The sequence below is a fragment of the Zea mays genome, chromosome 5 (genome assembly GCF_902167145.1).
Source record: "Zea mays cultivar B73 chromosome 5, Zm-B73-REFERENCE-NAM-5.0, whole genome shotgun sequence".
Classification (NCBI taxonomy): Eukaryota; Viridiplantae; Streptophyta; class Magnoliopsida; order Poales; family Poaceae; genus Zea; species Zea mays.
In genome coordinates this window covers 23,267,512-23,339,600 of record NC_050100.1, presented here as the reverse complement: position 1 = coordinate 23,339,600, position 72,089 = coordinate 23,267,512, and the positions used below count along the sequence as shown (strand labels likewise).

General features: G+C 47.5%; 1 protein-coding gene and 1 pseudogene across 2 annotated transcripts; one reads left to right on the top strand and one right to left on the bottom strand.

Annotated features, from left to right (window-relative positions):
* Positions 1–31,038: 31,038 nt before the first annotated feature.
* On the bottom strand, positions 31,039–32,974 carry LOC107546777 (putative receptor-like protein kinase). The gene is made up of 2 exons (NM_001322954.1): positions 32,482–32,974; positions 31,039–32,378 (listed from the first exon to the last, which is right to left on the bottom strand). The coding sequence occupies exons 1-2, from the start codon at positions 32,849–32,851 to the stop codon at positions 31,690–31,692; spliced, it is 1,059 nt and encodes a 352-aa protein (NP_001309883.1). The 5' UTR covers positions 32,852–32,974; the 3' UTR covers positions 31,039–31,689.
* An 11,353-nt stretch (positions 32,975–44,327) lies between these two features.
* LOC100500955 (LOC100275689-like pseudogene) lies at positions 44,328–48,341 on the top strand (annotated as a pseudogene). Its single transcript, NR_159492.1, has 5 exons — positions 44,328–44,776; positions 45,011–45,380; positions 45,508–45,517; positions 45,615–45,726; positions 47,427–48,341. The product of NR_159492.1 is annotated as a protein-like pseudogene (transcript).
* Positions 48,342–72,089: the final 23,748 nt, after the last annotated feature.

Here is a 72,089-nt window from a genome sequence, read left to right as displayed (position 1 = left end):
CAACACCCTGCAAAGGTCACATAGAACATCTCCAAACATAGGAACAACCCAAACTAAAGATCAAGGTGAACTTAGCTCTTTTGGGCTGCTTCCAGTTCTGGTTTTGACACTTGTTCTCCTTCTAGTGACCTTGATCTCCTTCTTAGAGCTTGATCTTGAGCCTTATGACTTACACCACATAACTGTAGTTGTTACCTCATTGGTTGTAAGTCACGTCCTTGTGTAGTGATCCTTGATGTGCCGTAGCTGTTCTCAACTCGATCACCCTTGACTTTGCAAGCCTTCTTCTTCACCCTTGGCTTTGGGTTCCTTAGTCTCCTTGACCTTCTCCTGTGCACTTGGTACCTCGAAGCTCTTCTTGCCTCCGTCCTTGGCTTGATCAGTTGTCTCCGAGCTACGCACCCGAGTATCACTTTTGTAATGTCCATCTTACTTGTGATGCCCATTATCTATCATCATCTAGTCCTTGGACCATCACACTTGTTCACTTGTGTTGAACCCTGTTAGCTTTACATTAAGCACCTGTTCAACACTTAGCACACTTGTTAGTCCTTTAATTGAGTTGTCATCCAAACACCAAAACCCACAAGAGAGCTTTCACTAATCCCTCACCAGGCGAAGTTGACCCACTGGTTGCAGCTCAAATGAGGATGATGCAACAAATGGCTGACACCATGGCGGATATGAGCGCACATATGCAGCAGGAATGCTAGGAGATGCACCAGGAACGAGAAGAGATACGCCAGGAGTTGCGCCAGGAGCGAGAAGAAATACGCCAGGAGAGAAGGGCGCAACAGCAGCCGCAACAACAATTCCAGCAACAGCAACAACAGCAACAAGTACCATTGCCTCCACCACCACCACCAGTTCCACCTCGTGATAAGCACCGGGAATTTATGAGCCATAAGCCACCGACCTTCGCCAGCTCGCCAGATCCACTAGATGCAGATGATTGGCTGAAAGCAATTGAGAAGATGCTCAACATTGCCCAATGCTCAGACAGGGAGAAAGCTCTCTATGCCTCTGGTCGTCTGACAGGTCCTGCTGCTGACTAGTGGGATTCTTATACTGCTACCCATGATGCTGCTGATACTCTTACTTGGGTGGAATTCAATACACAATTCAGAAACTACCACATTCTAGCTGGATTGATGAAGATCAAGAAGGAGTTTCTATCATTGAAGCAAGGCAACATGTCTATCAACGAGTATAGGGATAAATTCATTCAGCTATCGAGATATGCTCCGGATGAGGTTGCTGAGGATGAGAGGAAGCAGGAACATTTTATTGAAGGACTTAATGGACCCCTACAGCATGCACTGGTTGCACACACATTTCCATCATTTCAGAGGCTGCTGGATAAGGCTCTTGCTATTGAACACAAGCGTGTTCAACTGGGAGACTTGAAAAGGAAGGCTATCTCACAAGGACAGGGTAGCAGCAGTGTTCGTCCCCACTATGTTTCGCCACAGGGTACACCTACTCGTCCAGGAGGAGGACCACGCCCAGCTCAGTATGCTCCGCAGGGGTCTCCACGGACACCTCCTACTCGTCAGGCTACTCCCACTAGCACCCCGACAAGGTCTGCAGGATAGAATACCGACCCTACATGCTTCAAGTGCAGTCAGATTGGGCACTATGCTAATGCTTGTCCGATGGGGAATTACGATACACCAGCTAAGAACAAGCAACAGACTCCTAGCAAGGGATATTCTATAGCCAGGGCTAATCAAGTCAGCATCGATGATACTCCTAATGGTGCTGACATCGTGCTTGGTATGTTTTAAATTAATGCCATTCCTGCAACAATATTATTTGATTCTGGTGCTACACATTCATTCATGTCTGCTCGATATGCCAACACCAATGAGATACCCCTGCTAAATATGAGAAAACCAATGATAATAATCACACCTAAAGGGCCTATTGAGGCAAATCAAATGACATGTAGATTGACATTAACAATTATGGGAAGATAATTTGGAGCTACAGCTATAATATTAGAGGCCAGCAGTATATATCTAATTCTTGGTATGTCATGGTTAAGGAAGGCAAATGCCATTATAGCATGTGGTAGAGGTACTATAGAACTCACTAGCCCTAAAGGAGAAACGTTTCAAGTTCAAATTGCAGTAACCACCTCTTCCAAACGGGTGATATACTTTATAGCTGAGGAGTTTGTTGGTGACAACATCCGTGTGGTTAGAGATTTTTTGGATGTCTTTCCAGAGGAGTTACTAGGGATGCCACCAGATAGGGAAGTTGAGTTTGTCATTGATCTCTTACATGGGACTGCTCCTATTTCTAAGCGACCATACATGATGTCTGTAGAAGAATTAAAGGAACTTAAGAAGCAGTTAACTGAGTTACAAGAGGCTGGATACATTCGTCCGAGTTCCTCACCTTGGGGAGCACCGGTATTGTTTGTACAGAAGAAGGATGGATCACAGCGGATGTGTGTGGATTATAGATCACTTAATGATGTTACTGTGAAGAACAAGTATCCATTACCCCGTACTGAGGATTTATTCAATCAGATGAGAGGTGCTAGGGTATTCTCAAAGATTGATCTCTGATCAGGATACCATCAAATGAAGATTAGACCATTGGATATTCCTAAGACGGCTTTCTCAACCCGATATAGATTATATGAGTTCACTGTTATGTCATTTCGACTAACTAATGCACCAGCTTATTTTATGAATTTGATTAATAAGGTGTTTATGGAGTATTTGGACAGATTCATCGTGGTGTTCATCGACGATATTCTTATCTATTCTAAGAGCGAAGGTGATCATGAAGAACATCTGAGGTTGGTGCTATAGAAGCTACGAGATAATCAACTTTACGACAAGTTTAGCAAGTGCGAGTTTTGGATTAACAAGGTGCCATTCCCTGGACATATTATTTCTAATGGAGGAATAACAGTGGATCCTACTAAGGTCAAGGAGGTTATGGAGTGGAGAGTGCCCACTACCGTCAGTGAGATTCGGAGTTTCTTGGGGCTCGCAGGATATTATCGGAGATTTATTGAAGGGTTCTCTAAGATTGCCAAGCCTATGACCTCGCTTTTGTAGAAAGGAAGAGAATTCAAGTGGGATGAGAAATGCCAAGACAGCTTCGATCAATTGAAGAAGAGATTGATGTCACCACCAGTGTTGATTATGCCAGATCTACAGAAGGGATTCGACATTTATTGTGATGCATGTGGCCAAGGACTAGGATGTGTGCTCATGCAAGAAGGACATGTAATCGCCTATGCGTCTCGCCAGTTGCGGAAACATGAATTGAACTACCCCACTCATGACTTAGAACTGGCAGCCGTTGTGCATGCGCTTAAGATTTGGAGACACTACATTATGGGAACTAAGTGCCAAGTATACACGGATCATAAGAGTTTGAAGTACATATTCACTCAGAAGGATCTCAACCTTAGGCAACACTGTTGGTTGGAGCTTATTAAGGATTATGATTTGGAGATTCACTATCACCCGAGCAAGGTGAATTTGGTTGCAGATGCCTTGAGTCGGAAGGAGAACGTTCACCCCGCTATTGTTGTCCAGCTACCCGATGAATTAGCAAAAGATTTTGAGAGGCTCAACTTGGGAATTGTTACACACACTGAAGGAGTCACCATTGAATTGGAACCTACCTTGGAGCAAGAGATTCGTAAAGGTCAAATTGGTGATGCTAAAATTCAAGAGATTAAGGATCTGATTACGGAAGGTAGAGTTCCAGAATTCACGGAGGATGAGCAGGGAACTATATGGTTCAAGGATCGGATATGTGTTCTGGAGATTGATAGCCTTCGTGAGACTATATTAAAGGAAGCCCATGATTCTGATTACTCTATCCACCCTGGTAGCACTAAGATGTATCAGGATTTGAAGCAGAAGTATTGGTGGTATGGACTGAAAAGAGATGTTGCTGCACATGTGGCTAAGTGTGATGTGTGTCAAAGAGTTAAGGCCGAACATCAAAGACCAGCTAGACTATTACACCCGCTTAAGATACCCGAGTGGAAATGGGAAGAAATTGGTATGGATTTCATTGTTGGACTACCCAGTACTCCAGCAGGATATGACTCTATTTGGGTGATTGTGGACAGATTGACAAAGGTGGCTCATTTCATACCTGTGAGGACTAATTACATGGGAGCCAAGCTAGCAGAATTGTATATGACTCGGATAGTTTGTCTACATGGAGTGCCTAAGAAGATCGTGTCTGACCGAGGATCACAGTTTACTTCTCGGTTTTGGAAGAAGTTGCATGAGAGCTTGGATACAAAGTTGAATTTTAGTTCGGCCTACCATCCCCAAACTGATGGACAGACAGAAAGGATGAACCAAGTACTGGAGGATATGTTAAGAGCTTGTGCTCTTAAACATGGTGGAAGTTGGGATACGAGCTTACCATATGCGGAGTTCTCTTATAATAATAACTACCAGGCCAGTTTGAAGATGTCCCCGTCCGAGGCTCTATATGGCAGAAAGTGCAGGACTCCACTGTATTGGGATCAGACTAGAGAAAGACAGTTCTTTGGGCCTAAGCTTATTCAAGAGGCAGAAGAACAAGTTCGAATGATAAGAGAAAATTTGAGAATTGCACAATCCAGGCAAAAGAGCTATGCTGATAATAGGAGAAGACTACTGGAGTTTAAGGAGGGTGATCACGCTTATCTGAAGGTGTCACCGATCCGGGGTATGAGGAGATTTAAAGTTAAAGGAAAGTTGTCCCCTCGCTTCATTGGACCTTTCTTGATCTTAAAGCGAGTGGGAGAAGTTGCATATCAACTAGAACTACCCTAACACATGTCAGATGTACATGATGTATTCCATGTATCTCAACTAAAGAAGTGCCATAGGGTACCTGAGGAGCAGCTACCAATTGAGGTCCTTAGTGTTCAAGATGACCTGACTTATGCTGAGTACCCTATCAAGATTCTTGATACATTGACTCGTGTCACGAGAAATAAGGTTATAAAGATGTGCAAAGTGCAGTGGAGCCACCATGGTGAAGATGAAGCTACTTGGGAGAGAGAAGAAGAGCTTCGCATAGATTTTCCCCATCTTTTCCATAGTCCTTCCTAAATCTCGAGGACGAGATTCTTGTTAAGGGGGTAGGATTTGTAGTACCCACTTTGTAAGAAAATCTAAAAGGAGAAAATTATGTTCCCTTATATACATGTGTGCCATGTCTATTTGTTATTTCATGTGAACACCTTATTTGTAAACAGAGGATTGATAAAAATCGTTAATGGTGCATCATGCTGAGGTTTCATTGTGTGTGCATTTTCTTTTTTTTTTGTGAGAATGTGACAATAATGTAGAAATGAATATGACAACACCTAAATTAGAATTTGAACCCTAAAGGGAATTCTAGAAATGTGGAGAAGAGAAAAAGATAAAGGATATGAATAAATAATATTGTCGGTGTTTCGGACCCGGGGGACCCTCAACCGGACCGACTAGTGAATTTTGTGCCGCGTGCCCCTGTCCAGATGGGTTGATGCAAGATGGAACACAAGAGGAGGGATGAGGCTTACATTATCTTGCACCGGGGTGCTTGCAGTAGGGGTTACAAGCTTTGCGAGAGAGGGAACGGGTCCTAGGTCTCCTGAGAGGTCTAGTGTTGCAGAGTGGAGTTCGACGTTTGAGTGAGTTTGTCTCCGACGTCCTTATTGCCTGTGCTCTCCCTCGAGAAGGCCCTAGGCATCCCCTTTTATAGATACAAGGGGATGGTCCAGCTGTACATATGGGGTGTTGCTATGTGCTAACGTGGCCTGCGGAGAAGTGCTTGAGCCCTGTAGAAGCGTAGCTGGCGGTGCGGTCCTGGGTCCTGCTGACGTTTCTTTGCCTTCGTAGAGAGCTTGAGGACTATTGACGTCATGGACGCATGCGGGGAACCATCATTACCTGTTGCTGGAGTAATCTAGATGTGATTCTGGTCTTGTTCCTTCGTAGCCTGAGGCGGCTAGCTAGTGGTAGGGTAATGATGTATCCCCTGTAGCGTAGTCGGTCCGAGACCAAGGTCGGGCGAGGCAATGACTTCTCCTGAGGCCGAGGTCGAGGTCGGGCGAGGTGGAGACCTTCTCCCGAGGCCAAGGCTGAGGCCGGGGTCGGGCGAGGCAGAGACCTTCTCCCGAGGCCGAGGCTAAGGCCGGGGTCGGGCGAGGCGGAGATCCCTGTTGCGCCTGAGGCTGAACTCGGGAGAAGCCGTGACTCACTGTTGTTAGCCTTACCCTGGTGGTTGGCACAGTAGTCGGAACAGGGTGAATAGTGTTGTTTTCCTATCAGAATGATCAGTAAAGGGGTGAAGTGACTGCGGTCACTTCGACCTTGCCAACTGAGGCGCGCGTGTCAAGATAAGGTGTCAGGCGATCCTTGCATTAAATGTGCATGTGATACGGTCGGTGGTAAGGCGATTTGGCCAGGGTTGCTATACGACAAAGTGTACCCGAGCTTAGCCTTGGACAAGCCGAGGGTGCGCCCGCTGCCTAAGGGGGCCTCGGGCGAGGCGTAAATCCGTCCGGGACCACTGTTCTTGCCCAAGGCCGGGTTCGGGTGAGACGAGATCGCGTCCCTTGGTAGATGAGGCTTTAACTTTGCACTGCGCTTATCAGCCTTCACGGTCTATTTTGAAGATGTTTTTCAGCCATGCTTAGGAGTATTGGGGGTACCCCTAATTATGGTACCCGACAGTAGCCCCCGAGCCTCAAAGGGAGTGTAGGCACTCGCTTGGAGGTTCTGTCGGATTTTTTGCAAGGAGACTAGCCCTTCTCGGTTATATTTTGTTCCGATGGGTGCGCTTGAGCGCACCCGTCGGGTGTAGCCCCCGATGCCTCGGAGGAGTGGTTTGACTCCTCTGAGGTCTTAATTCTTCTTGTGATTCCTCGGTCGGCCTTGTTGTTCCCTCATGCGGCCTGGCCGCAGCCCGAGTGCATGGTTAGGCTCTAAGTTTTTAAGCTGGTTTGTTGACGTGGTCAACAATTTGGTCGTGGCTTGGTGCGAGAGCGGCCCCCGAGCCTCTGCACGGAGCGAGAGGACGATCGAGGACTGTCTCGGCTTTTTATTGTATGCCCCTTCATCGCCTTTCCGCAAGGAGGAGGGGGGAATGCGCCATGCTGCCCTCGGTGGGCGCTGAACATGGTGTTTCCAGTGAGTTGCTAACGGGTAATCTGAGTGGACGCCCGAGCCCTGTTCAATAAGGGTCGGCTAGTGGCCCAGAGGCGCGCTCCAAAAGTACCTGCAGGTGATTTGCTGGACCCGGACCCATTCGATAGGATCCGAGGGCTCGGTGCCTCCCTTCGGTGGGATTCCATTACAAATCATTCTCGCTAGTCTCGGAAATGTCTTAAGGTACCTCGGGAGCGTAGCCCGAGCCTTGGCCGTGTAACAGACGTACCAGGGTCATCCCTGACTCTGCATGTTCTGGGGCGGCTGTCGAATCCCTTCAAAGGGCCAGCCTTCGAACCCCTGATCAGTAAAGGGCTTGGAGCCCGAGTGCTCTAGGGTGGTCGCCGAACCCCGCGGGGTGCAACCTTCGAACCCCTGATCAGTAGGAGGGCTCGGGGCCCGTTTCCTTCGCTGCGAAGGACTCCTTCGAAATGTCCTGTTTCCCGATCCCTATGGAGAGAGAGAAAGAGAAAGGAAAGGAGATATTTCAAAACAGTGTGGCGCACCTTTTTTGAGGCAGTCATCATGACGGAGGCGAAACGACGCTCGTCCGCCTGCCAGTGGAGACATGTGTCCTGCCAGGGAGTTAACGCGACGGGACGGGCGACTCACGGGGTATCTGTTGCGCGTGTGCGAGCCATTCGAGGAATGGAACACGGGTGCGTTGTCTTTACGCTGTAGGAGAGGGCTCCCCCGCCGCTTCATGGGAGGATGCGAGCCTGTAGGTGGGACCAGGGCCTGGTTGGTGGTTGGACCGCTGCCTCCGCCTGTTGTGGCAATTACCGTCGGTCCGCCTATGGTCATACCAGCCATCGCGTCTATCCCCACGGCTGACTGGCCCGTGACCGTTGCACTTAATTGGCACTATTGGGTCACGCGCGGGGCTGCCTCGAGTCACTGCACTGGTTCTGTAGTCCCGAGAAGACGCGGCATTGGCGCAAGTGGCGGTGCGGTTTCTTTGCACATGGTAACCGGTGCGCCGGTTACATGACATGTGGGCTCGGGCCTCCATGCTGGACCGCCAGTTGCAACAAGGCTGGAATGGTGCACGACCGTGGTGCGGTTGCATGCTTCTCGCATGGCGGCCCGCCTTTTCGACCGCTGGTTTCGGCGAGGATGAGAGAGCGCTTAACCAGGGGGCGGTTGCATGGTTCGTGTGCAGCGGTTCGCCATCTTCGCATTTTGGGTCAGTTTGTATGACATGTGGGACCTAGCCCCCGTGTCGTAGGGTGGGAGCCCTGGAGCACGTCGAGGGAGTCTTTACCCATGATGCTTCGGGGCGCGAGTGGGGAGATCCGTCTTTAAAAAGGGATCGATCCCCCGGGTAGTAGCCATGCCTTTGCTCTTCTCGCATTCATCGCATCTTTCCATCTTCCGGGCCTCTAGATGGGGTGCATCGGTGTTGCCTTCTTCTTCCTGCCGTTGGAGGAGCGCGACCTCGTGGGGGTTTGCGCTCTTCAGTCACTGCTCGGCTTCAAGGATTTTCATCATGCAGCCCGGCTGCCGTTCCCCGCCAGTGGTCACCCAGAATGATGACCACCGGCCTTGTGGCGGAGAAGAGCGAGCCGTGCTGTGGCCTCCCCCTGCCCTCAGCTTCAAGGATGTTCATCATCCGTGCTGGGGGCGAGGGCGAGCCGAGTTGGGGCCCTGCCTTCCGCATGGGCTGGCGACCCACTTCTTCCTCCAGCATTTGGGGGAGAAGGGCGTTCACCAGCCTTGCGGAGGAGGCGAACTGCCACCTGCTGCCTGGTTAGGGTGTGGCAGTCCGTCCACCACACAGGCGCGGTCGCGCCGTGCGCATGTCGGCCGTGTCCACGACCCGTCTCGCGCCGCCGGCCACACCGAGGGGTCGTACAAGACGTCGTACGCCGCGGGGGCGGCGTCCACGTCCCTGGATGGCCTTGTCCTCACTCCCATAGCGAGGACGGGAGCGAGGACCTCCTTGTGCGCGCTGGGGCGACCGCCATTCACCAGTGCGGCGTCGGTGCGCAGGTGGCCGCTGTCATCAGTGCTGAGGTGGTGGTGGCTACCATAGGTGAGGCTTCCCACCGCAGGGGTGGTTGCCTCTGCCGACGAGACCGTTAGTGTCACCAGCGGGCGGACCTCTGGCTCGTTGGCTTTAATGGATTGTTCTCGCCCCCCGTGTGGGGACATGGGCGAGGGACTTTTCACAGTGGCGTTTGCCCTGGGGAAATCGCTGCTGCTATCTAGCCGCCCGAGGCGGAGGTCGTTGTCGCTGCTGGTGCAGTGGTCACCGGTGAGCCGCTTGGAGTTCGTTATCTCGCAGCTCTTTCGGTGTGGTGGTAGTTCATTCCTGCGGGAATGGAGCTGGGGTCCCGTTTGTAAGGGAATGTAAGAGTAAAATGTAATTGCCTTAAGTACTAAGACATCCGCTGCAGGTCGGGAAAACCGCTGAGGGTGCCGCCGACATCTAAGTCTATGTAGCATAGTTGTCCCAAGTATGCGTATTTGTTTTCTGCGGCTGCCGAGGCCCGAACATTTGGGTATTTGAGTATAAAGTTGTGTTTCTTTCCTCTTATTTCGAGCATTAGGACTTGTTCGGTAGCAGAATCACTTATCCGAGCGTGAGCTACCCTTCATGGAAGGTGACGAGTGAGGTATCTGTATGCCGGTGGCATAGGAGTCCCTCGGCTCGATCGGCCTTGCCGTTCAAGGTCTCACTTGTCGTTTTTTAGGATTCCACTATCGATATAGTCGAAAGACACGAAAGTTGTTTTGGTAGAAAACCTTTTCGAGGAAAATTTTGACGCAGAAGGGGGTTCCCCCCTTTTTAGACCCCGAGGCGACCGCTCGGGCCGGGACCCTCGTGGAGGGCCCGGCCGTGGCCGACAGATCTGCCCGGTCTGCCCAAGCCATGGCCTCACAGCAGCGTGTCCAGGCCGAAGGTATGTTTTGCCTCCTTCGTGACTTTGGTTTAGCTTCATCCTGTTCCTCGTGTCTAAAGGATATCGTCCGGCTGTCTTCAGAGTTCGAGGCGGCTCTCGACGAGTCCGTCAAGAACTGCAAGGCGCTTGCCCAGGCGGCTGAGCAGAAAGAGGCCGACCGCATGGCCATGTCTGAGGCCATCTCGGCCTTCTGCCGGACCTTTGGCCTCGACGACGTCCCCTCGGGCAGCTCTCCCCAGAGTCGCCTGCGGGCCTTGGGCGGTCACGTGCGCAGCAGACTCCGCGGGGCGCTGCACCATGGTGTTAGGCGGGCCTTCGTCGTCCTCGCTTTCCACTACGACGTGGATTTGGAGCGAGTTAGTGAGGGATACTGCCTACCTGATGACGAGGATGCCGCCCTGGCCGAGGTACAAAGGCTTGATGCGGCTGCTGAGGGCCCAGGCGCAGCGTTGGTTTCCTTTTTTAAGGTGGAGATCCTTCCGCCCGTGTCACCGTCCGAGGCCGGGCCAGATTCCGCCGTGGGTAGGAACGACGCCGAGGGTGCTGCTCCTCCCCCTATTGACACCTGAGCCTGTGGGGAACAGTTTATTCTAAGTATGTGTATGTTTTTTGCGGCCGCTGAGGCCTAAACATTTTCAGTGTTAGAGTATAAAGCTGTGTTTTCTTTCCTCTTGCTTCGAGCGTTAGGACTTGTTCGTCGGTAGCAGAATCACTTATCCGAGCGTGAGCTACCTTTCGCGATAGGTGATGAGTGAGGTATCCGTATCCCGGAGGCGTAGGAATCCCTCGGCTCGGTCGGCCTTGCCGTTCAAGGTCTCTCTCGCTTGTTTTTAGGATTCCGTTATCGATATAGTCGAAAGTCGTTTTGGTACAAAACCTTTCCGAGGAAAATTTTGACGCAGAGGGGGTTCCCCCCTTCTAGCCCCTGAGGGAGGGTCGGTTTTTGCTGAGGCAAGGCCGATCCTCCCTTGACAGCTAGACTTTTTAATTGTACATGTAAAGGGACCAAGGTACATGAACGACTTGAAACACTTTAAGGGTAAAAGCGACGTAGCTGTTCGATATTCCAAACGTTGTCATAGACCTCGCCTTGATCGTTGGCCAGCTTGTATGTCCCAAGCTTCAAAATTTTGGCGATGATGAATGGCCCTTCCCAGGGAGGAGTAAGCTTGTGGCGCCCTCGGGCATCTTGTCGTAGCCGAAGCACCAAATCTCCCACCTGGAAGCCTCGGGGCCGAATCCTTCGGGTGTGGTAGCGTCGCAGAGACTGCTGATACCGTGCTGAGTGTAGCAAGGCTACGTCCCGAGCCTCTTCTAGCTGGTCCAATGAATCCTCTCGGCTGGTCTGGTTGTTTTGGTTGTTGTATGCCTTTGTCCTCGGGGAGCCATATTCTAAGTCCGTGGGTAGGATGGCCTTGGCCCCATTGACTAGGAAAAACGGCGAGAAACCCATGGCCCGGCTCAGCGTCGTCCTGAGACTCCAAACCACCGAGGGTAGCTCTTTTATCCACCGCTTGCCAAACTTGTTGAGGTCGTTATAGATCCTTGGTTTTAGCCACTGCAAAATCATGCCATTGGCGCGCTCCACTTGCCCATTTGTCATTAGGTGAGCTACGGCGGCCCAGTCCACACGAATATGGTGGTCTTCACAGAAGTCTAGGGACTTTTCCCAGTGAACTGCGTGCCGTTGTCAGTGATGATAGAGTTTGGGATCCCAAAGCGGTGGATGATATTTGTAAAAAACGCCACCGCCTGCTCGGACCTGATGCTGGTTAAGGGTCGGACTTCGATCCACTTGGAGAATTTGTCGATGGCGACCAGCAGGTGCGTGAAGCCCCCGAGTGCCTTCTACAAGGGACCGACGAGGTCCAGACCCCACACAACGAACAGCCAAGTGATAGGTATTGTTTGTAGAGCCTGAGTAGGCAGGTGTGTTTGTCTCGCGTAGAATTGACACCCTCGGCAGAAGCGTACAATTCTAGTGGCGTCAGCCACTGCGGTCGGCCAGTAGAAAACTTGTCGGAAAGCGTTTCCTACGAGGGTCCGAGGTGCTGCATGGTGACCGCAAGCCCCCGAGTGTATTTCTCGTAACAGCTCTTGTCCTTGGGCGACGGATATGCATCGTTGGAGAATACCTGAGGGGCTGTGGTGGTAAACCTCCTTTTCATCACCCAGCAAAACAAACGACTTGGCGCACCGAGCCAGTCGCCAAGCTTCGGCCTTGTCGAGGGGCAGCTCTCCCCGGAGGAGATATTCCAGGTACGAGGTCTGCCAGTTTGGGACTGGTGTGACCCCATTCCGCTCCACCTCGACACGTAGGGCCTCACCTTCGGTGGCCGAGGATACCTCGGGCTGGGCCGAGGTCTCCTCGGGTTCGGGCGCGTCGTTGAGTTTGACGGATGGTTGATATATGTCCCTGGAGAAGACATTCGGGGGAACCGTTGTTCGTCTCGAGGCTATCTTAGCCAGCTCATCTGCAGTCTCGTTGTACCGTCGAACAACATGGTTGAGTTCCAGCCCATAGAACTTATCTTCCATGCGCCGAACTTCGTCGCAGTAGGCCTCCATTTTTTGGTCGCGGCAGTGAGAGTTCTTCATGACTTGGTCAATAATGAGCTGCGAGTCACCACGAGCGTCGAGGCGCCAAACCCCTAGCTCAATGGCGATGCGTAACCCATTCACCAAGGCCTTGTATTCGGCTACGTTGTTTGACGCCGGAAAATGGAGGCGTATTACATAACGCACATGTTCTCCGAGGGGTGAGATGAAGAGCAAGCCCGCGCCTGCTCCGGTTTTCATCAACGACCCATCGAAGTACATGGTCCAAAGTTCGGCCTGGACTGGAGCCGTTGGCAACTGGGTGTCTATCCATTCAGCCAGGAAGTCGGCCAAGACTTGGGATTTTATGGCCTTCCGAGGGGCAAATGAAAGTGTTTCCCACATGAGTTCCACTGCCCACTTCTCTATCCTACCTGAGGCCTCTCGGCACTCGATGATCTCTCCCAGGGGGAAGGATGACACCACAGTCACCGGATGAGACTCGAAGTAGTGTCGCAGCTTTCGCCGTGTTAGAATCACTGCGTACAGTAGCTTCTGGATTTGTGGGTAGCGGATTTTGGTCTTGGATAGCACTTCGCTGATGAAGTAGACTGGCCTCTGGATGAGCAGTGCATGCCCTTCTTCTCGTCTCTCGACTACGACCGCAGCGCTAACCACCTGAGTGGTTGCGGTGACGTAAATCAAGAGGGCTTCTCCTGTAGCGGGGGGCACTAAGATGGGCGCATTAGTAAGGAGTGCCTTCAAGTTTCCGAGGGCTTCTTCGGCCTCGGGAGTCCAAGTGAAGCGCTCGGCCTTCCTTAAGAGGCGGTACAAGCGCAATCCTTTCTCGCCAAGGCGCAAGATGAAGCGGCTCAGAGCCGCAAGGCATCCCATGACCCTTTGTACTCCTTTTAAATCTTTGATGGGTCCCATGTTGGTGATGGCCACGATTTTCTCCGGGTTGGCCTCGATGCCTTGTTCGAAGACGATGAACCCTAGGAGCATGCCTCGGGGGACTCCAAAGACACACTTCTCAGGATTGAGTTTTACGCTCTTCGCTTTTAGGCACCTGAATGTCACCTCAAGGTCAGAGAGGAGGTCGGAGGCTTTCCTTGTTTTGACAACGATGTCATCGACATAAGCCTCGACCGTTCTGCCGATGTGCTCTCCGAACACATGGTTCATGCACCTTTGGTATGTTGCGCCTGCATTCCTCAAACCAAATGGCATAGTAGTATAACAATACATGTCAAAAGGTGTGATAAAAGAAGTCGCAAGCTGGTCGGATTCTTTCATCTTAATTTGGTGATAGCCAGAATAGGCATCGAGGAAAGACAGGGTTTCGCACCCAGCGGTGGAGTCCACAATTTGATCGATGCGAGGCAAAGGGTAGGGAACCTTGGGACATGCTTTGTTTAACCCAGTGTAGTCTACACACATCCTCCACCTCCCACCTTTTTTCTTCACAAGTACAGGGTTAGCTAACCATTCTGGATGGAATACCTCTTTGACGAACCCTGCAGCCATTAGCTTGTGGACCTCCTCGCCTATGGCTCTGCGCTTTTCTTCATCAAAACGGCGCAGGTGCTGTTTCATGGGTTGGGCTCCGGCTCGGATGTCTAATGAGTGCTCAACCACATCCCTCGGTATGCCTGGCATGTCCGAGGGACTCCACGCAAAAACTTCGGCGTTTGCGTGGAGGAAGTCGACGAGCACTACTTCCTATTTGGGGTCGAGCTCGGAGCCGATCCTGACTTTCTTGTTGGCGTCGTTGCTGGGGTCGAGAGAAACGGACTTAACCGCCTTGGCTGGTTCGAAGTTGCCGGCGTGCCGCTTCGCGTCGGGCACCTCTTTGGAGAGGCGATCCAGGTCGGCGACGAGGGCTTTGGATTCAGCGATGGCTTTGGCGTACTCCACGCATTCCACATCGCACTCGTAAGCGTGGCGGTATGTGGATCCGACGGTGATGGTTCCCTTGGGGCCTGGCATCTTGAGCTTGAGGTACGTGTAGTTGGGGACGACCATGAACTTGGCGTAGCACGGTCTTCCCAACACCGCGTGATAGGTCCCTCGGAACCCGACTACCTCGAAAGTGAGGGTTTCCTTTCAGAAGTTGGAGGGAGTTCCGAAGCAGACGGGCAAGTCAAGTTGTCCAAGGGGCAGGACACGCTTGCCGGGGACAATCCTGTGAAAGGGTGCCGCACCGGCCCGGATCATGGACCGATCAACCTCCAAGAGCTCTAGGGTCTTGGCGTAAATGATGTTGAGGCTGCTGCCTCCGTCCATGAGGACCTTGGAGAGCCTTGCGTTGCCGATGACAGGGTCGACGACAAGCGGGTACCTTCCTGGGCTCGGTACATATTCAGGGTGGTCGTCTTGGTCAAAGGTGATGGGCTTGTCGGACCAGTCTAGGTATACTGGTGTCGCTACCTTCACCGAGCAGACCTCCCGGCGTTCTTGCTTGTGGTGTCGAGCTGAGGCATTCGCCACTTGCCAACCGTAGATCATGAAGCAGTTGTGGACCTCCGGGAACTCTTCTTCCCTTTCGCCTCCTTTCTTGTTGTTGCCTTGGTCCTTGCCACCCTCCACCGAGGGTCCAGCCTTATTGAAGTAACGCCAGAGCATGTCGCACTCTTCAAGGGTGTGCTTGACGGGACCCCTGTGATAGGGGCACGACTCCTTGAGCATCTTGTCGAACACGTTGGCCCCTCAGGGAGGCTTCCGAGGATTCCTGTGCTCGGCAGCAGCGACGAGATCCGCATCAACGGCGTTGCGTTTTGCTTGCGCCCTCTTCCGGGTCTTCTTCTTCGTGCCGTGCTGGACAGGCGCCTCGGGGTCGTCTTCCTTCTGCCTTCCCTGAGGCTGCTTGTCCTTCCAGAAGATGGCTTCGACCGCCTCCTGACCAGAGGCAAACTTGGTGGCTATGTCCATCAATTCGCTCGCCTTGGTGGGTGTCTTATGCCCCAGTTTGCTCACTAGGTCCCGGCAAGTGGTGCCGGCGAGGAATGCCCTGATGACGTCCGAGTCGGTGATGTTAGGCAACTCGGTGCACTACTTTGAGAACCGCCAGATGTACTCTCGCAGGGATTCCTCTGGCTGCTGGCGGCAGCTCCGGAGATCACATGAGTTCCCTGGGCACACATACGTACCTTGGAAATTCCCAGCAAAGGCCTTGACTAGGTCGTCCCAATCAAAGATCTGCGTAGGGGGCAGATGCTCCAGCCAGGCCCGGGCAGCGTCGGAGAGGAAAAGGGGGAGGTTGCGGATGATGAGGTTGTCGTCGTCCGTCCCTCCCAACTGGCACACCAGCCGGTAATCCGCGAGCCACAACTCCGGCCTCGTCTCCCCTGAGTACTTGGTAATGGTAGTCGGGGCCCGGAAATAGGCCGGGAATGGCGCCCTTCGTATGGCCCGGCTGAAGACCCACGAACCTGGTGGTTCGGGCGAGGGGCTCTGATCCTCCTCACTGTCGTAGCGTCCCCCGCGTCTAGGGTGGTAGCCTCGGCGCACCTTTTCCTCGAGGCGGGCTCGACGGTCGCGGCAACGTTGCTCGTCGCCGAGGCGATCCTGGGCTACAGGTGTCTCACCTCCTGTGAGCTCGGTGTGGACCGAGGCCCCGCGCATGTGTCGGGAGGACGCCGCGTGATGCTCCGAGGGGCATCCTCGCCTTCGGGAGGCAGAGCTCTCGGCCCGTCGGGCTGCGACATTTTCCAGAAGGTCCTTGAGTTCGCCCTGGATACGCCGCCCCTCGGTGGTAGATGGCTTTGGCATCATTCGAAGTAACATCACCGCCGCAGCTAGGTTCTAACTGGCCCCGTTGAAGGTCGGGGGCAGCATTGCCCTGGCATCGTCAACAATACGGCGCTGGATGTCCCGGGCCCGATGACACGCTCCTCCGACGAGCGCTCGGCCTGCCCACTCTTGCTCGAGGTTTTGTCGGAGCTACACAAGTTGCCCCGTTTCTTCATCGAGCTTGGCCTGCATCTCGCGGAGTTGCTCGAGTTGTGAGCCCTGACCCCCCGTAGGGACCTGGGCCACAGCTAGCTCCCGCGGGATCTCAACGCGAGACGCAGGTGCAAGGGCGCCGTCATCTCCTGGCATGCCAGGGTGGTTGTCTCAGTCGTGATCTTCCTGATCGATGTGGAAGCACTCGCGAGTTGGGTCGTCACCCTCGTCGTCAAGGCTGTAGCCATCATCAGAGCAGCCGGAGAGGCAGTAGTCACATGCGGACATGAAGTCTCGCATGGCACTGGGATCACGGAGTCTGGAGAAATCCCAACTGAAGTCGGGGTCGTCCTCTTCCTCGGAACCCACGGGTTCGGAGGTTGAGATGGCCGTCAGTCGGTCCCATGTTGACCACATATGGTACCCCAGAAGGTCAGGATATGCCCTTACGAAAGCGCTTACCGAAGTGGGGTCGCTTGGTGGATCGAAGCTGAATCTAAAGGGAACAGGATGGAAAACCGATGGTACCTTCTGGTTGGTCGGCGGCGGCGAAGTTGCATCGGAGATGGAATGTGTCGTTATCTCAGGCACAAGACTAATGTCTGACAAGTCCCTCGCAAGGGTGCCGGCGTCATCAGTCCGCATGAGGCTGGCACCTTGCTGGGAAGCGACACCCATCGTTGTCCCAGGTGCGAGGATCACACCCGACATGTCCCCCTCAGGGGTGTCGGCGTCGTCGACTCGCTCTGGTCCGACAGCCGACGAGGTGCTGCCTCCTGCCTGGCCATGGTTGCCCCGTCTCCTCCTCCTCCGGTGAGGAGGGTGGCGGGGTTGACCCGTGTGTTCTTCCGCCATGGGGAGATGTCGTCGCCGAGTTCACCTCCGCCGGGCGAGCCGTTGACCGACGTTGTTGTCGTGCTGCGGGGGGAGGAGTACCATGTCGTAGCTACCGTCGGGGGATATGAACTCGAGACTCCTAAAGCGGAGCACCGTCCCGGGCTGAAGAGGCTGCTGAAGATTGTCCATCTAGAACTCAACGGGAAAGTATCGTCAACACGCAGCTGGCCCTACCTGGCGCACCAACTGTCGGTGTTTCGGACCCGGGGGACCCTGAAAGTCGCCTAGAGGGGGGTGAATAGGGCGAAACTGAAATTCTCAAAAATAATCACAACTACAAGCCGGGTTAGCGTTAGAAATATAATAGAGTCCGCAAGAGAGGATGCAAAACAAATCGCAAGCGAATAAAGAAGTGAGGCACGCGGATTTGTTTTACCGAGGTTCGGTTCTCTCAAACCTACTCCCCGTTGAGGAGGCCACAAAGGCCGGGTCTCTTTCAACCCTTACCCTCTCTCAAACGGTCCCTCGGACCGAGTGAGCTTTCTCTTCTCAATCACTTGGAACACAAAGTTCCCACAAGGACCACAACAAGATTGGTGTCTCTTGCCTCAATTACAAGTGAGTTTGATCGCAAGAAAGAATCAAGAAAGAAGAAAGCAATCCAAGCGCAAGAGCTCGAAAGAACACAAGCAAATCTCTCTCTCTAATCACTAGGGCATTGTGTGGAATTTGGAGAGGATTTGATCTCTTGAATGTGTCTAGAATTGAATGCTAGAGCTCTTGTAAGTAGTTGGGAAGTGGAAAACTTGGATGACTTGAATGTGGGGTGGTTGGGGTATTTATAGCCCCAACCACCAAACTAGCCGTTTGGTGAGGCTGTCTGTTCGATGGCGCACCGGACAGTCTGGTGCACACCGGACATGTCCGGTGCGACAGCCACGTCACCAAAAGCCGTTGGGTTCGACCGTTGGAGCTCTGTCTTCTGGGCCCGCCTGGATGTCCGGTGGCGCATCGGACATGCACTATAGATTGTCCGGTGCGCCAGTATGGGCGTGCCTGACCTCTGCGTGCAGCGCGCGCATTTAATGCGTCGCAGGTAGCCATTGGCGCCGAAATAGCCGTTGCCCCGCTGTTACACCGGACAGTCTGGTGTACACCGGACAGTTCGGTGAATTTTAGCGGAGCAGCTGAAATGAATTCCCGAGGCTGGCGAGTTCCAGAGGCCGCTCTTCCTTGGAGCACCGGACCCTCCGGTGTAACATGTCCGGTGTACACCGGACAGTCCGGTGAATTATAGCGGAGTTGCCTCTGGAATTTCCCGAAGGTGACGAGTTTGGAGTTGGCGTGCTCTGGTGCACCGGACATGTCCGGTGGCACACCGGACAGTCGGGTGCGCCAGACCAGAGGTGCCTTCGGTTGTCCCTTGCTCCTTTGTTTGAACCCAATACTTGGTCTTTTTATTGGCTAAGTGTGAACCTTTGGCACCTGTATAACTTATACACTAGAGCAAACTAGTTAGTCCAATATTTGTGTTGGGCAATTCAACCACCAAAATTAATTAGGGACTAGGTGTAAGCCTAATTCCCTTTCAATCTCCCCCTTTTTGGTGATTGATGCCAACACAAACCAAAGCAAATATAAAAGTGCATAAATGAACTAGTTTGCATAATGTAAGTGCAAAGGTAGCTTGGAATTGAGCCAATAAAAGTTACTTACTAGATGTGCATGGATTGTTTCTTTATTTATAACATTTTGGACCACGCTTGCACCACATGTTTTGTTTTTGCAAATTCTTTTTGTAAGTCCTTTTCAAAGTCCTTTTGCAACATAGTCAGAGGTAAATGAATAAGATTTTTCAAAGCATTTTCATGTTTGAAATTTTCTCCCCTCTTGCACCACATGTTTTGTTTTTGCAAATTCTTTTTGTAAATCCTTTTCAAAGTCCTTTTGCAACATAGTCAGAGGTAAATGAATAAGATTTTTCAAAGCATTTTCAAGTTTGAAATTTTCTCCCCTTGTTTCAAATGCTTTTCCTTTGACTAAACAAAACTCCCCCTCAAATAAATTCTCCTCTTAGTGTTCAAGAGGGTTTTAAGATATCAACTTTTGAAAATACTACTTGCTCCCCCTTTAGAACACAAAGAGATACCAATTTGAAATTTTCCAATTGAAAACCATTAATTTTTAAAATTAGGGTGGTGGTGCGGTCCTTTTGCTTTGGGCTCATACTTTCTCCCCCTTTGGCATGAATCGCCAAAAACGGATACTTTGAGTGAGATATAAGCCCTTGCCTAACTATTTTCTCCCCTTTGGCAAATAAAACATAAGAGTGAAGATTATACCAAAGACGGAGAGTGATGCGGAGCGACGGCGAAGGATGAGTAGTAGAGTGGAGTGGAAGCCTTGTCTTCGCCGAAGACTCCAATTTCCTTTCAATATACCTATGACTTGGTTTGAAATACACTTAAAAACACATTAGTCATAGCATATATCAAAGAGACATGATCAAAGGTATACTTATGAGCTATGTGAGCAAATTAGCAAAAGAAGTTCCTAGACTCAAGAATATTGAGCTCATGCCTAAGTCTGGTAAAAGATTGTTCATCAAGTGGCTTGGTAAAGATATCGGATAATTGATCTTTAGTGTTAATGTATGAAATCTCGATATCCCCCTTTTGTTGGTGATCCCGAAGAAAATGATACCGAATGGCTATGTGCTTAGTGCGGCTATGCTCAACGGGATTATCCGCCATGCGGATTGCACTCTCATTATCACATAGAAGAGGAACTTTGGTTAATTTGTAACCATAGTCCCGCAGGGTTTGCCTCATCCAAAGCAATTGCGCGCAACAATGGCCTGCGGCAATATACTCGGCCTCGGCGGTAGAAAGAGCGACCGAATTTTGCTTCTTTGAAGCCCAAGACACCAAGGATCTTCCCAAGAACTGGCAAGTCCCCGATGTGCTCTTCCTATTAATCTTACACCCCGCCCAATCGGCATCCGAATAACCAATCAAATCAAATGTGGATCCCCGAGGGTACCAAAGCCCAAACTTAGGAGTATAAGCCAAATATCTCAAGATTCGTTTTACGGCCGTAAGGTGGGATTCCTTAGGGTCGGATTGGAATCTTGCACACATGCAAACTGAAAGCATAATGTCCGGTCGAGATGCACATAAATAGAGTAATGAACCAATCATCGACCGGTATACCTTTTGATCCACGGACTTACCTCCCGTGTCGAGGTCGAGATGCCCATTTGTTCCCATGGGTGTCTTGATGGGCTTGGCATCCTTCATTCCAAACTTGCTTAGAATGTCTTGAGTATACTTGGTTTGGCTAATGAAGGTGCCCTCTTGGAGTTGCTTGACTTGGAATCCTAGAATATATTTCAACTCCCCCATCATAGACATCTTGAATTTCTGTGTCATGATCCTACTAAATTCTTCACATGTAGATTCGTTAGTAGACCCAAATATAATATCATCAACATAAATTTGGCATACAAACAAATCATTGTTAAGAGTTTTAGTGAATAAAGTAGGATCGGCTTTTCCGACTTTGAAGCCATTAGCAATAAGGAAATCTCTAAGGCATTCATACCATGCTCTTGGGGCTTGCTTGAGCCCATAAAGCGCCTTAGAGAGCCTATAGACATGGTTAGGGTACTCACTATCTTCAAAGCCGGGAGGTTGCTCAACATAGACCTCCTCCTTGATCGGTCCGTTGAGGAAGGCACTCTTCACGTCCATTTGGTAAAGCTTGAAGCCATGGTAAGTAGCATAGGCCAATAATATACGAATTGACTCAAGCCTAGCTACAGGTGCATAGATTTCACCAAAATCCAAACCTTCGACTTGTGAATACCCCTTGGCCACGAGTCGAGCTTTGTTCCTTGTCACCACACCATGCTCGTCTTGCTTGTTACGGAAGACCCACTTGGTTCCTACAACATTTTGATTAGGACGTGGAACTAAAAGCCATACCTCGTTCCTCGTGAAATTGTTGAGCTCCTCTTGCATCGCCATCACCCAATCCGAATCTTGTAGTGCTTCCTCTACCCCCCTTATGAATGTCGCTGAGGATGGTGTCGACGGGGTGATCTCGTTGGATTGCTTGGTGGACTCTTGGGTGTGGCGGCCTTGGTTGTTCATCCTCCTTGTCTTGATCATTTGCATCTCCCCCTTGATCGTTGCCGTCATCTTGAGGGGGCTCATCTCTTTGATCTTCTCCTTCATCAACTTGAGCCTCGACCTCATTTTGGGTTGGCGGAGATGCTTGCGTGGAGGAGGATGGTTGATCTTGTGTATGTGGAGGCTCTTCGGATTCCTTAGGACACACATCCCCAATGGACATGTTCCTTAGCGTGATACATGGAGCCTGTTCTTCACCTATCTCATCAAGATCAACTTGCTCTACTTGAGAGCCGTTAGTCTCATCAAACACAACGTCACAAGAAACTTCAACTAGTCCTGAGGACTTGTTAAAGACTCTATATGCCCTTGTGTTTGAATCATATCCTAGTAAAAAGCCTTCTACAGTTTTAGGAGCAAATTTAGATTTTTCTACCTCTTTTGACAAGAATAAAACATTTGCTACCAAAAACTCTAAAATATGAAATATTGGGCTTTTTACCGGTTAGGAGTTCATAGGATGTCTTCTTGAGGATTCGGTGTAGATATAACCGGTTGATGGCGTAGCAGGCGGTGTTGACCGCCTCGGCCCAAAACCGATCCGGTGTCTTGTACTCATCAAGCATGGTTCTTGCCATGTCCAATAGAGTTCGATTCTTCCTCTCCACTACATCATTTTGTTGTGGAGTGTAGGGAGAAGAAAACTCATGCTTGATGCCCTCCTCCTCAAGGAAGCTTTCTATTTATGAGTTCTTGAACTCCGTCCCATTGTCGCTTCTAATTTTCTTGATCCTTAAGTCGAACTCATTTTGAGCCCGTCTCAAGAATCCCTTTAAGGTCTCTTGGGTATGGGATTTTTCCTGCAAAAAGAACACCCAAGTGAAGCGAGAATAATCATCCACAATAACTAGACAGTACTTACTCCCGACGATGCTTATGTAAGCAATCGGGCCGAATAAATCCATGTGTAGGAGCTCCAGTGGCCTGTCACTTGTCATGATGTTCTTGTGTGAATGATGAGTGCCAACTTGCTTCCCGGCTTGGCATGCGCTACAAATCATGTCTTTCTCAAAATGAACATTTGTTAGTCCTAAAATGTGCTCTCCCTTTAGAAGCTTATGAAGATTCTTCATTCCAACATGGGTTAGTCGGCGGTGCCAGAGCCAACCCAAGTTAGTCTTAGCAACCAAGCAAGTGTCGAGTTCAGCTCTATCAAAATCTACCAAGTATAGCTGACCCTCTAACACTCCCTTAAATGCTATTGAATCATCATTCCTTCTAAAGACAGTGACACCTACATCAGTAAATAGACAGTTGTAGCCCATTTGACATAATTGGGATACGGAAAGCAAATTGTAATCTAAAGAATCTATAAGAAAAACATTGAAAATAGTATGGTCAGGTGATATAGCAATTTTACCCAATCCTTTGACCAAACCTTGATTTCCATCCCCGAATGTGATAGCTCGTTAGGGATCTTGGGTTTTCTCATATGAGGAGAACATCTTCTTCTCCCCTGTCATGTGGTTTGTGCACCCGCTATCGAGTATCCAACTTGAGCCCCCGGATGCATAAACCTACAAAACAATTTTAGTTTTTGACTTTAGGTACCCAAACGGTTTTGGGTCCTTTGGCATTAGAAACAAGAACTTTGGGTACCCAAACACAAGTCTTGGAGCCCTTGTGTTTGCCCCCAACAAACTTGGCAACTACCTTGCCGGATTTGTTAGTAAGAACATAAGATGCATCAAAGGTCTTAAATGAAATGCCATGATCATTTGATGCACTAGGAGTTTTCTTTCTAGGCAACTTAGCACGGGTTTGTTGCCTAGAGCTAGATGTCTCACCCTTATACATAAAAGCATGGTTAGGGCCAGAGTGAGACTTCCTAGAATGAATTTTCTTAATTTTGCTCTCGGGATAACCGGCAGGGTACAAAATGTAACCCTCGTTATCCTGAGGCATGGGAGCCTTGCCCTTAACAAAGTTAGACAAGTTTTTAGGAGGGGCATTAAGTTTGACATTGTCTCCCCTTTGGAAGCCAATGCCATCCTTGATGCCAAGCGTCTCCCATTATAGAGCATACTTCTAGCAAATTTAAACTTTTCATTTTCTAAGTTATGCTCGGCAATTTTAGCATCTAATATTGCTATATGATCATTTTGTTGTTTAATTAAAGCCATGTGATCATGAATAGCATTGATATCAACATCTCTACATCTAGTACAAATAGAAGTGTGCTCAACGGTAGATGTAGAGGGTTTGCAAGATTTTAATTCTACAACCTTAGCATGCAACATATCATTCTTAGTTCTAAGGTCGGAAATAGTAGTGTTGCAAACATCTAATTCTTTAGCCTTAGCAATCAATTTCTCATTCTCATTTCTAAGGCTAGCAATAGAGACATTCAACTCATCAATCCTAGCAAGTAAATCAACATTACCATTTGTAGGATTGGAAGTTGAATCAACACAAACATGAGAATCAACCTTAGCAATTAATTTAGCATTTTCATTTCTAAGGTTGGCAATAGTGTCATGACATGTGCTTAGCTCACTAGATAATTTTTCACATTTTTCTACCTCTAGAGCATAAGCATTCTTAACCTTAACATGTTTCTTGTTTTCTTTAATTAGAAAATCCTCTTGGGAATCCAAAAGGTCATCTTTTTCATGAATGGCACTAATCAATTCATTTAACTTTTCCTTTTGTTCCATGTTAAGGTTGGCAAAAAGGGTACGCAAATTATTTTCCTCATCACTAGCATTATCATCACTGGATGACTCATATTTAGTGGAGGATTTAGATTTAACCTTCTTCCTTTTGCCGTCCTTTGCCATGAGGCACTTGTGGCCAACGTTGGGGAAGAGGAGTCCCTTGGTGACGGCGATGTTGGCGGCGTCCTCATCGTCGGAGGAGGAGTCGGTGGAGCTCTCGTCGGAGTTCCACTCGCGGCACACGTGGGCATCGCCGCCCCTCTTCTTGTGGTACCTCTTCTTTTCTCTCCTCTTGCCCTTCTTGTCGTTATCCCTGTCACTGTCACTTGATAATGGACATTTAGCAATAAAGTGACCGGGCTTACCACACTTGTAGCAAACCTTCTTGGAACGGGATTTGTAGTCTTTCCCCTTCCGTTGCTTGAGGATTTGGCGAAAGCTTTTGATGATTAAAGCCATCTCCTCATTGTCGAGCTTGGAGGCGTCAATTGGTTGTCTACTCGGTGTAGACTCCTCCTTCTTCTCCTCTGTCGCCTTAAATGCCACCGGTTGTGCTTCGGACGTGGAGGGTTCATCAAGCTCGTTGATCTTCTTTGATCCTTTAATCATACATTCAAAGCTCACAAAATTCCCGATTACTTCCTCGGGAGTCATTAGTGTGTATCTAGGATTACCACAAATTAATTGAACTTGAGTGGGGTTAAGGAAAATAAGAGATCTTAGAATAACCTTAACCACCTCGTGGTCGTCCCACTTCTTACTCCCGAGGTTGCGCACTTGGTTCACCAAGGTCTTGAGCCGGTTGTACATATCTTGTGGCTCCTCCCCTTGGCGAAGACGAAAGCGACCGAGCTCCCCCTCGATCGTTTCCCGCTTGGTAATCTTGGTGAGTTCATCACCCTCGTGCGCGGTCTTGAGAAGGTCCCAAATTTCCTTTGCATTCTTTAACCCTTGCACCTTATTGTATTCCTCCTTGCTTAGAGAGGCGAGGAGTATGGTTGTAGCTTGGGAGTTGAAGTGCTCGATTTGGGCCACTTCGTCCGTATCATAATCCTCATCCCCTATGGATGGTACCTGTGCTCCAAACTCAACAACATTCCATATACTTTTGTGGAGTGAGGTTAGATAAAATTTCATTAAATCACTCCACCTAGCATAATCTTCGCCATCAAAAGTTGGCGGTTTGCCTAATGGAACGGAAAGTAATGGAGTATGTCTAGATGTACGAGGATAGTGTAAGGGGATCTTACTAAACTTCTTGCGCTCTTGGCGCTTAGAAGTTACGGACGGCGCATCGGAGTCGGAGGTTGATGTTGATGAAGTGTCGGTCTCGTAGTAGACCACCTTCCTCATCCTCTTGTGCTTGTCGCCTTTCCGATGCGACTTGTGGGAAGAAGATTTTTCCTTCTTCTCTTTGTGGTGTGAGGAAGAAGATCTTTTCTCCTTCCGTTTGGAGGAGTCCTTCTTCTTCTCCTTCCTCTTGGTACGGGACTCTTCCGATGAAGTGCTCCCTTGGCTCGTAGTGGGCTTGTCGCCGGTCTCCATCTCCCTCTTGGTGTGATCTCCTGACATCACTTCGAGCGGTTAGGCTCTAATGAAGCACCGGGCTCTGATACCAATTGAAAGTCGCCTAGAGGGGGGGTGAATAGGGCAAAACTGAAATTCTCAAAAATAATCACAACTACAAGCTGGGTTAGCGTTAGAAATATAATAGAGTCCGCAAGAGAGGGTGCAAAACAAATCGCAAGCGAATAAAGAAGTGAGGCACGCGGATTTGTTTTACCGAGGTTCGGTTCTCTCAAACCTACTCCCCGTTGAGGAGGCCACAAAGGCCGGGTCTCTTTCAACCCTTACCCTCTCTCAAACGGTCCCTCAGACCGAGTGAGCTTTCTCTTCTCAATCACTTGGAACACAAAGTTCCCACAAGGACCACCACAAGATTGGTGTCTCTTGCCTCAATTACAAGTGAGTTTGATCGCAAGAAAGAATCAAGAAAGAAGAAAGCAATCCAAGCGCAAGAGCTCGAAAGAACACAAGCAAATCTCTCTCTCTAATCACTAGGGCGTTGTGTGGAATTTGGAGAGGATTTGATCTCTTGAATGTGTCTAGAATTGAATGCTAGAGCTCTTGTAAGTAGTTGGGAAGTGGAAAACTTGGATGACTTGAATGTGGGGTGGTTGGGGTATTTATAGCCCCAACCACCAAACTAGCCGTTTGGTGAGGCTGTCTGTTCGATGGCGCACCGGACAGTCCGGTGCGACAGCCACGTCACCAAAAGCTGTTGGGTTCGACCGTTGGAGCTCTGTCTTCTGGGCCCGCCTGGATGTCCGGTGGCGCACCGGACATGCACTGTAGATTGTCCGGTGCGCCAGTATGGGCGTGCCTGACCTCTGCGCGCGCAGCGCGTGCATTTAATGCGTCGCAGGTAGCCGTTGGCGCCGAAATAGTCGTTGCCCCGCTGTTACACCGGACAGTCCGGTGAATTTTAGCGGAGCAGCTGAAATGAATTCCCGAGGCTGGCGAGTTCCGGAGGCCGCTCTTCCTTGGAGCACCGGACATGTCCGGTGTACACCGAACAGTCCGGTGAATTATAGCGGAGTTGCCTCTGGAATTTCCCGAAGGTGACGAGTTTGGAGTTGGCGTCCTCTGGTGCACCGGACATGTCCGGTGGCACACCGGACAGTCCGGTGCGCCAGACCAGAGGTGCCTTCGGTTGTCCCTTGCTCCTTTGTTTGAACCCAATACTTGGTCTTTTTATTGGCTAAGTGTGAACCTTTGGCACCTGTATAACTTATACACTAGAGCAAACTAGTTAGTCTAATATTTGTGTTGGGCAATTCAACCACCAAAATTAATTAGGGACTAGGTGTAAGCCTAATTCCCTTTCAGACCCTCAACCGGACCGACTAGTGAATTTTGTGTCGCGTACCCCTGTCCAGATGGGTTGATGCAAGATGGAACACAAGAGGAGGGATGAGGCTTATATTATCTTGCACCGGGGTGCTTGCAGTAGGGGTTACAAGCTTCGCGAGAGAGGGAACGGGTCCTAGGTCTCTTGAGAGGTCTAGTGTTGCGGAGTGGAGTTCGACGTTTGAGTGAGTCTGTCTCCGTCGTCCTTATTTCCCGTGCTCTCCCTCGAGAAGGCCCTGGGCATACCCTTTTATAGATACAAGGGGATGGTCCAACTGTACATATGGGGTGTTGCTATGTGCTAACGTGGCCTGCGGAGAAGTGCTTGAGCCCTGTAGAAGCGTAGCTGGCAGTGCGGTCCTGGGTCCTGCTGACGTTTCTTTGCCTTCGTAGAGAGCTTGAGGACTATTGACGTCATGGACGCATGCGGGGAACCATCATTACCTGTTGCTGGAGTAATCTAGATGTGATTATGGTCTTGTTCCTTCGTAGCCTGAGGCGGCTAGCTAGTGGTAGGGTAATGATGTATCCCCTGTAGCGTAGTCGGTCCGAGACCAAGGTCGGGCGAGGCAGTGACTTCTCCTGAGGCCGAGGTCGAGGTCGGGCGAGGCAGAGACCTTCTCCTGAGGCCGAGGCTGAGGCCGGGGTCGGGCGAGGCGGAGATCCCTGTTGCGCCCGAGGCTGAACTCGGGAGAAGCCGTGACTCACTGTTGTTAGCCTTACCCTGGTGGTTGGCACAGTAGTCGAAACAGGGTGAATAGTGTTGTTTTCCTATCAGAACGATCAGCAAAGGGGTGAAGTGACTGCGGTCACTTCGACCTTACCAACTGAGGCGCGCGTGTCAGGATAAGGTGTCAGGCGATCCTTGCATTAAATGTGCATGCGATACGGTCGGTGGTAAGGCGATTTGGTCGGGGTTGCTATACGACAATGTCTACCCGAGCTTAGCCTCGGACGAGCCGGGGGTGCGCCCGCTGCCTGAAGGGGCCCTCGGGCAAGGCGTAAATCCGTCCGGGACCACTGTTCTTGCCCGAGGCCGGGTTCGGGCGAGACGAGATCGCGTCCCTTGGTAGATGAGGCTTTAACTTTGCGCTGCGCTTATCAGCCTTCACGATCTGTTTTGAAGATGTTTTTTAGCCATGCTTAGGAGTATTGGGGGTACCCCTAATTACGGTACCCGACAAATATATGTAAATAAATATCTCCAGAATTAGTATCTCTAAAGGTTGCAAGTATAAATTGTAATAATGGGTCACAAGGGTTTGAATTAAATTTGAATTTAAAGTGAAATTTGAAAATGGAGAAAAGAAAGTGGGAAAATAAAAAAAGAAAAGGTCAAAACACCGTTTTGGGCCAGCTCCTGACCATTTCAGCCTATTGCTCCTTTAACACCCGCGCGCGCCCAACCTTCCCCTGTGCGCACGACACTGGCAGGCGGGCCCGGGTCAACAGACGCTGCACGCGCGAGCTGGTTCTATGTTGCGGGGTCTGGTCGTCAGTGGCCGAGTGTTCTCCCCGCGCCTGGCGCTAAGTCACTGACGCATGGGTCGACTCTATCAGCTTCTCTCCTCAACGGAACCGACCGCACCCACCGCCACGGTTTGTGCCGGCAATCCTGCACCGGTCGTTTCCCTCGCAACTAGATAATGGGGGGAGAAAGATTCCTGGGCCACGCTCGCCACACCATCTCACACTACCTTTTTACACCGAGACCAGAACATCACAAATAACTCCGCCGCGACGAACCAAGTGTAGTCGGAGAGAGAGCGCCGCCATCCACATCTGCCGCCGGTCCGACCTCGGGTAGCGGGTTGGGAAGGAGCGCGAACCCGGGAATTACTGGTCCGTCGATTGCGTAGGCTCTTGTGCGAGCAGGTTCTCGGCAATTGCTCACCGGAACAACGCTCGGTCGCAAGATCCGCCGTCCACCACTGTCGCCTTTGCCGTGTCATTGCCGCTGGTATGGGCCTCTCTGCATTTCTGCCATCGCCTCGTAAACGTTTAGCACTTCGACTGAAGCGTAAGACGTCTGGAGCGCCGGTGGGCTTAGCTCCGGTGGCGCTCTGCCGTGGGGATCCTAGTGCCATCGTCTGTGCGGTCTGGAGGTGGGGGACGACGTGGCTACTGTCACTCGGTTGATGAACGGTTGTGATTAGAACATGAAGATACCCCTTCACTAGATAGATCTGGTCCATTGGATCGTAATCGGATGACTTAGATTAGACAACATAATTTATGGAACTTAAACTTAATTTGTCATCTCATTGCATCTGGGATTATTTTATTATCACTTTTATTTATTATTTCTAAGGTTCGGTATTTACTTACACTTAGTAAATGCTAATAAAATTTTGACCAACATATAAAAGCAATGCTCAGCTTCAACCTTTATTTCATTGATCATCCTTACACTTCATGAACTCCCACCTTTGGTGAGTTCATGCCACATTATTTGCACAACTTGTTGAGCGATGAACATGTGTGAGCTCACCCTTGCTATCTCACACCCCTCACAGGAGAAGAACAGGTGATCGAAGAGGAGCCGCCTAACACTGAGGCATTCGACTTGATCTAGGTGGCGTCTCCCAGTCAACTTTCTGGCGCTAAGGATAGATTTTAGTTCCTGCTATATTCATCTTTTATTTTGTAAGACTTCCGCTATGTAATAAGTACTCTGATTTTATTGTGACATTTATCTCTATATACTCTGTTATTATATATATGTTGTCTAATTTGGCACATGTATGAGATGCATCCGGCTTTGTTCCTTAAAGCCCAGGTGTAACAATATCGAGGAAGGTGTGTCACGTGCTCGTAAATATGATTAAAACAATGGACGACGCAAGATAAATGCACTAACCTCCTGCGAACAGTAAACAGAACAACTAAAGCAACCCAGCTTTCTCTAATGCGGAACTGTCATAACCCATGACGAGGCAGATGGCCGTCGCGTCGGCGGCTGCCGAAACACGAAAGAGATGGCGGGCCAATGTCCACGTCGGTCCGGGTGCGCCATCACCGACGGAGACTCGCCACCAGCCGCCAATACGGCGCGGTGCACGCGCCGCTCGCCCCCGCCGTCCGCACGTGACCGCTTCCCCGGCGACCGACGACGCACCGTTTGTATGCCTGTGCAGCGCCGGCCGGCACGAGCACCGTGACGTGAGGCGCTCCGGGCCGTGTCACGGTGTCTCCGTGTGGGGGGATTACGGGTTGTGCGTGTGCTCGCACGTCCACGTCCAGTTCCGAGCTCTGTTTTTGTCGCGTTGGGCAAGCGAGACATGTTGCTGTGACGGTCCGCGCCAACAACAAATGCGTGCCAGTTCAGGGAAAAAAATACACTGTGCGCGCCTAGTTTAGGAGCACATGCGTCCCTCTCAACGGTTTTGTTAAAGTCAAGCTCTGCACCGGCTGGTCCGTCGTGCCGTGCTAAACACCACAAGTATGTCTACTCATTTAACTTCCGCTACTAGTTTTTTTTCCTATTTAAAGTTTACCAATATAGGAGTAGACAATTCAGCAGAAATGAGCTAAACTAAACTTAGTGAATGGAAGATGAGGTAATGCATGTAACCACACAGTTCTATTTGAATTTTTTTCCGTTTCTCTTTCTTAATTAATGAAAAGTCACACAGTTCATACTGGGTTAATCGTTTTTTAAGTACGAACAATTTATCATTCTACAAATGAGAACAGTTGTTTGGCTACATGTTGCTTCTTTCACGCATTTTGCACAGCAAATTAGAAAAAAAGAAAAAAAGAGAAAAGTATATAGTTTTTTTGACCAATAACATACGTGATAGTATTTTCTTATGTCAAGTGGTAGCAGGGTATGGGTTGGCAGTACACTCGGTCAGAGAGCAGGAGGCGAGTATGTGCGTTCAAAACGCTTTGATGCAAACACCCAATTATTATTTCAGCACGACCACTGGCGGCGGAATAAAAGTCGTATGGACGCCCATTTGTTTTTGAACCAGGACTGTGCCGTTCTGCGAAGGGCACATTTTCGAGATGCGATTTCTTTTGTTCATTCACGCAGCGTTCACAAACCAAGCCCTCAACAAATCCTATACAAATCCAAATCTAGCTAAATTATAGGTACAGACAACGGCAAGGAAGAAACACCCGATGCACTTTACAAAAAAAAAGAACCCACTAATAAGAATCAACAAAATCTTGGAATCGTGCGCTGCAAAGATCCTCTCTCTCTCTCTCTTTTTTTTGTCTCTCTCAAGTAGATGCCGCTTTGGCATAATATGATGGAAATCCCCATCAGCACACAACTTAGCTCTGCCTTTTTATCTCCCCAAGTCTTCCCCTAATTTAGCTATGGAAATCAACGTTTTTTCACCACGCTTTTCTCCCCTATTTCTTTTTGATATGCTCGCCTACTAACAACGCTTTGTTCTCCTCGCAACCAATGGATGGGCGCCACGTGCGCGACGCATGCGCATCAGCACCGCAAGTTAACGACTCGGGGAGCCAGATCTGAGCGCGTCGGCGGAGGCGACGACTTTCCACTGGTGACTCACACCTTCCAGTGACCGTCCGATGCCATCCCCACGGCGGAGATGGATCCCTGCGCGCTCTGCTCCAGGGTGCGCACCACGTCGGCCATGGACGGCCGGAGGCTGGGGTTCTCGCCGACACAGGCCGCGGCCAGCGCCGCCACGGCGGCGGCCTCGGCGGCGTCGTAGGCGGTGCCGAGCCTCTCGTCGACCATCCCGCGGGGCGGGTCGCCGGCCCTGAGCCGCGGCGCGACGGCGGCGGTGAGGAGGCGGCCGCCCTCCTCCGCGCAGAAGGCCTCCATCCCCGTGAGGAGCTCCAGGAGCAGGACGCCGAAGCTGTACACGTCGCTCTTCTTGGTGACGACGCCCGAGCGGATGTAGTGCGGGTCGACGTACCCCGGGGAGCCGAGCATGGCGGTGCGCGCGGACGGCCGCGGGCGCACGGCGGCCGAGAACCCCGTCCGCGCCGACCCGAAGTCGCACAGCTTGGCGGACATGGCCGCGTCCAGGAGCACGTTGGAGGCCTTCACGTCGCCGTGCACCACCTGCGGCTCGCAGCGGTCGTGCAGGTACTCGAGCGCCCGCGCCACCTGCAGCGCCGCCGACACCCGCCGCGCCCACGGCATCGTCCCCGCCGCCTTGCCCCCGCCGTGGAGCCGCTCGTGCAGGTTCCCGTTCGCCGCGAACTCCAGCACCAGCACGCCTTCCTCTGCGCGTCGATAAGGCCACCGGAGCGTTTCGTCAGCAGCTCAAGCACAAGGCGAACTAGCGCGAGAGAGCGGAGCGTAGCAGAGGAGAGCAGAGCACCCAACCTTGCTGGTCGCAGAAGGCAAGGAGGCGGACGATGTGCGGGTGGCGGACGCGTCGGAGCGCGTCGAGCTCCTGGCGGAACACGCGGTGGAGGCGCTCGCTGCTGCGGTGGACCTTGACGGCGGCCAGCGCGCCGCCGGAGAGGCGCGCGAGGTACACGGTGCTGAACCCGCCCTCGCCGACGACGGCCGAGGTGAACCTGCCCGTCATCGCCTCCACCTGCGCCCACGACAGCCCCCGCGGCCCGGCTTCGGCGGCCCCCTTGTCGTCGAACGCCTCGAAACCCCCGTCCTCGTCGCCTTCCCGGTCGCCGGCCGCCGCATTGGCGCCGCACCCGCAGCAGAATAACCTGTAGTAACTCTGCACTCCCATCTTTGTCCAAGGAAGTTTCTTGCACAAAATAGACAGGAGAGGAGAGGAGACCGCAGAGGAGAGGACTTGTGGGTGATGAAGAAGGGAGGGAGATGGTGCCTCCGCCTGCCCTCTGCCTCTCTGTATTTGTATCTCTGTGTACTTGGGTTGGGGGAAGGCTTATATACAGGTCTGTCGGTGTGGGGTTAGGACGTGTGCTGTGGTGGTGATGAGGTAAGCAAGCGAGAAATTTATGCAGCAGTGGGTAGGCATGATGGGGGGTTTCTGACACGTGGGCCCATCTTACTCTCAAGTCTCCAATAGCGATATTGTGCCGCACCAAATATGCTTCGAACCAACCGTTTATCATTCAATATAATCTAGTCGTCCTCCATTATCCATGGAGTTCCATGGATTACATCGACATTTATCATGCGCTTGTTTAGACTCATAATAACTGGACCAGTACGCCAAGGCGTGAATGAACAGTAGAGGTGGTTCCTTCACGAACCGGGATGTCTCGCACCCACCGCTGATCGGTGATGGATGCAGCCTCCTGGGCACCGGGCAGGGCAGGTTCTTGAGATGACGGCACGACGTACGTTAATTAAGGGCTAGTAAGCAGGAAGCTTTAGCCGCATGTCAGTTTACCGCTGCCGAGCTCCGATCAGCTCAAATCAGGGAAAAAAAAAGAAGGTACTGATGACCGCTCACTCACCGCAGGCCGCAGCAGCAGTGGAAAACTACTACATTCACGGATTTGTTTTAACTAGCCAGCACTACGCTGTGGGGTCTGATTGGTTGTCCACACCAAGTCATCTCAAACCACCATATGTGTTAACTTTGTTTAAACTTATGTCGGTTGCCGGGGTTGCAAACTTATGTCGGTTGCCGGGGTTGCCGCCTTGCCGGAGACGTAGACGATATGAGTAGATGCAAATCAAATTATTTAAAAGCTATTAACCTGCATCTGTCCGCGCGTGCAAAATTACCATATGCAGCCGGCTAGAGAGGGTCCAGCTTGGCGCATATACACGAAGCCATCCAATCAAGCCAAGTACGCTAATGTGTAACCAGATATTATGTGCAAGCGTACAAGCGAACTTCTTAGTCTATTTGATCATGATTTAACCATATGCCAAATTCAACATTTAAATTCTTCCACCATCGATTTATATTAAAAATTCAACACTTAAATCCGATTACCTGTTCTCAGTTTGGAGTGGCCGCCAAGGGATGGTCAAAATGGACGCCAGGCCGACGGCGACGGGCGGACGGTAGGGAGCTGTGCTGCTGCAGCACACTGTGGGCCTGTGGCTGTTGGCGCAGCTGCAGGGCTGCCAGGGAGAGCGATGATGCGTGCAGTGCTGCAGGGACGAGGAGGACGCAGCGCGCGCGCATCCGAGAGTCGTCGTGATAAATGCGTTTGCTTCCTGTCTTGATGATATGACGAATTAGATGCAATCTCCATTTCCCGAACGAATTTCGCGTGTTGGTTCATGCATACGGTTGGGTCTCTCTAGTTAATTCACTGCAGGCTATAGTTTGGGAGAGCCCCTCAAATCCCCTGCAATTCTCTTGCTCATTCACATCGAGCTCAGCTCTATACAGGTATACATACATATACCTGTCTGTACTTCACGAGAAAGACCCTGCGCGCTGCAGTACGTAGCCAGCTGCTGATCAATGATCAGGTGAGCTTTGATCCGTGCCTGGGAGGGACCAAAAGGTTAAAAGTAGTAGCTAGCAAGCAAACTTTCCACGCGTACGGGCATGGCGAACCACGAGAACGCGCATCGGATTCCTGAACTGAACTGAACCTTCACAGGAACTCCGGCGCCTGCTCGCTCCTCGCCCGAATTTTTTGTATTTTAGCCCCTAAACTGAAGTAAATTCACGTTTAGACCTAAAAAAATTTTAAATGCAGTTTTGGACCCTTTGCTCGGCGCCATAGGCCGTGGCGCCGAGCTAACACAGCTCGGCGCCACAGCCTATGGCGCCGAGCTTCGTGACGTGTCATCCCGCGTGGCACCTAGCTCGGCGCCACAGATCTTGGCGCCGAGCTAGGAAATATCCGCCCGACGCCTTCCTCTCTGCCCGTTTCGTCTGTTTTTCAGTTTTCGCGCCGAGCCCACCGCCGCCGTTAGCAATTCGCTCGCCGCCCCGTCGCCGTCGCCTTCTCTCCGGCCACCTGCACGCCCTTCACCGGCGGCGCGGCCGCTAGTCTCCGGCCTCTCCGCCCGGCGAGCTCCGGCGAGCACAGCCGCGGTCGCTCGGCGAGCTCCGGCAAGCACAGCCGAGGTCGCCCGCCCCGTCCTCCTTCGTCGCCTGGGCCGGCCGCCGCCTAGCTCCCCGGCCACCGCGCAGCCTGCTCGCCGAGCTCGGGCCCCGGCAGCTCCGTCCCCGACCACCGCGCTGCCTGCTCGCCGCAGCTCCTTCCCCGACCGCCGCGCGCTCACTGCCTGCCACCGGTAATTTTATTTTTTTAATTTCTTAGTTAGTAAACTGTTAGGGTTTGTTAGTGGTTAGTAATTAGTTAGCTATCCAATTATTTATTGTTTAGTAAATAGTAGCTATTTTGTTGTTAGTGTTTATTAAAATAGTTAGCTAGTTTGTTGCGTAGTATATTGTTAGTGTTTAGTAAATTCTTAGTGATTATATAGCTACCATTTTGTTTAGGGCATTGATATTACATGTTTTCTGTGTTGGCAACCATCGTGTTGTCGTTTAGTCGCAGGTTTTATAAACATCACTTTACAGGGGAGGTGCTGCCAAATTTTTTACTGACAATTTTTTTGTACGTAGGTGTTCGTCCGACCGACTTGACCTTCTCCACCGTTAGCTGGAGTCGTACGCGTTCTCAGGTATACATAGTTTTCGTACATTATTTATAGATTATGTAATTTCGTTTGATGTGTTCATTTAATATTTACTATATGGTTATTAGTTAATATATATATATTACTTAGTAAGTTAGTAGGCTTAAGTATGTAGCCATTATTGAGTTAGTAATCCATTTTTGCAATAGATGGACAGCCTAGTAACACTATACCATGGAGGAAGGGTGGAGATAGATGCTTATGGGAGTGTTACTTTTGATGGTATGAAGATCGTCACCATGTTGTTCGTTGAAAGACCAACTTTTGACCAGCTTTTGGCTCGAGCTTGTGAGGAGATTAGTTGCGACATAAACGACCCTAGAATATCAATTCAGGGTTTGTTGTCCCATATTACATATGGAACAGTTGTCCGACGGTTGATCTCCATTACCTCAGAAGATGATTGGGTGATATATTTAAGAATTGTGAAGACGATGGTTCCACCGTGTTTGGATGTGGTTGTTCAAAAGTTACCTGTTAGTCATTGCGCAGGTCCAGTCGGGTTGTCTCCACAAATGCCAAATGCATCTCGTATTGAAGCTCCTTTGGTAGAGCTTCATGAAGAAGTCGTTGTTGTGCCCGATGCTCAATCGGGTCCGCACGAGTATGGGATTTGTGGGGCTTCTAATGCGGTGGTACCCCCCCAAGAGATCCCATTGACCCAGGATCCAGTTGACGATCATCCTAGTAAGTGTCTTCGACACATTGTTCGTATCCATCATTATTTCATTTGATTAGACTTTTTAATGTGGTTTTTCTTGCTCCGACCCGATGCAGGATCTCCACATATCGATAATGCTGATGTTCAGATTGATGTGCCTGTGTCATATAATATGGACAACATATGCAGGGCATCCAATAGTGTTGATGTTCAGATTGAGGATGAGGAGGAGCCATATGAGGCTGCACGGGCCGTAGATTCTGATGATGACCGTCCGGTTCAAGAAATGACCGAGCAAGAAATTGCACTCATAAGACGTTTGTGTCCGGAGCGAGACCCTGCAGTACATGAATTTAGCAGTTTAAGTCAATCCACCCGTGCGTATGCTGAAGGACGTGACGATGAACTGCTAGAGGCTCCGGATAACGCCGACAGCATTGAGATTAAGGTTGGCTTACTTTTCAAGGATCTGCCTACACTGAGACGATGGCTACAGGAATATTCTGTGAACCGGAAGAGGCCGTTCAAGGTGAGACATTCGTATGCACAGCGTCGTTACACTGTTGTGTGCGAGGTGCCAGAATGTAATTGGAGGGTATGTGCCCGAAGGCAGAAGGACACCGGAAAGTTTAAGATCACCAAAATTGTAGGTCCACACACTTGTGCCCAGACAGAGCTGAGCTCTAAGCATCGTCAGTTGACATCTACCCTGATTGCGAAAAGGATATTGGGGATATTGAAGGGTCAGCCAAACTTGAAGGTGAAGTCAATTATCGTGCTTTCTGGTGTTTCTCGCAGTGCGTAGAGGCCTTCAGGCATTGTCGTCCCGTGCTCTCTATTGATGGTACTTTTCTTCTTGGGAAGTATAAGGGCACATTGTTGGTTGCCATATCATGCGACGCAGATAACTCACTGGTTCCTTTGGCATTTGCTTTGGTGGAGAGGGAGAACAGAGATAGTTGGTCTTGGTTCTTGCGGCTTGTACGCATCCATGTCGTAGGCCCTGGACGCGAGGTTGGTGTCATATCTGACAGACACCAAGGTATTCTTAATGCAGTGCAAGAGCAGATTACTGGCTACGCACCCATGCACCACAGATGGTGCACTCGACATCTAGCAGAAAATCTTCTTCGAAAGGATCATAGCAAGGCTAACTTCCCCCTTTTTGAGGAGGTATGTCGTCATTTGGAGGTTTCGTTTTTCGAGGATAAGTTGAAGGAACTACAAGATGCAACAAATGCTGAAGGTAAGAACTGGATTGCTGGATTGCTGAGGGAACCGCACAAATGGACAAGGGCCTACGACGAAGGTGGCTGGCGGTTCGAGTTTCAGACTAGCAACATGGCCGAGTCATTTAACAGTGTGCTCAAGGGTATACGGGGCATGCCAGTCAATGCTATAGTAACATTCACTTTTTATAGGCTTGTGGCTTGGTTTAATGATAGACACGCGCAGGCCAAGGCAATGCAGACCCGAGGGCAGAGATGGGCACCTAAACCAACATCACACCTTAATAATGCAAAGGAACGTGCCCATAGACATGAGGTACAATGCTTTGATGAGGAGCTGGGTAAATACGAGGTAACAACACTAGGCGGCATAACTTCGGACGGTGAGGTGCGACCTTCGAGGACACATGTCGTGTTACTTGATGCATTCTGGTGCGGATGTGGTAAACCTAGACAATACCATTTTCCATGTTCTCATTATGTTGCGGCCGCACGTCATCGTAACTTTGCATTTGAGAGCAGAATACCTTCTGAGTTCAGTGTAGAGAGCTTAGTACGTACCTGGAGCCCTCGTTTTGGGCCATTTCTTGATGAGTCACAATGGCCAACGTACACCGGTCCGGTATACGTTGCTGATCCAGCGCATCGATGGGACAAACGTGGTAGTAGGAAAAGGAGCCGGTGCAACATGGTTATGGATCAGGTTTCCGGTCGCAGTAGGAGAGGACGAGCGTCCCCCTTTCTCGTGGACCCAGAGCAGAATGAATGCGGAAAATGCGGTAGACTTGGCCACAACTCACGTACATGCATTTGGACACTTAGTCAGGTGTGATATATTTTTTTATACACAAATTTTATTCTAATATGTCGATGTTTTTGTTACACTTTGTACACAACTTATATTCTAATATGTTGATATCTTAATTTGCAGGATGGCGCAGTTCCACTTGCTGGACCCTCACTACGACGAGCACCACAGGGGCCGTCTCACCGCAGAGGGAGAGGTAATATTTTGTTTGCTATATTTGCGACCTATATTTGAATTAATATATGCGACCTATATTTGACTAATGAAAAATCTTTTGATTGCTAGGTGTTGCCCGTTCTGCGGGTCCGGACCCACGACCGGTTTCTGGAGGAGATGAGGTACGATGAGAGGTACACTCCTCTCCTACAGAGGGCTGGCTTGGACGTCTTATCGTACCAGGTCCGCCGTGGGCTGCCCACTTTCAACCCAGCGGCGTTGACGGCTCTGGTCGACAGGTAAAGACTTCTCTAGTTGTTTAATATTTACAATTATCAAATCTACTTTGCATACTAATGATTTTTGTATTCTTTTGTCTTCCAATAGGTGGCGGCCAGAGACTCACACTTTCCACCTTCCCTGCGGTGAGATGACTGTGACGCTTGAAGATTGCCAGAAGATTCTTGGTCTCAGCATTATGGGTCGTCCAGTGACCGGTCAGGCATCACCAGGCGGTTGGAGGCAGAGGGTGGAGGCCTTTCTTGGGAGACTGCTTCCGGATGAGCTACGAGGTAGCCACAACACCGGAGTCCCACTGACCTGGCTTAGGCAGAGCTTTGGGCAGTGTCCACCTGGTGCAGATGAGCAGACGGTTGGATACCATTGTCGAGCTTGGATTCTCCATCTCTTTGGTTCAGTTCTTTTTCCAGACGCAACAGGCGACAGCGCGTCATGGATGTTTCTGCCCTGCCTGACTGACTGGGATACGACCGGAGGTTACAGCTGGGCTTCAGCAGTGTTGGCCTTCCTGTACAGGCAACTTTGCGAGGCTTGTCGTCGTTCGTCGAGGACCGCCAGCTTAGGTGGATGTGTCTACCTACTACAGCTGTGGATGTGGGCACACATACCCGTCGGGCGACCCAGAGAGTTTCCTCCTCATGAGTGGTTCGTGGTAGCCGGACATCGGCTTAAGCCCACGGCTGCTTACCGCTGGGACCAGGTCGAGGAGCCATTCGCACGACACCAGCGTGCTTACGTGGAGTACTCAAACGAGCTCGACGCACTTACTCCATCGATGGTGAGTTGTCTCCTTTTTTCTTTTTACATGTCCTTTCTACTTTTATCACACGACACCAGCGTGCTTACATGGGCTTTCTAAAACTTTTGCAGGTGACTTGGCAACCGTATCTTGATCCATATTTCGCCAGCATACAGTTGAGCAGCATGTGCTCAATAGACGAGAACCTCTACCTCATGAGGTGTCCCCTCATCTGTTTTTATGCTGTTGAGTACCACTTGCCCCACAGAGTTGCTCGACAGTTCGGATTGCGCCAGGAGTTTCCGGTGGAGCCATTCTCGACTTCAATAGAACTTCATAAGTGAGTTACTACATGCACTTGTTATTCTAACTAATAATTGAAATATCAGTTAGTCGCTAATATATGGTTCTAACTTTTGCAGGTTCGACAGACAGAGACAGAAGAAGGTCACGGACTTCGAGACGCACCATCGTGATTACATTGATGAATGGGACCAGCAGGGGGATCTGAACTATGAGAATGACCAGGCGCACACAAACTACAACTTCCGGAGGTATTTGATTTGGTATTCTGGTGTGACTAGGTGCAAGTTGAAGGGACAGTGGACAGCAGCAGACTACGCCGAGCAAGAATCGTCAGACGACGAAGACACAGCTTTCGACATAGCTGCTCGGCACGGGTCCCAAATTGAGGCTGCTCCAATCCTTGATAGAGTGGTAACTATTTCTTTACTAAAATTAGAGATTTCAATTCAATGAGATATGTCTAGTTTTGAGCATCCTAATGTCTTAACTTGTGATAGGGAAACTCTATGCTCGTATCTGTTGTTGAACTCGAGCGTATCTCACAGAGAACTTCAGATACTACTACGCTATCGTTACTATCAGTGAGTATCAATGTCTAACAGAAAACTTGTTTATTTGTATGTTGTAACATATGTCTTTAACTAACATTTCGATTACAGAGGGTATCACGTCGTCTTCGTCGAGCAGCGGCTCGGTGTGGATGCCGGTCTCTAGCGGGCGTTGACGTGCAGCTGCCTGTGCCTCGTATGGAGCAGGACGTTCAGCCTCCCATTTGTGCAGTTGGACCATCTACAGCAGGACTCAGCTCGTCGCGATCGACGCGGGACACGTTTGAGAACGTGGCCCAGGACGACGACGATGACGACGACGACGACGACGATGGCGCTGGCGCTGGCGCCGCAGGTCAGGTGGAGATTGGACCGTCTCAGTTGCAGGATGCTCCTACAACTCAGGCATCACAGCTGACACCACGTAGAAGGCGTCCACGAGACCCTTACACTCCAGGCACCGACGCTCTTGGGGCCAAGGGCAAGGGTGAGACTAGGAGGAAATGAATACTTTTGTGATATGGACTGTGTGATTTGGACTTATGCTGGAGACGGTTGTAATATGAACTATGTTTTGTGTTTTGGACTATGTGTTGGGGAACTTGTATTTTGGACTTTGTTTGTGGACATTATATGAAGAACTATGTTCTGTGGATGTTTTTATATTCGATGTGATTTTGTGATGTATTATATGTTGAAATGCTTATATGTCTTATAATATGTGATTATTTGAACTGTGGTTGTTAATAAAACAAGGGGAACTCTTGCAAAATTTTTTTGTGAATCGTAAAAAACATAATAATCAATAAGTAACGCATCTTTAGAGTTCTAAATTATTTTTGATACGTAAATACTACATAATAGGCTACAATTCTTCAGTCTGAATCACAATCTATGAGTAACTCATCTTCGGAGTCATCCGTCTCGCAATCCTCAACAACAACCTCATTCCACTTGCTGCATTGTCCTGCATCACACTTGTCACCAGTTCTTTTGTAATAATTGGCTTCTGCTTCATCTGCAGCTTGGGAGAATAGCTCATCCTCAGCCTCAGCCTCATCAGACTTCTTCTTGTAATAAGCTGCCTCTACCTCTGCGGCGGCCTGTGACAGAAACTCATCCTCTTCCTCTTGAGCACGTAATCCTGCCTCAGCTAGTGCTATGAGCTCACTCAACCTTGACATGTCGTCCTCCTCTTCTTTATGTAATCCTGCCTCTGCGAGGGCGATAAGCTCACTCAATCTAGATGTGTCGTCGTCCTCCTCCTCCATCAGCTCAACCGTTGCCATTTTATCCTGAACATATCTCGCATGCGCCTCATCGGCCAAATAGTTTACGCCGCTTCCAATCTCTGCAAATATAATGAGAAAATTAAGTTAGCAAAGTCAGGATAAATAAATTGTACTAACATAATTATAATATCATTTATCTCACTTACTTCCCTTGAGGCGATCAGCAAGATTATCCAACATCTGTTTCTCGGCTTGAGCCGCTTCCCATTCCCTTGCATCCTGTGCTCTCTTCTCATCTGCCGCCTTCAACCTCCTATACTCTGCACGCTTCGGGCTATCATAAAAGGCAGACTTTGCTTCCCTACGCATGTCGCGTATGCGATCGTTAATGTACGAATCAACGAGCTGAGATCCACAACGCATCTTCTGTCCCATTATTCTCTTGGACTCTATTGTCCGCATCACCTCTCCTTTGTCGTCGTAACTCTCCCAACTACATTTCCTCGTCTCCTACAAAAAAATAGTAAGTACCGCTATAACATTACATCTGGTGCAAAAAAAATACCAACCTCATCGTAATCGACCATATGTCCACAAAAATATCCAACGCCAAGCTCCGAAGGAACTAATCCATACTTAGCTTCAATACCACATTTGCAGAGTACTGGATCAAATTTGACCTCTTCTGCCGCCCACCCCATGTATCTCTTTTCCTTTACCTGTGGCTCTGGCCAATGGGACAAAGGACCATACAACCACTCTCTGAAACGACACTTACGCCACCCGTATGGCTGCAGGAGAAAAAATTAGTAATTTATTGTAAATAAAAACTAGTTCATACATTTAGCGTATCAATGGGCTCACATAATCAATGTTCGGACAACAGAACTGCTTGTCATAGTCTTCGTCGATGACAGCACGATCTCCACAATCGCATCGAGGCGGTGAGTCCATCCGCCTTTCTGTTGCTACCTCCTTCTCCGCATCCGTCATTGGTGGAGGATTCGGGGGAGGAGGTACCCAACGCTTAAAACGCTCATGAGTGGTCCTTCCACTCAACCAATTAACGAAAAGAAGATATCGAGGGTCAAATTTATCAGGACCATCGATCCACTGGAAAAAGAAACACCTCTGATGTCCCTAAAATAATTGAAAGATGCACTATTACATATCTACAAAATAATGAATGCGAACAAAATTAAGTGACAAGTCATAAGCTACGTACGTCCAAAGTGCCACAAAGGTAGTAGCAGCGAGCAGCCGTGTCTGGATGTTGTGATTGATGTACCCAAGCCAGTCTGCCACAGTCACAGTTAGGCACGGGGAGTTCAGGAGGAACAGGAGCATCCTTACTAGATACGTCCGGATATAACTCCCGAGGACGACCTCTCTTCTGCCACAACGCCTCTCGGTACATGTCTTTCATCTAATAAACGATTATAATTATCACTTGTACCTATTATGCTTTATAATAAGTCTACACAAACTAATATTCGAAATAATAATATAATAGGTGTATACAAATTATTTAACTAACAACCCAATATACAAAACGAATCAGTTCGAAATCATACCTTGGCCTACGAAGTGAACCAACTCAAATCTTTGAATCCAGCAATTTTTGACGAAGTTTGGAAATGGGATGAAATGAGCTGCTCTCGGCCAGCCGCGCGGGCGTTTTTATAGGCATTCGTAGCTCGGCGCCAAGATCTGTGGCGCCGAGCTACGAGGCCGCGCCGCCGCCACGTCGGAGCCAGGTAAGCCCTGGACGCAACTAGCCGTTGCGGCCACGTCAGAGCTCGGCGCCATAGGCTGTGGCGCCGAGCTGTGTTAGCTCGGCGCCACGGCCTATGGCGCCGAGCAAAGGGTCCAAAACTGCATTTAAAATTTTTTTAGGTCTAAACGTAAATTTACTTCGGTTTAGGGGCTAAAATACAAAAAATTCGGGCTCCTCGCCTACGTTCACTGAACTCAACAAGCCCGCATGGGCGCGCGTACGGTACGGGCGCTTTTAAAGGTGGCGGATTTATTGTTGCGTCAAGCCACCTTTCCTCCTCCCATCATCGCAGGTCGTCTCTCTCTCTCTGAAATCTCCCTTGCAGACTTGCAGTGCAATGCAGTGCAACGCGACATCGATGCCATGGACTTCTGGTACAGTCCAACAAGCCAAGACATGGAGAAGGTGACAAGTCACTGGAGCCAAAGAGTAACCGGCCGGCAGCCTTCTACGCCTGTTGCCAGTGTATCCCTCCCCCTCGATCGTGCTCGTCAAGTTGCCTCTGAATATGAAGAGAGAGAGAGAAAAAAAATGCGCTGTGTTCGTGGCTTTCAGACTCATCTGATGCAAAAATACGGAAGCAGTGAGTCTCTCTCTCGCACATCTGCTTCTGAGGAAAAGTATAAAAAGGGTGGCTGGAGGTCGTGGACACCGAGATGAGATGAATTTCCTTATTATTAAAGCAGCAAGGAAACGCAGCCAAAGAACCTATCCACGTCATCTAAAATCATGCTAGCCACTCGATAGCCATCGCACGGGACAAATGCGCCCTTTCGGATTCACACGACGCGAAGCTTCTGGACTAATCGACCACCTCCTTTCCTTTCCTTTCCTTTCCTAGAGTTGCAAATTCTCTTCAACACGCGCACATGTGACATGCCCCATGGTCGTCGCCGCTCCAGGCATCCTCCCGTGGCCTCACCTCCCTCTCCCTTCCTCCTCCCACCCGTCTGACGCCTCTGACGCCGCCGCAGCAGCAACAGACGCCAACACCTCCGCGTATGACATCCAGATCTTCGAGCCCACCTCCATCGAGGAGCGTCGTCGCCTCCTGATCCAGCGGCGTCGCCTCCGACTCGCCGCCTCCCATGCCTCGCGGCTCACCGTTGCCTCGCGCGTCTCCTCCAAACTCATCAGCACCACTGCCTCCTGCTCCAGCGGCGTCGCATCCGATCTGCCGCCTCCCCTCCTCATGGCTCGTCGTTGCCTCCCGCCTCTTCCCCAACCTCGCCCTTGCCGCCCTTGGAGGATCCCAAATCCGACGACGAGCTCAGTAGGCCCACGCAGACGCGGATGTGCTATGAACTTCAGGTTCGTCTTTTTTCCTGTACACCAATTATAGTCCTCCAGCGCCTACGAATTTTTTTTGCAAACTTTATACAAGTCCTTCGCTCAACACCGCCTTTGGTTGCAACGGAAGCTGCTACTGTTGTTGAACGTTAGTTGCTTTTATTAGATTTATGCATTTTTTTTAAATTCGAGTTCAAAATTAAGCAAAACACACGCTTAATCAATTTTTTTGCGTTGTTTTCAACTGATATATAGACAACATATTCCTACCGAGAAGTATGAAAAGTACACTTCAGAGCATGTCAAGGTCCTCACGAAAGCTTCCTATCAAGTGGTTGTTTGCAAGATTGACGAGTTGTAGGCACCAAATATATCGAGTCCTTGCTATCAACATATGAGCATATTATTGTCAAAGTAGGCAACATCTCATTTAACAGACAACTCTCCGCTCTATCATTCTCTCAAGGCTGATGTGCATTTCTGATATATTGAGCTCAAGCGTCAGATTCTGTATCGATGGCAATGGGTTCCAGAACAGTACACAAGGCAATTTCAAGACGGTTATTCAATTGCTCAAATAGTTCAGTAAGTGAGAACAAAGAAACTTCCTAAATGTATTAATATGGTATGATGAATAGTGTCTCACACATTGTGTTGTTGAGCTCTGGTCTCCATTTCCGTGCTGCTAGAATGTGATGTGAAGTATTCACCTTTTGACATGGATAAACATCTTCTCTCTGTTACATTTGCAGGCGAAAGAAGGTCTGTTGAAGCAGCCTAAACTATTTTCATTGTGATTTCCAACGCTACATTTTCCAATATGCCTTTGTTTCATACATTTTTCCTTTTTTCAAATAAGGCTCATGTGCTGCTTCGAAAATCAGTTCTAAGAAGGCAACCAGGGACAACAAACCTGATAAGGGAAGAAACATGTTCTGGATAAATATTGGCCTTTGTTTCAAGACTCCAAGGTAAGCCATTGAATGTAAGTACTCAATGTTTCTTTTCTTGTCCAGCCAAGTAGCCAAGTAGTTGTTGTGTCTGTTAGATTAGTAGCCCATATGTATCTAAAAAGATTCCAAAGGACACATAAAAAATTGTTTGCAATAATATAGATGTGTGCTTTAGTGCCCATAGACACTGACCTGCTGCCAAATTTCTAGCCAAGATATAACTTTCTGAGCACTACTTAATTTATCTAAAATGCACGATCGTATATGAAGTCAAAATAAAGTGTGATGCACAAACGAATGTATCCCATGAGCTCTACGTTTCTTTTCCTATGCAATATTATTGACATCATTTATAAAAAGCTACATTTTGTGTCAGTTAGCGAACATAGAATCCTATTGACAGCTTCTATAATAAGAAAAATCAATAAAAGAAATGCTTGGAAAAATGGAATATAATTTACACTCATTAAATTGTAGTAATTTCCTTACCTTGATATAGGTGTTTGGAAATTCTTCCTTCAAATCATTCAGGCCCTTTTGCCACCACGTCTCTGTCAAGTAGATGGTTGTATTAGCAGAAAAAGCCAACACTCCTCACGAGAGCCAAAACCTTATCAGGGTTAGACCAGTCTTTTGTTCAAGCGTCACTGGTTGTCTTACAACTCTTCTTTTCCAACAAGTTCGCAAATTGATTGCTAACACCTTCCCATCTGATTTTTTGCACACAACAAAATCCACAATAACACTATAAAGTGAATATATAAATCAGAAAAAAGATATTCCCACTCATGCTCAGGCAATTATTTTCAGGATATGAATCCTTCTAATTTAGACTATAAAGTCACCCATTAGGCCATTACAACTTTTTTACTATGCATTTATGCTTTATTTATACACCAAAAAAACTTCAAACCCTCGACACCATTCATGCTTCATTTGGTGTATGTTTTGCTACTTTTTCCTTGAACGTAAAAGCATTCTTCTCTGATATCTGTAACTGTAAAAAGATTATTGTTCTATAACTATCTGTTATTTATTGTTCCATCGCTACCTCACTACCTATTTCCTATCTGATGTTTTGCTATAACATCGCCATCGCTGTGTTGTTCAGACTTAAGTTATGTGATGCTTGTTCTTTTTAGATGTAAATCCTACAATTTTCGCCTCCAAAGTCACCCATTACAATATTTTTTACTGAATCTATATCTTTTACTTATGTGTCACTCTGCATTTTTTAAGATTCAAAAAAACATTCCTTATTTTATACGCGGTAAAACAACAACCTTCATAATTCACCGGATCTTCTTAGTATTATCTCTGACAAAAAAATATAAAGTCTGTCCCCACAAATGCAAATTAGTTTCTTGATTTTCAATTGGTTGTTAAATGTCTGACATGAGCAATCAGTTTGGTTAGCATAAAAGGATGGTGATTTTGACAACTACACAGTTTGTAGGAACAACAATAAAAACACTTCATTATATATTAGGGTTCTATGATGTTCACCATTCATGGCTTCCTACCAGATCACACATTGCATAAATCAAGTTCTACGCTATTGGTTACTTTTCAGAGATTCAGACAGAACATTTATATTCTGTTTCCTGGATTGAGCATATTCCGTTATAGAATGTCTAGAATTTTTTTCAAACTTATGCATCTGATATGATCTCTCAATATATAAGTACTGACGAAAGAAGTGTGATGGTCAATTCCAGCCCGCCACCATCCAGGGATCAATCCTCACCACGAGGACCAGGGGTGATGCCAACAAGGTGTACGTGAACCTTTCCTGGGGTGTTGATAATTTAGCTCTCGCAAACCTGTTCACTGAGCAAGGACCATCTATGACAGTGAGAACAAGTCAAGAGGGTTTGATTTTTTGTCATGTATGGTTCCACAGAAGAGCCTGAGAATGCATTATCGAATCTCAATGGAGCTATGAGTTCTGAAACCCTTTTTTCTTCCCCTTGCTGCTCGCGGCATAGCATTTGGAAATTGAAGTACAATTTGTCTTTCAGGATATACTGAATTGATTTATCATTGTCCTGCAGGACTTGGATGATAGATCCGTGTTACGATACCAGCATCAAAGCCGCCTAGAAGCAATACTGAACTTTCACTTGAGATGTGAGTAGTTGTTGTTGGGGGCCTTCGTCCTCCGAAGGTCCTCAAAAACATGATTTGACAATGTTTTCCAAGTGGATTATGTGAACAGGTACCTTCGGACTCAGAATTACGAACATGAAGTGCGGTCAGGACGAAGCCTGAACCAGACGAAGGACGGGCTGATTACCAAGCTCCACGAAGGATGGTGCACAGCCGAAGCTGTGCGCAGGGAAGCTTCGTCGTGATAGCAGAGAGGGGAACCGACCTAAAGATAAAAAGACTACGTGGGCCTTGTCAGATTTCCATAAGTCATTGACAAATGTAATGGACATAAATGTAATTTTACGTGGGCTGCGTCCCGCGTCTATAAATAGATGAACAGTACTCTCGTACTGTTCACGCGGACTTGGCATTTGCTTTTGCGTCACGCTTGTACTTTTTATCTTCTCTCAGGACCGAAGGTACATTTGTAATTTGAAATCATTTCTATTTTTCCATGTTAATAAAATAGAAATGATTCTATGATGATGCTTATATTATATTTCATGCTTTATATGAATCCTTCGTCATTACTTGTTATGTTTACGAAGGTATGTCTCTTATGACTTTCGTCCGAAACTCATTATTTCCCGAAGGGACATAATGCTTCGAAGGACGAAGGACTTTAACACTTAACACTTTTTATGTTGCCTTGTTCTTAACTCTTAGCATTTGAGAACAAGTCCCCAACATTGGCGCCCACCTCCGGTGAACTCACTTCCACTTCGAGTTTTTTGAACACCTTCGGAAGCTATAGACCCTCGCTATGGCGCCGAAGAAAGCTTCAGCGACTGGGGCTGCAGCACTGCAACCGCTGGACCCCAACCAGGAGACCGTCTCTCTCCGGGAGGCCCGAAACCAGAAGAGGAAGGCTGTCAGCCCGACGATTCAGGAGGATGAACTAGACCAAGAGACCAGGGACATGGAGATGCTACATCAACAGGTGCAGAGGAAGAAGGAGAAGATGGCCAGGCTAGCTGAGCTGCAGAGGCAGATAGACGAAGCTTCTGAAGAAGTCCGTCATCTTACCCACGATGAGCAGAACCGAAGGCCTCAACAAAAAGACCTTCATCAGGAGGGCTTCTTCAATGAAGATGACTGGTATGACAATTTTCATCATGGAAATTTTGTTTTCGACGATGCTTCTCCTCTGTCCGCTGATCTGCAGGCTACACCTTGGCCTCCGTCCTATAAGCCACCCCAGCTTCCCATGTTCGATGGCCATTCGGACCCGAAGCAGTTCTTGATGAGTTACGAAGCAACAGTGTCTTCGTATGGTGGCAATGCTGCAGTAATGGCAAAGTCTTTCGTTATGGCCGTCAGGAGTGTTGCTCAGACCTGGTATTCCTCCCTTCGGCCAGGAACGATCACTTCATGGCAGAAGCTGAAGGATATGTTATTGACCAGCTTTCAAGGATTTCAGACGAAGCCGGTCACTGCTCAAGCCTTGTTCCAGTGCACTCAGGATCATGAAGAATACCTTCAGGCGTATGTCAGAAGGTTCTTGCGTTTGAGGGCGCAGGCACCAACGGTGCCCAATGAAATTGTCATCGAAGCCATGATCAAGGGGCTTCGTCCTGGACCTGCTGCTCAATACTTTGCTAGGAAGCCTCCTCAGACCCTGGAGAAGCTGCTCCAAAAGATGGACGAGTACATTCGTGCTGACAATGACTTTCGCCAAAGAAGGGAGGAGGCCTTCAGATTTTCTGAAATGACCAGGGGCTTCGGAGGAAGATCCTATCCGAGGCATGTCAGGTCCATCCACAACTCTACTCAGAATGATGATAAGGGGAGTCAGCAGAACAGACCGCAGTGCTCCTCGCAGGCTTCGGGGCAACAACAAACTTTCTTCCGGCCACCAGCTCCAAGAGGCAGAGGCGCCAGGGGCTTCGGCGGAAGATTCGGAGATCAACCAAGGAAACTGTTTTGCTTGTTCTGTGGAGAAAGCAAGGGCCATACCACCAGGACGTGCCATATTACAATCCAGAAGCAAAAGGAAATAGCCGAAGCTGCATCTCAACAAGCTCAGCCGAAGCAGGTCATGCATACTGCTTCGTATCATCCACCTTACATCCCACAATACATAGACAACCACCCTGCAGCTTCTGTAGCTTCGGCAAGTCAACCTCAAGCTTCCTGGCAGCAGCCTCCGCCTCCACCTCCACTGCAACAGGGTCAACAGCCAGAAGGGAGTCAATATGCCCCACACCAAAGGGACTTCAGAGAACAATCCGAAGCTCGCACAGTCAACAGCACTGTGCCAGAGTCGAAGCACATTTATTGACACATATCCTACCTTTGATAGCAGTCTTTTCTATTCAGTTTTATTTTCTGTGAAACAAAGAACATTGTTAGTTTTCATGTAATAATTTCGTTGTTTCCCACGAGGAAAACCCATTTTCTTCACAGGCTTAAGTCCCTGAAGCTTAAAATTTTTTTTGCGCTAACAAGGAGGACCTTCGAATTATTAAAAATCCTTCGAAGCAACAGAAAGTCGTTCTAAGGAACGCAGAGTAAGTTGATGAAGTCACAAAAAGCCGTTCCAAAGGGAGCGCAGTGTAAGTTTTCTGCTCAAAAGTCGTTCCTACGGGAATGCAGAGCTTACAGCGAAAAGTCAACGCTGATACCGCCTAAGTAAAAGGCGAAGAAGCTCCTAAGGGAGGCTTACAGCGAAAAGTCAACGCTGATACCGCCTAAGTAAAAGGCGAAGAAGCTCCTAAGGGAGGCTTACAGCGAAAAGTCAACGCTGATACCGCCTAAGTAAAAGGCGAAGAAACTCCAAAGACGTTCCTAAGGGAATGCAGAGTTTACAGAGATATTTTGTGTGTATCTTCGGAACAAACGTCATTTGCATAACATAACATCATCACACCATTTTGCATAGCATAAGCATCATACATCATGTTGCATATGGCAAAAGAAGGGGACACCGTATCAACCTTCGAAAGGACGCTTTGAGAAGTGAAAATTGTGTAAAGTCATGAGGAAATACAATGATAATCTTCGGAATACAGCTTCGGAGAATGTTTTTACGAAGCATGGATGAGCTTCATCAGAGTAATATCGAAATTGTACAGCTTCGGAGAATGTCTTCTTCACGAAGCATGAAAAGAAGGGAAGGTGTTTTTTCGCCGAAGGCTCAAAAATGGTATGTATGTAGAATTTCATGCATCGTAAAGAATTGAATAATGAAAAGGGACTTATATATTACATTCAAATGTACAAAATATTACATAGATCACACTTCAAATGTTTTTTCTAATAACATCTAGTCTTCTCTTAATACTACTTCGGCAGCCTCATTTAGAAGTTGTTCAACAACTTTATCCATGATAGCTTCGGCCATTTGTTTGATTTCGTCATCCTCTTTGATGTGAGGGTCAATAGACGATCCAGTAGGTTCTGAGGAAACAGAATATTTTTGCATTACTATTACAAACTGCGAGTAAAGTTTGAAATAAAAATTACAACACAATAAGTGCGACTAATTAATACCTATTTGCCCTTCGGCAACTTCTGCCACTTTCCTGGCATCATGGATGCCTTTTTCACTTCTTTGAATAATTTCTTGCGCCATTTCTCGGCCGCCGTTGTCCCAGATATCAGTGAAGAATTTACCGCCAACCATGCTTGCTTCGGCCGAGGGGTCTTTGATGTCTTCGGAGGATAAGGCAGCTTCGGACTGAGCTAAAGATTTTACATGTTCACAACCTTTTTTCTCCAAGACAGTAGCAATTCCTCTGGCGCCCGAAAAAGCGCAGATGTCACCGCGGCTACTCAGGATTTCCTCGAAGGCCTCTGCTTCGTGACTGTTCCATTCTATTGGACCTTCGGGATCGCCTCTCGAGAAGTTCTCTTCACTGGAAAATGCGCCCACGCTAGCGAAGCTGGTTTTGATTTTCTTTACGCCTTCCATGGATTTTTCGTAGCATTTTTTCTTAGAAGACCGAAGCTCTTCCACGGTTGCTTCCAAATGATCAGCCCATTGGTCGCTGCATTCACGTCTTGTTTCTTCAAGTATGCGTTCTTCTTTCGCCCGGGCCAATCGCTTCTGAAGGTCCTTAATTTCGCGTTTGTGAGCTTCGGCTTGAACCTTTGCAGCAGCTTCGTCCTTTTTTATCTTGTCTACTAATGTAACCAGAATTTTATCTTTTTCTAGAGCTTCGTTTCTCAGTTTAATAACTTCGGAGCGTAAATTGTCGAACGCAATTTCATGGCTTTCATCTTCGGTGCTTTTTTGTGCTCTTAATGCGTTGCTTAGGATTAAGCCCTATACGAAAAAGTATCCATATAAGAATAAAAGAATGAATTACGTATTAAAAAGTTTTTTCAAGCGACTAATTCCCATACCTTTAGGCTATTGTACGCAAGACTGTCCGCGAGATCCTCCTTTGTCATAGCACATAATCCAGCTTCGAGCTTCGGGAACCCCATACTCCTAGCCATCTCTCGGCAGACAGATAGTTCTTTATTATCAGGCAGGCAGTATAGGAAGTCATCCTCATTTGTCCCGTTGAATACTACTGCCCCCTTCGGATATTTTAGCTCTCTGGCATAGTAGTTGGCTTCATAAGTCTCTTCTTCAGATAATTTCTTCCCCGAAGCATGTCGTATGATGTAATCGCATGTGCTGGCAGGAGCTTCGGGGACGGCAGTGTCAATTTCCTCAACCAAAAATGGTTCTGATGTTTTTATTTTTATTTTTTTTTCGGTTTCCAAAGATTGTTCCTTGGTGGGCTCTGAAGGCCCAGCTTCAGCTTGTTGCTTCGAAGCTTCAGTAGACGCTTCAGCAAGATCAATAGTCTTCTTTGGAGTTGTGCTTGAAGACTTAATTGTCTCCAAGACATCTAGTACGTTCACCATTCTTTTCCTTTTTGGGGTCACCAATGGGCCCTTTTTGGATTTTTCTTGTTTCGACATTTGCTGAAGGACTTAAGATTTCCAATATTTTTTGTCCTTCAATTCTCGGTTTTTCTGCCTTCTCTGCTGAAGGCGCTTCAGATTTCTCTTCTATCTTCGGCACTGGAGCTGGTTCTGTAGCTTCAGAGGCCAAAGAGACTTCATCAATAAATTCTGGCACTGTGGCCGGCTCAATAAAACGCGCTCGGTGGGTGAGCACCTTCATCTTTTTCCTTTGCGGCGCTGGCTCACTAGTGGCACTTGTGGTAGCTTCTGTTGCAAGAGAAGTATTCTTTCTTTTGCGACCCAGTATCGGATAGTGATAATCAGGGTAGACAAACCCGACTGCGTCAAATACCCGGTTCAGTCTTTTCTTCTTTCGGCCTCCGAAGGCTGCTGATAACGCAGTATTCTCGGCCTTCGAATATGCCCCAAGCAGTTCGTCACTTAATGTTTCAATGTTTTTCAACCAGTCGTCATCGGGTTCAACAAATTTATCCCCGTATTTGAATGTGTATTTCAGTCTGACCAGTCCGCCTTCGTCGGACTCTTTGATGGTCTCCTTCGGCATCTCCCACTTTCCTGCAAGTGGCCACACCCTGAAGGCAATATGTTCTTGAATCAAGTCCCTTGTCCCAATAAAAGAGCAGACTACGCCGAAGGCTCTTTGGCATTCCTCGGCCGCTTCATCCATTTCAACCTTCGGCCTTCGAAGTCCGAAGCGTTGCCAGATGGGGCGCATAATGATACTCTTGACATTTTCTTGCGCTGTTAAGTCATTCTTTACATAGAACCATTCAGTCATCCAGGCTCCGGGCCACCTCTTCCGAAAAGTTGGCACAGGGCGGCTTGACCCGGAGCGGGCACCGAAGCTGTAGCACCCAAAGTTGTTGTGATATTGTTCCTTCCCCCAGGGCTTCGTCTCATATAACAACTCATGAATGTTGCAAAAGCTTTTAGCATTTGGTTCTAAACTTTGGCTTCTCGCAGCCCAGACAAACATCCCCATTCTTATGATAGCTTCGGGAGTAAGTTGATGAAGGTAGACTTGAAATGTCTTCAGGACTTCAATGACAAAGTTGCTTAGGGGGAATCGAAGCCCTGCCTTGAGAAAGCTTCGGAAGATCACGACTTCATCTTCTTCGGGGGTGGGAGAAGTTTTTTCTCCAGCATCAACCCTCACGATAGATATATCACGAAAATATCTCCCTCTCATGTTATCAATGTGACTCTGCTTAATGGTGGTTTTCCCGAAAACCGTGTGACTTGGCCGCCATGGTCGATCTTCGGATTCTTCCCCTCCACTTTCTATATCATAACTGTCGCTGTCACCAGTATCTTCGGACAAACCTTCAAGAATCTCCTTGGTGATTTTCTCCGTATTAGTCTCCGCCATCGCTATAAGGAATCCCAAGTTCTTCTCCTCGTCGAGACTCAGCTTCGTATCAGCAGGGATCTTCTTACCTTCAGACATCTTCGGAAACACTAAAAAACTGTTTTTAAGGCCGAAGCTTCAAAATCAAAAAGATCAGCAAATCTTAGTGCACAAGAGCTAAAAATTTAGTGGGCCGAAGCAGATGGCAAGTGTGCGTACCAAATGAGTTTGCGGTATGATCTTATTTATACGCCCAGGGCGTTGAAAATTGAAAGACCCCGCTTGTCAGTGAAAGTTGCTATTCTAGCAAAGGGAAGGTGTTTTTTTCGGACCTTCGGCTCAAGGCCTTCGTCCATATCGCAATCTGAATTTATCATTAACAAATTAATATTGCGAGGGGCTACTGTTGGGGGCCTTCGTCCTCCGAAGGTCCTCAAAAACATGATTTGACAATGTTTTCCAAGTGGATTATGTGAACAGGTACCTTCGGACTCAGAATTACGAACATGAAGTGCGGTCAGGACGAAGCCTGAACCAGACGAAGGACGGGCTGATTACCAAGCTCCACGAAGGATGGTGCACAGCCGAAGCTGTGCGCAGGGAAGCTTCGTCGTGATAGCAGAGAGGGGAACCGACCTAAAGATAAAAAGACTACGTGGGCCTTGTCAGATTTCCATAAGTCATTGACAAATGTAATGGACATAAATGTAATTTTACGTGGGCTGCGTCCCGCGTCTATAAATAGATGAACAGTACTCCCGTACTGTTCACGCGGACTTGGCATTTGCTTTTGCGTCACGCTTGTACTTTTTATCTTCTCTCAGGACCGAAGGTACATTTGTAATTTGAAATCATTTCTATTTTTCCATGTTAATAAAATAGAAATGATTCTATGATGATGCTTATATTATATTTCATGCTTTATATGAATCCTTCGTCATTACTTGTTATGTTTACGAAGGTATGTCTCTTATGACTTTCGTCCGAAACTCATTATTTCCCGAAGGGACATAATGCTTCGAAGGACGAAGGACTTTAACACTTAACACTTTTTATGTTGCCTTGTTCTTAACTCTTAGCATTTGAGAACAAGTCCCCAACAGTTGTAGTAGTAGCCCAAACTCTGGAATATAGTATCATCATTCCTAGATATGTAGTTGTAAATTCTCTGCCCAGAGGTTTGAGCTATCACTCAGATTATGGGTTCAATGTCATGTATAGAGTCAAGAAAAAACATCTTCTGTGCGTCTTCGAGTCTTTCAAAGGCAAAACAAATTACACGCGCGCTGGCGCGCACCAATTTACTAGTATATATCATATATGACCCGGCATCCATTCCGTGAAGAAGCAAGGGCCGGCCCGGGCCCTCGGTGTGACGCGCCACCGGTCAGTTGAGTTCATGCGTGCGTTTTTCATCGCCATCGGCCTCTCCATTTTGTTTCGTTTCTTCCAGGAGGGAGAGAGGGGGGGCTCCTGTACCGCGTCCGCACGTCAGCTACTGAATGCTGAAATCAAGGCACAGGGATTGTAGGCCAGGACGCAATCATTTGGACGCCTTACTGGACTGCAATGCGTCTAAGGCCTTGTTTGGTTTTAGGGACTAAAGATTAGTCCCTCCATTTTAGTCCCATTTAGTTCCTAAATTGCCAAATAATATGACTAAAATAGGGACTAAACTGTTTTAGTCTCTAGTCCCTCTAGTCCCTCAAGTTGTGGCTAAAAGAGACTAAATCATATTAATTCCACATTTGCCCCTCATTTATTTCAATTGTACTAATAGCAGGAGAATATTAAAGGTCATTTTAGTCTTCTTATAAGTCATTTAGTACATTCTTACTAATTTTAGTCCCTACAACCAAACAGATTATGGACTAAACTTTAGTGTCCTAACTGTAGAAATGTAAAGTGGATGTATTGATAGGAGATGGTGTACACATATTTATAGGGACTCAACCCTAACCCTAACCCTAATGGGCCGGCAGCCCAACAGTGGTGCCGGCCCACACACTCTCACACACACACTGTCTAACATCCCCCCGCAGTCGCAACGGGGGCACCACACACACGATGAGACTGGAGTAGAGGCCGAAGGTAGGAGCCGACGGGTTGAAATCCCCCCGCAGTCGCAGCGTCGTGATGGTGCGAATGTTGCGGCTGGAGTAGAGACCGGTGTGTGCTCCAAGAAGACGATAGCCCCTAGATGCCGAGGTAGCCGAAGTCGTGGTGGTCGCGGTCGGAAGACGCGCAGCAAAAGCCTGATCTTCGGGAGGGTCGACGTTCGAGCGTCAACGATCAGCAGGGCGACACAACAAAAGAGCACCGGCAGGCCGACCTTCCTGCTTCTTCGATCGTCCAGGCGTCAAGGAGCCCCGCCAGGGAGGCCGACAGCAGCGCACGCGTCTGCGCCAGTCATGGTGTCCGCGCCCGCGGCAGAATAGAAGGGGAAACGACAGATCCGGCCGGGAAGGCCACGGCAGCGACGGATGCAGTCGGGAAGACACGATCCAGCCAAAGGGACGGCGGATCGAGCCAGAAAGGTCGCAACAACGTGGATCCGGCCGGGAAGGCCGCGGCAGCGACGGATCCAGCGAAGGCAAAGAAAGGGGGTGGGCGGCAGGGCGTGTCCAGCCGGGCAGGGGCCTGCGCCGGACCTGGCAAGGGGTGTTGACGGCACCGGTGACAGGAGAAGCTCGAAGTGGGAGGCGCTGCCGGGGCGATAGCGCGAGCAATTAGGAGGTGGCTAGCGCGATGACAGGGGGCTGCACAGGCAGAGATACCGGCACAGGGGAGAGGCGCGCAGGTGCGAGAGCGGCCGAGGGGAAGGAGGCCCTCACAGCCAGAGAGGCAGCGGAGCAGACGGCCAACATGAGGACCGGCGGCGACGACCAGCCCTGTACGCGGCGGCGGCGCGGACTCGGGCAGCCCGGATCTGGGGTTGGGGAGAGAAGCCGCGAGGCCCATGGCTGGTGTCGCGACTGCAGGGGGCAGCGAGTCCAGTCGCGTGGGGCAGAGCCTGTGGCGCAACGACAGGGGAGGGGAGCCGTGGGCGCCCCGCCCAGGACGGGATCCACGTTGCCCAGGTCGGGCCGCACCGTCGCTGCGCAGGTCGAGTGGAGCCATGCCGCGCGCGCCGGGTTGGGGTCGAACGGCGAAGGGGAGCAGGTGCGGCCGCCGGGGAGGGAGGGGCGGCCGTCGCCGGTGTGGAGGCGCGGGCGCCGCCGGGCCGCGAGAGCGGGGCGTCAGCAGCAGGCGTGGCGGCGCCAGTGGGCGAGGGGTGCAGGAAGAAGCCGGTCTGCGCGATGGTCGTGCGCTCGGCGACCTCGTCCTCCTCCGTGCCCTGCGACCGGTTGAGGGGGTCGGGCAGCAGCGACGTGACGGGGAGGCGGCGGCCGTAGACGAGGGAGAGGAGGTGGAGGACGAAGAGGAGTTGGGGCCCCGCGCCATGGGGAGGAGTTGCTTCGCCGCAGCAACCTCCATTCGCGCGGCCGCTGAGAGGGAGAGCTGCAGGGAGGTAGAGCGGCGGCTGGGAGGAGGGAGGCCGCCCCCGGGAGGGAAGGATGAGCCTCCCGGGGGGCGACGGCTGGTCCTAGGGCTAGCGGCGGCTGTGGGGTGGGTGACGGCTGTGGGTGGAGAGGGAGAAAAAAAAAACCTAATCCTCTGATACCATGTAGAAATGTAAAGTGGATGTATTGATAGGAGATGGTGTACACATATTTATAGGGACTCAACCCTAACCCTAACCCTAATGGGCCGGCAGCCCAACAGTGGTGCCGGCCCACACACTCTCACACACACACTGTCTAACACTAACTAAACTTTAGTCCCTAGACTAAAGAAACCAAACATGGCCTAATAATGTTCGGCAACAGGACGCCCCAAGTACAGTCTTACTGTAGTCGTAGCTCGCATAGGCCTGATGCAAAGCTAAGCTGAGGTCTTGGTCTGAAACAGCTGGCTGGAAAGAACAGTGCCATGGTGGACTCGAGTCGCGAAGAATAGGGATCAGTAGTACCCTGTGTGCCACCCGGAAAAGCTAGGCGACGAGTACACTGTTTGTTGGGAGTTGGGACCTGCTAGCACGATGCAGTGCTTAATGCACGCACGCACCGTACTGCAATGCAAGCTACTGTTCTTCTTCAGAGCTCAATCAGCCGTCGGCCAAATTAGCTTCGAACCTATACTGCATTTCTTCAGTCGTAGATAGGGGCGGAGCTATGTAGAAATTAGGGGGCGCACATGCACCCACGAAAATTTGGAAATCTAGTGGTTTGGACCAAATTTTCACCATATATGCACCGCCTATAAATTTTCGCCATGGACGTTAGTGGTTTGAACTCTAATAATGTTCAGCTAAATTTGCAGTTCGTTTGCGTCTGATGCTTCTTTTTATTCAGTGACAAATCTTCTCTGCGGTAAGGACGGTGCCGAGAGAGGTAGTCTATGTTTATAGGTGAAGCGAGCCTGCATGTCACACTTGATATAAGAATAACAGAAAAATCTCTACTAAAATTTTCGAATCCCATCCGATCTGTATGACGTAAGAATAACCGAAAAATGGCCTGAACTAATTGGCCCGTGTGCAACACATGCCCGAAAACTGTCTTGGCATCCACTTCTCGATCTATGGTGGCTAGAGGCACGCCACGCCGCATAGAGTTCAGATTTCAGCGTCAGCTCGTGTCCATTTGGTTGCCGCTCGTGAAATATATACATATAGAGCATAATACACTAGCTTCCTGCTACTTGACAATATTGCTACCGTGCTAGTTAGTGACTGACGGTGACGACGGACAGCGTTCCCCCAACAACTTCAATGCGTGAAAAGCAACTGAAATCATTGGTTGATCATAGACGAACACGGCATCTGAATGGAAAAACGCCAAGGCGTATATATATACGTGTGCTTGTCGTTGGACCGTCCGTCAGCTTTCAGACCTACAGACGTCAGGGTATGGATTAATTGACGTCCATGGCGATTTGGCGCGCGCGTACAGACAGGTACAGCGGCCGGCCGGCCGGTCCCAGCGTAGAAGACGACGTCCTAACGGCTCAAATGCCGTCTAGTTTTCTTCTTCCATTTAGAAAAAAAAAGATGTTCAAATTCCGTCAGGGAAGCTCTCCTGGTCCGATCGGTTCTCGCAGAAGCACAGCGTAGCGATCTCCTGCGGGGCTATCTGCTGCTAATCGCTGTCACGTTTCTGAAGAGAATAGCATAGCATACTACACCACCGCCCCCGAATCGACCAAATAATTTAGCGACGCAGAAACCGATCGATCAGCCGCTCGTCGTAATTAAAATCACGCGGATTTATATCTCCGGAGGATCAAGAATTCAAGATCAAAGCGATAACGACGTGGCCTGTATTTATTTCTGGGAAAGAGGGGAGCGTGTGAAGCGGGCGAGAAGCTTCATGGACGAGCACAGCGTTCGGGCTTGCGACGTGTGTATCTGCTACAGGAGTGTGGAGCCCTGGTAGCTAGCTAGGGAGAATAAGACAGACAGACAGTCAGACACGACCGACAGACTACTATAATAACTACATAAATAGATTTTGTTAACCCGTGCGTACGTGCGGCTACTATAATATAACTAATAAATAGATTTGGTGTACATACACAAATGTGTAGGCAATGATTTAGATAGAAAACTGGTGTCTTTTGCTTGCATTGACATGGACCGAACCGGCTCAGGTTTGGTGCAATGGATATGGATCTAGAAAAAAAAAGGGGAGAAGAAACGAAGGAACCCAAATTAAATAAAAATGAGTGTGCGCTGTGTGCAGTGTTGGTTGGAAGAAGCTACTCCTCCGTTCTCCTCTTATTCGAAAATCAGTGTTGGTTTGATGCGACGAAAGACCCGGCAAGTTTTGGGCCAGTCGATCCGACTGCGGCGTGTAGTGTAGTGTAGGGGCCGGCACACGGAACAAGCTAGCGCCCGCGCGCCGTGCGGAGGATTGTTTCTCTTGCGGAAAAATTCTGTCGGCGTGCAGCCACCCACCAGACAACAAGGACGGCGTCTGTTTCCTTGGTGTTGGCTGGAGCGTAGTCGCGGCGGATTCGTGCTCCCGATCGATCGATCTCGTGCACGAATTTGTCCATTGGGGGAAAAAACTTCATAAGCAGCGCAAAACGTGTGCGTCGGCGAGCACGACGCAGAGGAAACAACCTCCAAGCAGCGTAGAGTGTACTGGGATTCTGTGAACGTTGGTTCTTGGACAAGTTAGTTAGCCACTCCCAATTTATTCTTTAGCTCGCTAATCCTTGTTTAACTTGCCTAATCCGACAAACTCTAACTCTATAAAGGACCCGGTTGCGCGCGACACGAAGACATGGCGTCGTGGAGACGGGAGCGAGAGATGCCTGCCGGGGCACACGGGCAGTCTGCGCGGGGATTGGGAGGCAGAACTGCTGCTGGGAGGGACAAGCTGGTGTTGGTCTTGTCAGATTGATTGTAACACCCTAAAACTCTGACATGTCATCATCAGTATTTGCATTAACTTGCTTGATACACCTAGAATGCATTTACTAGGTCAACAATTTGCAAAATTGGAATGTTTTGTATTGAGTGTAGGGCTTAGTATTAGGGCTTTGCTTGAGCTAAGTAGGTGAGAATCATCTCTTAGGCGAGTGACAAGTTGACTTGGAGTCTTAAGTGTAAATCAAGTGGAAGGATCGCTTGAGGAGGGGATCGACTTCAAAACCCTAAATTGAGCCCAAGAGTGAAATGGTGCATAAACAAAGCAACTCCAAAAATAAGGGCCTTTTTGGCCATGAGTTCTGAGTACGAAAGTTGGATCTTAGATTAAGAAGTAAGGGCCTGTTTGTTTACCCCCCATATTATATAATCTGGATTAAATAATCCTAAGAGGCAAACAAACAGTCCAGCTTATTTACCCTGATTATATAATCTAACCCCTTGGATTATGATAATCCATAAGCAAGTGAGGAGGTGCTTATTTCAGATTATTTTTTTCCCACTTTCCCAATACCCTTTCAAGTTTCCTAGAAATTACCCACCATTGCCATTATAATTCACCGAATCGTTTTTGTTCCTGTCGCATCGGAGAAGGCCGCCGCCCAACAGGATCCCGCCGCCTAGCCCCTGCCTCGTCCCGCGCGCAGCAGTTGCCGCGCCGTGCAGATCTCCGGAGGCATCAGGTCCCGCGCGCCGTGCAGAGGTCCCGCGCCGTGCAGATCTCCGGAGGCGCTGTGCAGAGGTCCCGCGCGCATCAGGTGCCGGCGTCCCGCGTGCCGGTGTCCCGTGCTGTTGGCCAGAGGCGGCGACGGCGGATACAGCTCCTTGGTCCGAGCCGGCGTGGTCCTGGAAGACGTTCGGGGAGAGGGAGACCGTCCACCAATCTTGCCAGCGTCCTAATCTTGCCAACGTCCTGACGGAGACGGAATCCGGCGTTCGATCCTCATCTTGTATTCTTTCCTGTACGTTTCGATTTGTTCCAGTTATTAGCGCAGTGCTCTGTGAATGGTCTAATCTCATATGTCGGTGTATTTTTAGGTAAATATTATCTTGTTGACTCAGGATACCCTAATCGATCTGGATATCTAACACCATACAAAGGAACAAAATATCATTTACCTGAGTATCGAGCGGGTCCCCGACCTAGCGGAAAAAAGGAGACATTTAACTATTTGCATTCATCTCTGCGTAATGTGATTGAACGCTCATTTGGTGTTTTGAAGATGAAGTGGAGAATTCTGTTACACCTACCCAGTTATCCTATGGCCAAACAATCCAAAATAATACATGCATGTATGGCTCTTCATAATTTTATTCGTGACAGTTCTTTGGCAGATAAAGAATTTGATCGTTGTAATGAAGATGAAGATTATATGTCAATGCCATCATCTCAGCCTAGTACTAGTCAATTTGGGGATGAAGAAGATGACATGAATGCCTTCCGTGATAATATTGCTAATGCAATATTTGCCAATGTCAATCGAATTATTTGTTTCCAAATTATTTATGTAATAAATTATGAATACTCAGAAACGTTTGTTACATTGTTCATCTCATATATGAGTTTCAACCTAGTACAAATATAGAGGGCATTCTTGTCTTCCTCATACAAAATAATCCTATTAACAACTTAAATAATCTTGGTAAATAAACATGACTACTCAGATTATATAATCCAGATTATATAATCCTCCAAAAATAATCCAGATTATATAATCCATGGGGTAAACAAACAGGCCCTAACTTTGCTTTTAGTGGTGGATCAAAGTTGAGAGGTGGTTTGGAGAAATAGTAGTCACATTTGAAACTCTAAATTAGTCCCAAAAGTGGAATTTAAAATCCATTGAGAATTTGTCAAAAGTACATATATCAAAGTTGTGGAGCTTGAAAAGTGAACAATTTTCATATTTGGAGCTCTCCAAGTGATGTGGGAGAATTTGAAGTAATTTGCAAAAGTTCAGATTTGAGTCTGTTGGAATCAGCCTAAAACAGTTTTGTTTATCTGTTTTTGATCCCTGTAACATTTAATCCATGAGTATTTTGGAAACCGTTGCTATAACAAACTTGTAGAGTAACTATAGGAGAACAACTTTTATTAAGTATGATAGCCTTAAAACTATATGAAATTATGAGAAAAAGGGATCCAAAGTGGGGCTGCCAGGTTTCTGCATTTTCAGATTGAGAACAGTAGGTTGTCTGAAATTTCAGTATTTTGGCTGTTTTTGGAGCTTGTTTGTGGCCAATCCATGAAGCTTTGGGCTACGGTGTTTATAGAGTAAGTGAAGCCCATATGATGTTGAACAAGTCTCCTTAAGTAAGTTTGGCTTGGTCCTGTATAAAAAGTGGAGTAAAGTTGGTTTCAAAATCAGCTGACAGGTTTGCACTGACTGCATTTTTATTCAGCTGCTGAAATCTGAAGTTCAGTGAAGGATGCCTAGTTTGGAGCCATTTTGTGATTTATCTGAGTGGTTTTAGACTATAGTTTCTATAGTAAACTTGAAGAGGTTATGTTGGTAAGTAAGTTCCTTATTTTGATACTTGTAAGGTTCTGCATAAAAAGTGGAGTAAAGTGTACTCAAAGTTGGAATGTCAGGTGTTGGGGATTCAGACTTAGTGTAATAGCTAAGTCTGAATCTGTGTGGTTTTACCCAACTTGGGGGCTTTGTGCTAATTAATCTAGGAGAAATTGGGTTAGAAATTCTATATAACAATGAAAGACCATATGAAGGAGAACAAGTTTCATACAAAGAATGAAAGAATTGGTCTTGATACTCTGTAGGATTTGGACGAAATGGTGTTGCAAATTCCTCTGTCGAGATTGGTGTGTGTTGTTTCAGTAGCTGAAACTGGGTATTTCAGTTCTTTTGCTCTGTTTGGTGCACCATAACTTTTGATCAGTGTGTTTTCAATCTTGTGGTGCTATACAAAAGTGATATGTATATATTTAGAGAGTAACTTTTGCTAAGCAAGGTTGATCTGTTGCTGTGTAGAATTGGGATAAAATGTTCTTTCAAGATGAGCTGTCAGGCAAATTGTGCACTAAACATTATTCAGTTAGTGCTGCTGAAATTCAGTGTTTCATCATATTTTGGAGCACTGTAATTCTTGATCTATGCACTTGTGGTCTTGGGCTGATGCAACAGTCTTGTAGAGCTATGTTTAGAGTGTAACTTTTGCTAAGTAAGTTTGGCTTCTTGCAATGGAGAACGGTGAGTTAATAGGGACTGAACTGGGGGGTGCAATGAAGCAGTGGTGGCTGATTCAGTGATCCAGTGTTGAAATTGGCAATCTGAAGAAGAATCTTCAGACCCTGCTGAACTCTACATATGTGATTAAGTTGGCATATGAATAAGTGTTAGTAGGGATATATAAAGAGATGGGCTTGTTACTGGGAAGAAATTGGAGAAAATTTGTGCTCCATGTTGGGCTGGCAGGCAATTGGATGATGGGTGTATTTCAGCTAGCTAAATCTGGGATCAGCTTGGGACTGAAGACGAGATATCCTCTCTCTGTTGTACCCCATGTGTGTTCAGTTGGAGATAAGGATGGAGAATGTGATTGAGGGTCTAGAGGCCTCAGCTTCTGCTGTAAATATCCAAGTTTTGGACTGTTTTGTGGGCAGTGAGCAATGAAGCCTTATCTGCTAGCTCTTTGCTAGAGTGAACCGGACAAGGTGGATATTTGTGTTGAGTTTGTGAGCTGGCCTAGTGCTTGTGCTTGTTGGCAATGTGTGCTCACCCATGTGGTGCTGGCACCATTGGGACCCTTCTTCATCAAGTTATGGCTCAGCTCCATGCCTCTGTCCTCTTATCCTGTGTGCTGCAGAGCTTGGTTCAGTGGAGCTTTCCCTTGCCCTCGAGTTCTAGCTAGTGTTCCTCACGAGATCGAGGTAGTTCCTGTGTTCAAACCAGTGTTAGCTCCTCTTCTTAGTCACCAGGTTGATCTGCCTTGGTGCTACGCACGCCAACCCTATTGTCTGGTGACCACACCCATCGAAATCCCCACCTCGCCGTGGCCAAAGCGTTCCAGTGAGTTGCATGTCCGTATGGTCTTCGTTCTGTGGTCTTCAAAGGTCAGTGAAGCTCTCAAGACTCGCTGTTCGAACTCTACTGTTGTGTGTGGTAGTGAACGGGGACGCGCCGTCATGGATTAGCACTGGGGACAGCCTCTGCGCTGACCGTCCAACCGTAATCATGGTAGGTCTCTGATGCTCCCCGCGTCGTTTGTGTGAGCTCTACCGTGCAGTTGCGACGGGATCGAGCTCGCGGGTCCGTGCTTCCCGTCGCCGCCGTCGGTAGCCTAGGTTCTCGGGTCCCCATGGTCGATTAAGCCCATGTCTGAGTCTGACGTTGTTCGGGGTTCGTGATGGTGCCATCGCCGTCGTTTGCGTCAAGCCACCTTGGCTGATTCGGTGCTAGTTCGCCGGAGCTCCGCACGGCGGTGTTGTAGGCGAGCCTTTGTAAAGAATCGAAGCTGAGGGGTTTATGTGCGTTTGTCAGTGAGAGTGGCCAACAGTGGATAGGGCCTTTGCTTGAATGTTGTTGGCGGCAGGGTTCTTGGCACAAAAGCGCGCACGCGGAGCGTGGGCTGCCCGTCATGGGCCAGCTTGCCCTGTTACGCAGGCTGTCTGGGCTAATTTGGGGCCCAGGACTATTCAGCCTTTTGCCTTTTCTTTTATCGAAAAAGTTGTAAATTAATTCAGAAATCAAAGAAAAATGGTAAAATCGTAGAACCACCTTTAGTAGGTGTCTAAAATCAAGGGCTCTCTGGTAGATACATTCCTGGAATTTTTCTAGCAAATAGATATTTTTAGAGGAATAAAAGGTGCCTTAAAATGGTTAACTGAAATTTTAGTAATAACAATAGAGCACTAAAAATTATGAGGAAAAATTATGTAAGCTTATGTTGAGCATGTGAACCCTTGGATAAAATTTGGAGCTGTTTGGACAAGATTTGCTTAGCAAATTAATTATTGCTCAATAAAGGTAAAGAGTTTTACCCCTCGGTAGTTAAAGCACCTGATGTCTTAGTAAAGGATGAAATTGTTTAGCAAGTTGTGAATGGTTAGATGAGTTCTAAGGATGAGTAGCTCCCTGGTAGTTATGGCTTTTGTGATGATAGCTTGTATGTTAAGTCTAGGAGTAATATGTGTTGTCTCCTTTGCAAGTTGCATATTCCTAGTTTAAGCAAACATCCATATTCATATCATTTCATGTAGAACACCAAGAACAAGAATGGGTCCTTGTGAATATGGAACCTACTCCAGTGCTATTGATCCAGTGGTGGACTCCATCTAACTGCCTATTGAAAGTTGCCTAGAGGGGAGTGAATAGGCAAGTGGAAACTTTTTCAACAAAAACTAGAAACGAACTGGGTAAAACCGGTTCAACCGGTTTGCACGAGCTCAACTAAAGAATGAGATATAAAACTGAATTGATCTCAAAATCCACCCAGTTAACTTTAGAAATGATATGTTCTAGTTGATCCACAGGGTTCAAAGTAGTAGATCTGAGAAGGGCACTTCTCAAAATCCACACACCAAAAAGATATACACAAATCTTCCACGGAATGGTGAGAGAACGAAGAACACAAACAAACACAATGAGCAAGAACACAAGAGACACAAGATTTATCCTGAGGTTCGGTCACACACCAAGGCGCCCTACTTCCTCGTTGAGGCGCCCACAAAGAGCCGAGTCTCTTTCAACCCTAATCCTCCCTTTGTTGACCACAAAGGTCAAGCCCACACAATAATCTTTGCTCAAACGAGCGGGTAATACAAACTTTCTTGTGGTCTTCCACAAGATTTGGAGACTCACAAGAGACACCTAGTCGTCTAGGAGGTAGAAGCTCCAAGAGTAATGAATCCACAAAGAACTCGATGTAGTACCAAAGCTCGAATCAAGAAGAGCAAGAAGGATTTAGAGATGAAGCACCAAAATTGCAGCTCTTCAATCTCACTCAAAGATTTCTCTCCAAAGATTTGAAATGGGAGAGGCAAGAGGTGTGTGAGAGAGAGTGGGAGGTATTTCTCAGGTTACAAATGGAGTCCAAGTCATGCTCTGCTATGGGAAGAATGTGGGAGGTGTATATAAAGGTGCCCCCAAAAGCTGGTGGCCGTTGGGGAAATCTGACTGAAAAACAGTTGAACCGGATTCCACCAGGGGTTTTCGGTTCACTGGCGGACTCAGCCGGAGACTGGACCGGACTCAAATCCGGTTGAGCCGGACCAAAATTCGGTTGAACCGGGCCAAAACTCGGTTGAACCGTTTTTCCAAAAATCTGCACACGACTTTTTCTGACAGGACTGACTGGCAGACTGGCAGTGACAGAGGGGAACAGTGCAGAAACCGGTCGAACCTGTTTCAATTCCGGTTGAACCGATTTTTGAAACTGTTGCACAAATTTTGAGAAAACTAAAATGAAACAAGGGTAAAATGGAAGTTTTAGATCAAGGATTTTGAGCTTTAGTACCAACACCAACCTTCTTTATTGATCCCCCTGATAGTACGACGATTCCTATACTCAAGTTAAATAAAATATAATTAAGTAAACTCCTTGAGTAATTGGTGTCTCATGTGTGATTTCTCCATGGCATTGCTTCATAATGATCACAAACATCCTTGTCTCACCTTTTGAAGCAAACACAAAGCAAACCCTGTGACTTGTACCATTTCACCAAATATGAGTTCAAATCATGGCTTCAAGTCACTTTACTGATGCATCAACATATTATAACTCTTCATAGCTGATTAGTTCATCGACTTAGTGCAAGTACTCTCTTCTTCACCTTAGCCATGGTACCTCGGTCTACAAGCCGTCGCTTGGCCTTCACCTTCGCTTAGTTCCTCGAAGCCCTTTCCTTGCTATCTTCACCCTATCAAGCCATTCTTGAGTCACATCCTATTGAGCATCCATTGAGAGAATCATTTCTTCAAAATTGTGATCCTTGCTTGAATGTCATCTAGATATAACTGCTAAGATCAATCAAGCTCTAAGCTCTAGTTTGATTCTCATATATTCATATATGGACTAATAGTAATATGGTCAAGCCAATTCATGATTCCTCATATCTTATTCACTTTGGCTTGACCAATCCTCTTAATCACTTCAACCTCTATTATGATCATATTTATGCATAGTGATTTCTCAGGACTTGTCCATATATTCAAACCAATATAGAGACCATATTATATCCATTTGCATTGTCTCACTGGTTATTTGACCTTGTGTTGAACCTTGTTTACTGATCATTATACACTATTCAAGTATGTTCATCATACTGAATTTCCTGTTCAACACTTAGCAAACTTGTTAGACCTTTAAATGTGTTGTTATCCAAATCACCAAAACTCATAAAAGGGATGAATGCACTTTCAATCTTCCCCTTTTTGGTGATTGATGACAACACATTTAAAGCTTACATAAGATTTGATAAATAAGATTTTGAATCCTATGATATAGTTTCCTCCTCCTAAATATGTGCATTTCAGAAAATACCAATTTTGTACTCAAATGCCAAAAGCACATATTTGGGTCAAAGAGTGAAGACAACTTATATCATACTATTCATAGGGTGCTTTGTGTCATAAATAAATGTGATGCTCATGACATATTATGCACTCATCAATTTCCTTCACCTTATGTTTTACTTATGATTCAACCCCCTTTTGTCAATTATTTCTCCCCCTTTTCAAAAGTCTTTTTACACTTAGTTACATAAGACTAAAGGTAAGCTTTAATGCACAATTTCCCCCCTTTGTCATAAATCTCCAAAAAAAGATATAAAGAATATAAAGGGTAGAAATTATGATTAATCAGGATTTGAACACACTATCATGAAAAGGGTCCTTATATGGCACAAAGGTAATGGATAAGTGTCATAAGTGATGTACCTTTGCGTTCTACCTTTTCAAAGGGGTGTTCCACACTTGTGTTGTATTTAGAGTTCATTTTGCAATCTCTTGTTGGCATAATTGTGACATAGGTCCAAGATATCAAATGAATATTGTTACACTAATTGAAAGATAAATCTTGATACCTGGAGTCTAGATGTCACCTAGCATTTTCTTATCATAACAAGAGGCAGCATGAAAATTGCACAAATATGGATTATACAACTAGTGATCATGTACGAACAATATCAATTGAAAACCACCAATTGATACAATTTGATAGATAATCATATCACTAATTGCATATTACACTAAGTTCTCCTCAAGTTTTAGTGCACACATATATATGAATTCAATTGATACCTGTTGAGAGTACTTATTTACAACTTAAAGTACCATTGTCATACAAGGAGTATCAATTGAACATAATCATGCAACATAAGGAACATGTGCACTATTTATTCAATTAAGTTCTAGACAGGAGAATTTATAAGTTATGCTACTTTAGACATTTGCAAACCAAAACAATATGATACATGTTTACCAGTTTTAGATGATGTTGGAGTAGCATATAAAAGAGAAACTCATTCTCTTGTGAAATGTATAAAATATACATTTATTGGAGCAAAGAATTTTTTGATACCCATCAAAATTTGCAGTGAAAGCGATTGTCTTTGCTTGAAGATTCCTTTCTAATTTGAGACTATACACATAATAGACTTGAAAATGAAGTTAGTCTCAAAGATTCAAATTATAGACCATTCCCCCCTAAATGTGTGCATACAAGTGATGAATACTTGTTTAGCTTATGCACTTGGACTTGTGAGGCCAGGGGATTAAGTTCTACAATTTGAATCTTGGTACAAATAAAGTAAGAAAATGTGAAACTGTACCAATTGAAGGAATTACTCATAATCAAAAGGTATACTAATAGACATGATATGCAATATTTTAAACCTAGATTCTTGATAAGTTAGCATGTTTGAGTCATACCTCACTAAGATGACTTAAAACTAACTTATGACATCACCACAAGAGGTATTAATCTAATATCTAGAGATTCTTTAATCGTCACCACAAGTGCAACCTTATGGTGTGACTTAAGATATTGCATATACATGCACACACTAGCATGTAAGTGCCTAGATACAAAAATGCAATACAATAGTTCATGGAGTGACACACCTTTGTTCTACGCCATATGGTCTCCATTATAATCATGAATTTCCATCTTAGCTTTTGATAGGCTTGACATTTCTTTACAAAGCAAGATAGTTTTCATTGATGTCCATCAGTCTTCATCATGACTTGGATTGAGTCAATTTAGCATGCCAAAGAGAAACTTATCCTCTTCAAAAATCAACAGAAACTCATTCTCTTCAAAGAACTACACAAATTCACTAAAAGAAAATGTTAGTCTTTTAAGGACACAATATATAGAATGAGCTCCCCCTAAATGTATGCATCAAGTACTCGAATTACTTGTAACATGCACTTGATTCAATTAAGATTCTTAGAGGAGTTCATCATATATCTTGGTCAAGGCATAATATATTTGAAACAATTGAACTTATGCTAGAGAACACATATCATTTCCCCAATAGAAGTAATCCATGTGGTAAATATTTGATCATTTCCTTGGAACCACTTATCCTCATTTGATGTTCTCTTTTCACCAAGGTGTGAGACTAAACAACATGAATTTGAAAGAAATCATTAGTCTCACAAGATATAGGATAAACTCTCCCTCAATTTGTGCATGCAAGGGTACACATAGTACACTTATGCATATCAACAATATGAGGTTAAAGGAGATGTTTACACTATATCTTGGTTTAACATAACATGCTTTACATAGATGATGAAAATTATACCAATTAAAAGTTTAAGAACTAAAAGTATATCAATTGAAATCTTGAAGGGTAAAGCATGCTAATATGAACCTCAAACCTCATAATGAAGGATATCATATAAATATGTCACTACATCTTCATTATTTGGTTGACAAAAAAATATAACTCCCTTCTTGAATCACCGTGATCTCTTTTCTCTTTACGATTTCATCCAACCAAGTGATCATGAACTTCTTTCATCTTTTCTTGATTCGATCATACTTGATATGAGATCAATTGAAGCTCAATGATTGAAACAACCAAGACTCTTATATTTGTAGATTTTGAATTCATCTTAAAAGAACTTGGGAGGACCTTGTTGAAACACTTAGAAACGAGAGCATTAGAAACACAAGAGAGGGTTTCACAAATGATGATCCTTATATGTGGATGGCAAATGAATTATCATTATTGAAACCCAAAAGGATAGACTAAATTCCTTTAAATTAGTGCACACATATAGTTGATGTCAAAGTTATATGCACTATTGAACATTTTATATTGCAAGGAATTTAACCTATACTATGATACATCCCACTAAGGATAGAATACTAAAACAACTGAAGGAGAGGAAGTTTTCATACCTTGGCCTCTTATCAACTCCATCTTAATTTAGTTGAATAGTATCCTTTAAGCTTGTGATTTATCCAATTTAATAATAAGCACCATCTCTCAACATAGATTTTCTATGGATAAACTCAACACAAGAGATGACATTAGTAGCACAAGCACTAGTTTCTTATTTTGCAACCCTTTATATGTGGAAGGCAAGCAAATTGCTAAAATATAGAAACCTCATAATATGGACTAAATTTCCCTTGAGCCCTCATGCACAATATATTTTGAATGACATGGATAATACGCATGGTTATTCAATGAAGTCTAAAGGGTTGACTTAATCCATATTATGGTGAGTGTCTAATAAATAAGAATCAAATCCAAATTAACTAGATAGAGAATACGTCACATAATTTTGGATTGTTCACCATATGATAATATTCATTCATCTTCCAATTAGACCTTTATTTCATAATCAACAACTGATGTATATCCTCAAGTGCTTCTTTTCCCTTAGTGGCTACACAAGTCACAAAAGATATAAGATTTGAAAATTATATGCACTTGAGATTCAGTTGTTACCACCTTTGCTACTATCTCCAAAGATGATTTATACATTCATTATCGAGCACCCAACTTGATCCATTGAAGGAGTGATCACAATCTTTATTGTGGCCTTTCTCTTTGTGTAGGAATCCACATATACTTGACAACCATCTTACATGGTTTCAAGTCAATATTTAATCACACAGATAAAAGCTAGAGTTAACAATAGGAGCCTTTTCTCCTTTTCTTGATACATCATTGTGTTGCCTTCTTGATGATGAACCTAGCTTGACCTTGGGTGCACCTAGCTTATCAAGGTTAGTCGCACAAGCATTCATATCATAAAGACAAGTTATGCATGGAATTTAAAACTTAGTGATCCAATTCAATGTGAAGCATATGGATACCGATTGAAGTAGATTTCTAAGATATCAAAATATGGGTTTCCAAAAAATTAGAGAGTATGGATCACTAATTGTACCTTTTACCGTTTAAAAATCATATCCATGTTAGTGCATATGTATGTGATGAATATCAACAAAAAAGGATTCTTATGCACTTTTAGATTTAACGATAAGGAAATTTAAAATGCA

Bases quoted from the DNA above. Each gene is read 5' to 3' on its own strand.
- LOC107546777 (NM_001322954.1), bottom strand. From the start codon at position 32,851: ATGGGAGTGCAGAGTTACTACAGGTTATTCTGCTGCGGGTGCGGCGCC. The intron at 32,379-32,481 runs GTTGGGTGCTCT...ATCGACGCGCAG, and splicing joins TGCCTTCTGCGACCAGCAAG to AGGAAGGCGTGCTGGTGCTG.